This window comes from Myotis myotis, unplaced genomic scaffold (assembly GCF_014108235.1).
Source record: "Myotis myotis isolate mMyoMyo1 unplaced genomic scaffold, mMyoMyo1.p scaffold_m19_p_1, whole genome shotgun sequence".
Classification (NCBI taxonomy): Eukaryota; Metazoa; Chordata; class Mammalia; order Chiroptera; family Vespertilionidae; genus Myotis; species Myotis myotis.
In genome coordinates this window covers 151,693,576-151,765,664 of record NW_023416313.1, presented here as the reverse complement: position 1 = coordinate 151,765,664, position 72,089 = coordinate 151,693,576, and the positions used below count along the sequence as shown (strand labels likewise).

General features: G+C 36.9%; 4 protein-coding genes across 4 annotated transcripts; 1 reads left to right on the top strand and 3 right to left on the bottom strand.

Annotated features, from left to right (window-relative positions):
- Positions 1–16,139: 16,139 nt before the first annotated feature.
- LOC118664368 (olfactory receptor 4F17-like) lies at positions 16,140–17,099 on the bottom strand. Its single transcript, XM_036324391.1, has one exon. It carries the CDS (start codon positions 17,067–17,069, stop codon positions 16,140–16,142), a length of 930 nt encoding a protein of 309 aa, XP_036180284.1. The 5' UTR covers positions 17,070–17,099.
- Positions 17,100–47,053: 29,954 nt separating this feature from the next.
- Positions 47,054–47,992, top strand: LOC118664358 (olfactory receptor 4F15-like). Its single transcript, XM_036324381.1, has one exon. The coding sequence runs from the start codon at positions 47,057–47,059 to the stop codon at positions 47,990–47,992; it is 936 nt and encodes a 311-aa protein (XP_036180274.1). The 5' UTR covers positions 47,054–47,056.
- A 1,806-nt stretch (positions 47,993–49,798) lies between these two features.
- Positions 49,799–50,710, bottom strand: LOC118664350 (olfactory receptor 4K1-like). The gene has a single exon (XM_036324369.1). It carries the CDS (start codon positions 50,708–50,710, stop codon positions 49,799–49,801), a length of 912 nt encoding a protein of 303 aa, XP_036180262.1.
- A 17,828-nt stretch (positions 50,711–68,538) lies between these two features.
- LOC118664342 (olfactory receptor 4N5) lies at positions 68,539–69,465 on the bottom strand. Its single transcript, XM_036324357.1, has one exon. It carries the CDS (start codon positions 69,463–69,465, stop codon positions 68,539–68,541), a length of 927 nt encoding a protein of 308 aa, XP_036180250.1.
- Between the last annotated feature and the right edge of the window lie 2,624 nt (positions 69,466–72,089).

Sequence of the window (72,089 nt, the reverse complement as noted above, 5' to 3'; positions counted from 1 at the left end):
GCAAAGCTTAGGCCCCGCTGGGAGTCAGCTACCTTGGCTAGTGTGTAGATGTTTGGGCAAATTCAGGGTATGTCAGTGACCAAGTTTTCTGGCTTTGGGGTGGGGGCCATTCCACCCAATTTCCCATGAATCTGAATGGTGCTTCCCCCTCACTGGAGATTGATAGAACTACCCTCTTAGCTTTTTGCAGACCCACCCTTTGGTCTCTGGAGGCCCCAAATACCTGATCCCTAGTGGCTCTGCCTTGCTGAGGTTGGGGTAAAATCCAGGACAGATTGACTTATGTGGGATGTGGCGGGGACCACATCCACCACCTTCCCTGAAGCCTAGCTGGCACCCACCACCATGGGAGATTCACTAGCTCCATTCTCTCAACTCCAACAGAGGCTCTTATAATAACTGAACCTAACAGGCACCTGGCAGGCAGAGGCAGGTGCAGGCAGATCTCAGGATGCCTAGGAACTTCTGCTGACCTGCCTTCCTGCGGCTGGTGCTGGTGCTGGTAAAAGCCAAACTTGGTGCACAGCTTGGTTTTCCCCACATGCATCCAAGCCCTGCAGAGGCAGCCACAAACTGTGGATTGCTTATAGCTCCAAACAGGTTGTCCAGGGCCAGGCAACAGACAGTGTCTGTCATTGGCCTGAGCCAGAGTCCCTATGAAAAGGTCCAGTACCAACACATCCAATGACCAGCTTCAGACAATATCAGTGCAGGATGCAATAAGCTTCACAAGCAGAATATCCAAAGGGAGATCTCGGCAGACACCAAACTCTGCTGAGGTAAATTCCGCTTTGTGTGGTCAGCACCTGCTCAGCAGTTTACTTACTGTTGTTAGGTTTGTGGCTCACAGTTAGCCAGTATGAGGGTCAATCCTACACAGGAATGCACCAATAGCAATCAAAACCCAATTACAGCCCTAGCTGGTTTGGCTCAATGGATAGAGCATTTCAGTTGCAGCCTCCTCTCCAGCCCGGGCCCTGGTCAGGGCCTGTGCAGGAGGCAATCAATCGATGTTTTTCTCTCCCATCATTATTTCTTTCTTACTTTCCCTCTCTCTTCCACTCTCTCTAAAAATCAATGGGAAAAATTGTCCTTGGATGAGGATTAAAAACAGCAACAAAAATCAAAATATCAAAACAAAACAAAAAAAGATTCAATTACAAGAGGGCCTACATAACCCACACAAGGAACATTACTGGAGCACCAAGCTCAGGTGATCAAGAATTCTGTGCCAATGTAATCCACAGGACACCTACTATTTAAGGCCACCCCATGAAAACTAAAAGTCATAGTAGGTTTATCTAAATCATAGAAACAAACACAAAGAGGCAGCCAAGATGGGGAGAAAAAAAAACAAACAACAACAAAAAAAACAGGTCCCCAATGAAAAAAAAGAGAATCTCTAGAAAAAGAACTAAATGAAATGGAGGCAAGCAATTTATCAGATATAGAGTTCAAAGTAATGATTATAAGGTTGATCAAGAAACTTAGTGAGTACAACAGCATGAAAAAGAATATAGAAACCATAAAAAGGACCAGTCAAAAATAAAAAAAATACAATAGCTGACATCAAGATTATACTGGAAGGAATAAACAGTAGGTTGGATGAAGTGGAGGAGTGAATCAGTAATTTGGAAGACACACAATCAGAGCAGGAAAAGAAAAAAGAATTAAAAGGAATGAGGATTGATTAAGGAATCTTTGGGACAACATGAAGCATAACAATATCTACATCATTGTGGTACCAGAAGGAGAAGAGAGAGAGAGCAAGGGATTGAGAATCTATTTGAACAAATAATGACTGAAAACTTCCTTAACTTGGTGAAGAAAAAATACACACAATGCCAGGAAGCAGGGTCCCAAACAAAATGAACCCAAAGAGGCCCAAATAAAGGCACAGAATAATTAAAATGCCAAAGATTAAAGACAGAGAATCTTAAAAGCATTAAGAGCAAAGCAATTAGTACCTATAAGGGAGTTTCCATAGGACTGTCAGCTGATGTCTAAACAAAAACATTGCAGGTCATGAGGTTATTGGAAAGAAATATTGAAGGTGATTAAAGTAAGGACCTACAAATCAAGATTACTCTACCCATCAAAGCTATAATTTAGAATGTAAGGGCATATAAAGAGATTCCCAGACAAGAAAAACTAAAGGAGTTTATCACACCAAACCAGTATTACAATGAATGTTAAAGGGTCTTCTTTAAGAAGAAAAGAAATAGTTAAACATATGAATAATAATATGGCAATAAATACATATCTGTCAACAAATGAATGTAAAAAATACACAGAAAAATAATGACAGAGAACAAGTTGAGGGTTGGCAGATGAAAGGGCATGTGGGGGAAGATTGAAAAACATGAAGGGATTAAGAATTACAAATTGGTAGTTACAGAATAGTTACATGGATGTAAAGTACAGCATAGGAATATGGTCAATAATCCTATATAATAAAGAGCTAATATGCAAATGGTCATCACGCCCTCATGCCATCAAGCTCAGACACTCAACACTGGGGAGAGAGGAGAGGGGTCCAACCAGGCACAAATGAGCTTGCGAGAGAGGAATGGGGACCAGCCATCCTGCAGCCCAGGAGAGGGACAAGTCACCTTCCCCATGGTCCCGGGTGCCAGCAGCTGTGCCTGCGCCTGCAGCCCAGGAGAGGGACAAGCTGCATGCCTAGCACCTGCAGCCTGGGAGACAGGCAAGCCACCCTCTCTGCAGTCCCAGGTGCCAGTGGCTCAGGCTGGAGCCTGGGAGAGGACAAGCCACCCGCCCGCAGTCCTGGGTGCCAGCGGCTGGGACTGTGGCCTGGGAGAGGGACAAGTCACCAGCCCCGTGGTCCCGGGTGCCAGCGGCTACATCTGCATTTGTGGCCTGGGAGAGGGACAAGCCGCTTGCTTCTCGGTCCCCAGTGCCAAAGGCTGCACCTGCGACTGTGGCCTGGGAGAGGAACAAGCTGCCACCCCACAGTCCTGAGTGCCAACGCCTGTGCCTGCAGCCTGGGAGAGGGACAAGTCACTCATCCCACAGTCCCAGGTGACAGTGCCTGTGGCTGCGGCTCAGGAGAGGGCCAAGCCACTCTCCCCATGGTCCTGGGCACCTGCAGCTTCGGCTCAGGTGAAACCGCCTGCCCACGGTCCCCTGCAGCTGTGGCCAGCCTGGGCAAAGCCGGCCCAGGTCCTGGGTGCCTGTGGCTGGCCAGAGGGAGGGAAGCCCAGGTCCCAGGTGCCTGCAACTGGCCGGAGGAGGGAATCCTGTGTCCCAGGTGTGGAGCAAGGCAGAGGTGGTTAGGGGCGATCAGGCCAGCAGGGGAGCAGTTAGGGGCAATCAGGCTGGTAGGGGAGCACTTAGGGGTGATTAGGCAGGCCGGCAGAGGTGGTTAAGGGTGATAAGGCAGGCAGAGGTGGTTAGGGGCAATCAGGCAGGCAGGTAGGCAGAGGGGTTAGGGGCAATCAGGCAGGCAGGCAGGCGAGTGGTTAGGAGCCAGCAGTCCCGGATTGTGAGAGGCAGTTGGACATTCCTTGAGGGGTCCCGGATTGGAGAGGGTGCATGCTGGGCTGAGGGGACACCCCTCCCACCCCCCCTGCATGAAGTTCATGCACCGGGCCTCTAGTATTATAATAACAATGTATGATGTCAGATGGGCACATGATTTTTTGGGATGATCACTTAGTTATATAATGTCTAAAAACTGGGTTATACACTTGAAACTAATATAATATTGAATGACAACTATAATTAAAAACTAAAAAACTTTAAAGTAAAAAAAATAAGAAAATTATATGCCAACAAATTGGATAATTTAGAACAAATGGGCAAACTCTTAGAAACATATGATCTATGAACTCTGAATTGTGAATAAATGTGACATCTGAATGAAATAATGAATGAGGAGGTTAGTAATCAAATACTTTCCAACAAAGAAAAGTCCATGTCTAAATGGATTTACTGGTCAATTCTACCCAGATATTTAAAAAAGAATTAATATAAATCCTTTTCAAACACCTTTTTAAAAATTGAAGAGAAGTCAACAGTCCCAAACTAATTTTACAAGCATTACCCTGATACCAAATGTAGACCATGTCAGTGCAAATTCCCATCTTGAGATCAAGCAATGGGCCAGAAAGCCTCTATGACTCCCCTAAAAGAAACTGTTGTCATCTGTAACTGCTGCATAAGGTCTTCTACAGGGAAAATTCTAATATGTGTATTGCTGAATTACAAGGCAAGCTGAGTTCACAACATCACACCATCTCTTAAATTAAAGGTATGGGATTGATTGAGAAGTAAAATAAGAATGGAGGAATATGGGCAGATTCCAATAAAACTAAGAAACTTGAATCTCTAAATTCTTCCAATCCTTTCTACTGGTGGAGACATCTTTTCTTTCTGTATCTGATGAGATTTGTCTCCACTTACCTGAAGAAACTAATGACCTTCCCTGAATAGGTTGCCATACATGGGACTACTGTTAATCCTCAGTTCCTGCCCTCACCTATTCACATTGCTCCTAGTCTTATAACCAGTTTTAAGTCCCAGAAATTTACAATGAGTCAGGGACAAAGTAGGATTCATGAGAAGATGGAGTACACATCAAAAGAATTGTAAGATTTTACATATTTATATAAACAGAAATCTAGAACATGTATGGGAATGAATTCTAAGGGTGTTGGGCTATCTGAAAGGAATATAATATTGGATTGGGCGACATTTAATGATATTATGGCAGTAAACAATGATTTTGTGTTCAATATGTTAGTTCAGATGGCTGGTAGCGACTGTAATAGTTTGCTTTGTTTGGTTGACTGCAAACTTAGATGCAAATCTGGCATATATAGAATGAGCTTGATCTGCCAGAACCTCCTTAATTTATTATAGAAGATAGCATTATTCAAAGGCTCAGGAATATTGTAATATTGCAATTGACACAAGATTTTATTCCCCATTATTCTTATTCAGTTATTATTTGCTTTCCTTGTTACGCAAGGGCTGTCTTTTGGCTTTATGGCCAAAAAAAAAATGTAATAGGGGAAGGAAATGGTAATTTACAGAAAGAGATGTCACCCCCCCAAGTGACCCATTAACCACTTTTCCCCTTAGTTACCCTGGGAAAGCCAAAATGATTCTAAGAGACAATTCCCATAATGGACTGATTTCTGGCTGGCAATACCAAGTCTCTGCAATTCCACTTGGTCACTACCCAAGCATAATTAGTGCTGTTAATTAACTGCCTTTACATTGGCAGCATTTTGTGTAACTCTTTGCACAGGGGAGAATTATGCAACAGAAAGAAACTTTCTAAGTTGTTCTGGCTTCCTGAAGATGCAGTCGCCTTATTCCCTAAGGCAGAGGAGCCAAATTTCCCTTGTTCATTGTGTTTCAGTTTTAAAAATATATTTATACTGATAGGGTTAGTCTCTACTAATGGTAGTTGAATGTAGGTTTCCAGACAAGAATGACAAGGTTGGAGGTCTTGTGCTGTACCTAGTTCACCATACTTTGGCTTTAATTTTATTTATTATTTTAAATTGCAAAATAAAACATAATACACAAAATTTTATAGTATAATAAATTTTATAAAGTAGTCATCACTCAAGTCATTGTATAGAACTATGTAAATGATATCATCCCAGAAATCTTCTCTGTGACTTATCCAAATCACAACCACCTTTCTCCTCAAAATCATGATTCTGTTATTGTAAAAACTTCCTTGCATATTTTTACAGTTTTATATAGTGTGCATCCCAAGACACTATAGTTTGTGTTGGCCATTTTTTTTTCATTTGACTTGGCAGAGATCAAGTCAAATACATATGTAGTATTTGTGTGTATTAAACCTATATCTCCAATATTTGCACACTTATGTAGTGTCTAATATTTTGCAATAACAATAATACTATATATATATTTGTATCTTTGGTGGTGTGTTTCCAGGTCCCAGCAGTGGGATTGTTGAGTTAAAGATTGATGCATACATAGTTTTGTTAGATATTGCCAAATTCCCTTCTATAGGAGTTGAGTTATGTTGTTGTTGTTGTTGTTAATCCTCACCCAAGGATATTTTTCCATTGACTTTTAGAGAGAGTGGAAGGGAGGGGGAATAGACACACACAGAGAGAAACATCAATGTTAGAGAAACATATTGATTGGTTGCCTCTCACACATGTCTCGACCAGGCCTGGGGATCGAGCCTTCAATTGAGATATATGCCCTTGACTGGAATTGAACTTGGGATGCTTCAGTCCATGGGACTATGCTCTATCCACTGAGCAAAATCAGTTAGGGTGCAAATTGAACTATTTTGCATTCCCACTTGAACACCAGGTTTCTCCATAGTTTTGACAAGAATTTTAGTGTTTTTGCCAACCTGATATGGGAGAAATGGTATCTCATTGTGGTTTTAGCTTGTCATTATCTTATTGTTGATGAAATCTAATATTTTTATATGGTTAAGAGATTTTTTAAATCTGTTTCAGAGTGTTTATATCTTTTGTCCTTTAAAAAATGAGGTCAAATATACATAATGTAAAATTTATAATTTTAAAGTGAATAATTCAGTGGCATTTAGTACATTCACAATGTTGCACAACCACCCTCTCTCTAGTTACAAAACATTTTCATCACCCCAAAAGTAAACCACATACTATTAAGCAGTTACTCCCCATTCTGCGTCCCTGTCAGGCCCTAAAAACTACCAATTTGCCTTTTGTGTTTATAGATTTACCTAATATGGATATTTCATGTAAGTGGAATCATACAATGGGTACCCTTTTGTATTTGGCTTCTTTCAGCATATTTCTGAAGTTCATCCACATTGTAGCATGTATAGCATGTTATTTCTTTTTATGGTTGAGTAATAGTCCATGGTATAAATATACCACAAGTTGTTTACCCATTCATTTGTTGACAGATGTTTGGATATTTTGGCTATTGTGAAAAGTGCTGCTATGAACACATCTATATAATTTTTGTCTAAGTACTTGTCTTCAATCCTTGTAGGTTGCTGAATCATTTGCTAAATCTATTTTTAACATTTTGAAAACAGTAAAAATGCTTTCCAAAGTGGTTGTACCACTTTACATACCCACAAGCAGTGTATGAGGATTCTGATTTCTCCACATCTTAACCAACACCGACAAATTTCCTTTTTCTAAAAAAGATAATGGCCTTACGTTGATTATGAAGTGGTATTTTGTGGTTTTGATGTGATTTCCCTAATAGCTATAATGTTGAGCATCTTTTCATGTGCTTCTTGGCCATTTGTTTATCTTCTTTGAAAAAATGTTTATTCATTGTTCCCCATGTTTAATTGTTGTAGTTTATTTCTTCTTGTTGTTTTTAGTCTTTTTGTTGCTCCATTGTAAATTTTTAAATATATGCCGAAACCCGTTTGGCTCAGTGGATAGAGCGTCGGCCTGCGGACTGAAAGGTACCATGTTCGATTCCGGTCAAGGGCATGTACCTGGGTTGCGGGCACATCCCCAGTAGGAGATGTGCAGGAGGCAGCTGATCGATGTTTCTCTCCCATCGATGTTTCTAACTCTCTATCTCTCTCCCTTTCTCTCTGTAAAAAAATCAATAAAATATATTTAAAATATAAATAAATAAATATAGATGCTAGAGCCTTTTCAGATATATGATTAATAAATATTTTTATGATGTATAGGTTGTCTTTTCATTTACTTGATAATGTCCTTGTTATAAAAAAGTTTAGTTTTCATAAAGTCCAATTTATTTTTTCTTTTGTTGTTTGAGCTTTTGGTGTCATATCTAGGAACTCATTACCAATACGAGGCCATGATTTATTCCAATATTTTCATCTCAGAGTTTTGTGGTTTTAGCACTTATGTTGAAGTTATTGAAGTTGGATTAAATGTTGTTTATGGTGTGAGGTGGCGGTTCAAGTTCATTCTTTTGAATATGGATGTCCAGTTCTTCCAGGATCTTTTGCTTCAGTAATTGTGCTTTTTAAAATTAAGTTTGGCTCCTTTTTATAATTTCAACTTTACTGCTATTCTCAATTTGTTCCCTATTGTTCTATTGCTTTTCTTTAGCTCTCTGAGCTATTTTAAAACAGTTTTTGTTCAGTAAATCCAATGTCTGTGCTTTCTCAAGGATAGTATCTGTTTATTTGTTTATTTTTTCTGTGCATAGGCTATATTTTATTTTTTTATTTGCATGCTGCTTAAATTTTTAAAATGGAAATTTTGAACATTATAAAGTTGAAATTCTGGAAATAAGATTCTTCTCCTCAAGATTTTATGTTTGTTTAATTTCTTTTAAAGTATTTTTGTAGTTTCTGTATTCTTTGTTATGTTGAGTATCTGAAATCTCTATTCCTTTAGCATGTGTTCAGCTAGTGATTTTTGAAAGAGATTTTTCTTGAACACCAAGAACCGAAAAAGAAAAATAATAGTAAGAAAGACAGAGGGAAAAATATAAAAAAACCCTTCTTCCAGTCTTTGCTGGATAGTTATGTGTTTGGTCACTCCTTAATACCTAGGCCTTATATAACTTGGCATTAGCCTTTACTTTCTGCTAGAATGAGCCTATAAATCAGCCAGAGGTGAAAGCTTATGATCTTCTCCGGCATTTTCTGAGTGTGTGCCCTGCCTGGGCATGCATATGGCTTTCTCAATTCCCCACTATAAATCAGCAGGATTTTTAAAAGAACAAAATGTTTATTATTAAGATAAACTTTGTATAAAAGCATTATAGATCAGAAGTTCTATTTACATTTATTGATTCAATGTCCAATTATGCATCAAACATTGAATGGGCACAGTGGCAGACTGCACATGCAAAGCGAAATGGATAACCACTTAAATTCCACCTCTACCAAATGATTTGATTTATGTAAAAAAAATGGGGGAAAGGGAGAAGACACATGAAATCTGCCAAAACTAACCTGGCGGAGATGCCAAGTTCACAAGCTAGAAAGTCACCTATTTCCAAAAAATCACTTCTCATTGTACTAAAAGTGCTTAAAAACTGCCTAGTGCCTAGTTTATAATTTCCCCAAGAAAGCAAAACTGCAAAGAATTGTAGACTAGTATCACTATCAATTTTCCATGCAAAATGATTAAGCATTTATTTGAAATACTTTATGTTATGAGCTGAAATAAACTTGGACAACTACCATTATGCTAAAGTTTTATACCTTGAATTCAAACCAGCCTATTTCCAAAGCCTTGCCCATCCCAAGTCCCAAGATGTCTTTTCTACGATGACTTCGGGTATAGCATCACCCACAATCCTTTGGGTCGGCACTGTGTGAGCCCATTGCACTACTCAACCTCTTGGTGGAAAAAATCAGCAGCAAGTGTAAATGAGCAGTTTTGAATAACTTCATTTCCCAAAAGAACTCTGCCCATTTTTTCTTCACAGGCATTCAGGTAGGCATAGTTTGCTTCAATTATAATCTTTTGTCCCAGGTGACTGTGTTATTCATTTGCCTTACAGTGTTTTTGAAGGATGCCTGCCCCTTTTCCACCTCCAGTGAATTTTGATTTAGGTGAAACAAAGTTCTTCAGGTGGCCCTCAGACAGGTTAGAACAAACAAACACAATTCTCTCAGAGCCACTATCTTAGAGACTGATGCTGACATAGGGAGGGGTCTAGGGAAATGGCAAGAAAAAAAAAAAGCTACAAAGTTATCCTACCATTTTAAGTTGCATTTTATTTTATTCATCATTCACTTGGTTGCTATAAGCCTTTGACTATTTTCCCTAGTTTTGACAAAGTTGATTCTGATAGCTTTTGCTTGACTTGTCAGTGTTTCTATAGAGCAATGAATCCTTGGATCTACTTATTCTGAAATTTGCCCCAACATCAATCCCTGTTCATTTTATATTTACCAGGTGTTTGGTCTTCCTCTTTCAATTGTAAGAGTTATTTATGTATTAACTAGAGGGCCGGTGTACAAAAATTTGTGCACTCGGGAGAATCCCTCAGCCTGGCCTGTGCCCTCTTGCAATCTGGGACCCCTCGGGGAATGACCACCTGCTGGCTTAGGCCTGCTCCCCGGGGGAACGGGCCTAAGCTGGCAGTCAGACATACCTCTGGCAGCCTGGTAGCCCTCGGGGGATGTCCACTTGCCAGTGGGGAGCAGGCCTAGCTGCAGTCAGACATCCTTAGCACTGCTGAGGAGGTGGGAGAGGCTCCCACCATCACCGCTGTACTGGCAGCAGTCAGCCTAGCTTGTGGCTGAGCAGAGCTCCCCGTGTGGGAGCGCACTGACCACCAGGGGGCAGCTCCTGCATTGAGCATCTGCCCCCTGGTGGTCAGTGTGTGTCATAGTGACCAGTGATTCCCAGTTGCTCTGCTGTTAGGGTCAATTTGCATATTACCCTTTTATTATATAGGATAGAGGCCTGGTGCATGGGTGGGGGCTGGCTGGTTTGCCCTGAAGAGTGTCCCAGATCAGGGTGGGGGTCTTGCTGGGGTGCCTGGCCAGCCTGGGTGAGGGACTGATGGCTGTTTTCAGACTGGTCACACCCCCTTCAGGGTAGGGGTCCCTGCTGGGGTGCCTGGCCAGCCTGGGTGAGTGGCCGGTGGTTGCTTGCAGACTGGCCAAGCCCCGCAGTGGGGACTCTTACCCCATGAGGGTGTGGCCAGCCTGGGTGAGGGGCTGATGGCTGTTTGCAGACTGGCTACAGCCCCTTCAGTGGGGGGTCACCCCTGGGGTGCCTGGCCAGCCTGTGTGAGGAGCTGATGGCTGTTTTCAGACTGGTCACAGCCCCTTCAGGGTAGGGGTCCCCGCTGGGGTGCCTGGCCAGCCTCGGTGAGGGGCTGATGGCTCTTTACAGGCTGGCCACAGCCCCTTCAGGGTGGGGGTTCCCGCTGGGGTGCCTGGGCAGCCTGGGTGATGGGCTGATGGCTGTTTGCAGGCTGGCCACAGCCCCTTAAGGGTGGGGGTCCCCACTTGGGTGCCTGGCCAGCCCAGGTGAGGGGCTGATGGCTGTTTGCAGGCTGGCCACAGCCCCTTCAGGGTAGGGGTCCCCGCTGGGGTGCCTGGCCGGCCTGGGTGAGGGGCTGAGGGCTGTTTTCATGCTGGCCACACCCTATTAGGGTGTAGGATCCTGCTGGGGTCCCTGTCCAGCCTGAGTGAGGGGCTGATGGATGTTTGCTGGCTAGCCAAGCCCCCAAGCAGGGACCCTCACGCCGTGAGGGTGTGGCCATTCTGGGTGAGGGGCTGATGGCTGTTTGCAGGCTGGCCACAGCCCCAGCCACCCAAACTCCCAGTGTAGGCTGGCTGGAAGCAGGTATCTGGGATTTATTTAGCATCTATAATTGAAACTTTGTTGCCTTTTGCAGAGGCCACAGCTGGCCAGAGCAGGTGGGAAGCTTGGCTTCCTCCATCACTGGGGCAACCAAGCCTCCTGCTTGCTCCAGCTCCATGGCTGCTGGCAGCCATCTTGGTTGGGTTAATTTGCATGTAGTCACTCTGATTGGCTGGTGAGCATGGCTTGGGCATAGTGAAGGTACAGTCAATTAGCATCTTTGTCTTTTATTAGTGTAGATAACATTAGTCTAATCTGTGATATGTTGTAAATATTTGCTCCCAATCTGTCTTGAATTTCCATCTATTTTTTAAAACAACATTTTGGATTGCAAAAGCTTGTCATTGTGTGTTACTGTTTTAATTTACCACTTTAAAAAAAAATCACATCTTGGTTTAGTGTCACTGAAAATTTTCCCTTGCATTCAGGGATTTTGGTACATCAACTCTTATTTCTACTGTGTGTCTTCATGTTTCACAATTGGATTTCAGACCTAATGCAATCTATTCTTATGCATGGTATGAGAAATGGTGTCTAATAACTAATCTTTTATTTAGAATTTTTGCCTCAATTTTCATGGATGTTATTGGTCTATAATTTTTTTGTGCTATTTTTATTTAATCTGGGTTCAATGTTTGCACTTGCCTTATGAAAATAATTTGGAAGTTATTTCATTTCTTGGAAACAATTTATTTTTATTGAAACTATTTGATTTCTAAAGCTTTGTTAGGTTACTTTGTGAACCAGTTAAACTTAAGATGTGCGTTATAATTCCCTGGTTAATTTCTGTATATTTTCTATGGAAATTGGTCTTTTTAAGTATTACATTTCTACTGGAGTGAGTAGTGGTGAAATGCATTTTCCTAGAAATTATTTATTTCATATAGCTTTCAAATTTATTTGTACAGTGTATACAAAATTGTTTTAAATGACTTTTTATATAATTATATCCTTTTATAATTTACTAGAGGCCTGATGCACAAAATTCATGCAAGAGTAGGCCTTCCTTCCCCTGGCTGCTGGCACCAGCTTTCTTCTGGCATCTGGGACCCGGGCATTCCTTTGGCCGCTGGCAGGCACTCAGACCCGGGCTTCCCTTGCAGCCCTGGCTTTGTCCGGAAGGTCATCTGAAAGGACATCTGGAAAGACATCTGGAAGGATGTCCCATCTAATTAGCATATTATGCTTTTATTATTATAGATTATCTGTTTTTATTCTTTATATTTTTCTTAACCTTGATGAAATTATAATTGCCCATTTTGTAGATTTAAACAAAATAAAACTTTTGGTATTGATGTACTTTTTCTTTATTTTATTAATGACTATTGCTATCTTGTTATTTTCCTTGTAGTTTTTTTTTATTTACTTTTTTTGCTTCCTTTTAAAATGTTGAGGCAATTTAATTCATTTCTTTAATTCTTTCTTTTTAATTAATAAATGTGTTTAAGGCTACAGGTTTTCCTCTGATTACTACTTTAACTGTACCTCAGATATATTGATATGTACTGCTCTGTTACCACTATTCAGAAAATTTACATGTATTTTTCTGTATATTCACTTTAATCCTAGTATTGAAAGCAGGCTTCCAAATTTCAAGGTTGATGAGTCCTTTGTTTCTCAAATTTATTTTCAACTTATAGTTTTATTAAATACTTTTTGTAATATTTCTACTTTGTGACACTGATGTTTTCTTTGAGAATCAATGAATGATCAAATTCTGTAAATGTTCCATGTGCACTTGGAAGAAGGAATATATTGTTTAATAGATATACAAAATTTGAAGGGAAATAAATCGAAGCAAAACATGACAAAAAATCAAATCATCAAGTCACAAAGGAAGACAGCATGAGAGGAAGAAATGGAACAAAACTATATAGTCAGAAAACATTGACTAAAATGGCAATAATTAGTCCTCACCTACTCAATGTAAAAGAATTAAATTATTCAATCAAAAGAACCAATGTTACCCTAATAAATTTTTTGGTAAAAAACCACAACAAAAAATTATAAGCAAAATTAAAAGAATTATGGCCAATTAAAAATATACTTAGACCATATGTAATAATGTTTAGAATTTTGGGTGGGCGTAGAAAATAGTAAAACATTTGAAGAACAAATGTTAATATTTATTGAAATAGAAAAATGATTCAACAATAAGAATATGTAAGTAAAAAATACACATACACATGCACAATTTCTAGCACTGATGCACTAGAATGTTTATTACAAGAATACTCTAAAGAGAGAAAAAATAAGGCCTAAGCGCTGAATCAAATATAATTAAATATAATGTTGTTAAGTATAATATAGTAGTACCCTATCTAATAAAAGAGTAATAAGTAAATTAACCATCACTCTGTCACAAAGATGGTGGCACCCATAGCCACAAGATGGTGGTGCTCAGTCCCCTCAGCCCTGCCGCTGAAGTGTCCAGGCCTATTGTCCAGGCAGGTGGCAGAGGAAGTGGGGGAGGGGAGCTGAGGGGCAGAGCCGGCGATCGGAGGGGGCAGGGGTGGAGCTGGCTCCAAGGGGAGCAGGGAGTGGGCCTACGCCATCAGTAGGACATCCCCTGAGGGCTCCCAGTATGTGAGAGGGGGCAGGCTGGGCTGAGGGACCCCTCCAGTGCATGAATTTTGTGCACCAGGCCCCTAGTGTATATATATATATATATATGAGGTAATAGGAAAATTATCTTAATGATTATATAGGGCTAGTTATTAACACATATTCTGAATGCAATACAACATGTCCATAGTGATTACATTTGTATAAATGTAAAACTAATGCACACAATCAAAATGTTAATTTGTTAAAGCGATGCTATGCATCATTCTTGGAAATAATTATGTGCTGTGTGTTTGTGTTTATAATCATAAAAATGGATTGGATTTCAGATAGAGGCTGTTTCTGACCAGGGCTAAGATCTGATATATGGGAAAGGAGTGGGGCAGTACAATGACACAGGGTATGTCACTAAATTGAAATTTACTTTATCTGTAAAAATTAAAATTTTTCATTTTAATAAGATGAAGCAAATATTAAGGAATTTCAAATGTTAAAAAAAAGACACAGAGTGACTGAATAGATTAAAAAACTGTTAGACTGCTATATTTTTGCCTTAAACACCGTTTACTCCTCTTCAAACTCACTGTGTAAACTTGAACATGCCATTCAAAATCTCTGGGCCTGTTTAAAAAACGAGTTCACTGTATAAAAAGCTTTCCAAAAATTTCCACAACTCTGAGTATGATTTTTATCTTTATGTGAAAGAAATGTCCCCAAATAGGTGTCATTTCTTACCATTTTGTCATTTGGTGATTTATGAAAGTCACCAAAGGTAAGTGAAGAGATCTGGAAATAGCTAGCCTGAAATTTGAGTACTGAGACTAATTCTTATAATTTAAAAAGAGGATTCTCAAAATAATCTTCTTGAGCTAAGGGCTATTGTTACAATTTCTTGGTTCATTTAGATAATTTTTGCTACTTCACTGAGTCTAAAGGTGAATTTTTTAAAGAACCATAGTAAAACAACTAAGATAAACATAAAATTAACATATAGATAGGTTAACAAGACAAAGAATAATAATGCTTTAGATTTTATAAAGAAGGAATAGCTTATAACCTATAAGCTATATTGATGACCAATTTTGGAGAAAACATAGGAGAAATACCTTGATCAATAATAAAGACTCAGTTGGTATCATTAATCATTTTATTGGACATCTTTAATTACCATGCACAAGTTAAAACTGAACCAAATTGTCACAATTAATGTTGCTTTAACCAGTCATAGAAATACATCCAAGTGATCTCTCAATTGTGCTCACTGAGCACTAGACTTTCCAGGTTTTACCTGAAAAATGAGAGTCGCCTTCTTTGTCCTAAGCACCTAGCTTGAGAACAGGCACATTACTAGTAAATAAGCTGAGATCTCAGTGGGGTACCTTCCTCGTAATAAGTTCTTTCAAATATGTTTAGAATTGCAGATACTTTAAGAGAATGAATCAGGAGACGGTATAAGGAGGACTGCAAAGGTAATTTGCTGTTGGAAAAAATGGAACACAGGCAAATTTTGCATAATGCAAATATAGAGTCTATTTGTAAAATAACATTGTCCAAAACACGTTGACAAAGATTGAAAAAAAAATTCTTAAGAGTTGTAACATACTTTTTCTTTCCTATTTATCTAACTTAAAGTATAATTAGGATGAGAATTATTTCTACCTTGACTTTAATATCTGCTGGTTCATATAAACTCATATTTTATCCATTGGATCCGTATAATTTCTGTAAGAAATAGTAATTGATTTCCAGTGATACTTTTTATCACTATAAACATAGTGAAAAAGAGAAATCATATATATGTACATGTATATATTTATATACACATTGAAAATTGAATGTAGTCATTGATGGTAACTATAATTTAGTTTTGTAGATTAGATTGAAATATATAACACTGTTTTAAAAAATATTATTGATTTCAGAGAGGAAGGGAGAAGGAGAGAGAGAGAAATATCCATGATGAGAATCATTGATTGGCTGCCTCCTGCATGCCCTCCACAGGCATATGCCCTGACCAGGGATTGAACCGTGACCTTCTGGTTCATAGGTTGATGCTCAACTACTGAACCACGCTGGACAGACCATAACACTATTTTTTATAACTAAAAGCTATTGCATCTCTATCTAAGGATGAAATTCTTTGATTTAATACTTCTTTTTTGATAGAATTCTGTTTTTCAAAGGCAATAATGAAACTACACATTCCATAGTGTTTGGTAATCACGAGGGTCCTTTTGGTCCATGATATTCATCTTGTACTCTTATCAATGAAATGTGTCACGTCATCTACCTAGAACTTATAACTTTTCCACTCAGCCTTCTCATTGCCACTTTCATATCTCTGTTCCTTAAAGTATAGATGGCAGGATTTAAGACAGGAGTGACAACAAAGTCCACAATGGAAAAAAATGTATCCAGTGACTTGGTTGGGAAAGGCCACACGTAGAGAAACATGCATGGAATGAAAAACAAAACCACTACAGTGATGTGAGCTGACAAAGTGAAGAATGCTTTAGACAAATCCTTTGAAGAATGTTTTCTGACAGAGACCAGAATAAAGATGTATGATATAATTAAGAAAAAGAAGGTCCCCATAGATATGAAACCACTGTTGGCAATGACCACAAATTCTAGTCTGTAAGTGTCCATGCATGCAAGTTTAATTACCCTGGGAAAATCACAATAAAAGCTCCCCACATTATTAGGGCCACAGAAAGGTAAATTTATGACAAAAACAAACTGAAACACTGCATGAATCATTCCAATGGTCCAAGCAGCCACTATTAAAAGTACACACATTTGGGGACTCATAATAGTTAGATAGTGGAGAGGTTTGCAGATTGCAGTGTACCTGTCATATGCCATAGCTATCAGCAGCACCATCTCCACTCCTCCCATGACATGAATAAAGAACATTTGTACCATGCAGTTGTGGAAGGAAATGATTTTACAGTCACTGAAAAGATCAGATATCATCCTAGGAACTGTGGTAGATGAAAGGCCCAGGTCAATGAGTGATAGGTTAGCCAGCAGAATATACATGGGGGAGTGTAAGTGAGAATCAAAGATCACTGTGAACACGATGAAGAGGTTTCCCAGGATAATTCCCACATAGAATAAAGTAAAGAAAAGAAAAAGAAAAGACTGCATTCCCAAAGATTGTGCAAGTCCCAGTAATACAAATTCTGTTACCACAGAGCCATTTACTTGGTCCATCGAATCATAAAGAAGGAAAGACTCTGAAGTGACCTGAAAGAAAAGGAAAAAGGAATTAGCTTTTAGGTACTGAAAAAATATTGTTAAATGTTGATAATTTAAAATGATTAGTAAGGGGATCCAAGATGGCAGTGGAGTAGGTAGACGTTACACTTATCTCCTACCAGGACAAAACTGGAATTATAAATGTAGAGCAATCAACCTGAATAACCAACTGAATACTAGCTGAAGAGAAGTTTTATAACCAAGAATTTATAGAAGGAGCCACATCAAGATTGGTAGGAAGGGCAGAGACATGAAAATGGCTGGCCATGCTCCCACAGCTCCCACGGGCAGCCACTGAGATTCTGGAAGGATATCTCAGCTGCAAAGGTTCCTCGTGACAAGTATGGGATCTTTACCCCAAACTGGACTCCTCAGCCCAGAGCACCAGAGCCTGGAAGAGGTGCCCATATACCTGACTGTGAAAATCAGTGGGGATTCTGTCTGCCAGGGAGAGATGAGAGTTCTCCAGAGACACAGGCACTCTCTTAAAGGGCCAGCTCACAAAAAATCTTGTTCATTCACCCTTGGCTCTGGGGGAGAGAGGGTGAGTGGACTAGAGTTGTTAGAGGGGAGACTGGGTTTGTGGTTCTGGGGAGAGGCTCTGTGCCAAGTCCCTGTCCTATACTGTAGACTCCATCTTTCTTAGGTAGAGCACTCTCTTCCATATGGCATCAGCCTGGGGGAATGTAATAGCCTACCTTCTGGACTCTCAGTCACTCAACCAATGGAACTTGTGCCCTGCTGAGGAGTCAGCTGCCTGGGTTAGGATGTCGATGTTTGGGCAGACTAAGGCGGGTCAGAGACTGAGTTGTGTGGCTTTAAGTCAGGGGCCATTCCTTTCACTTTCCTGTGAATCTGATTGGGGGCCCCCCCCCCCCCAATCAAAAGAGATTCACTAGCTGCACCAAAAAAACTACTAGAACTGATAAATGAATTTAGTAAAGTAGCTGGATACAAAATAAACATCCAGAAATCAATTACATTTTATACACCAATAATGAACTATCAGAAAGGAAATCTAAGAAAATAATCTCATTTATAATTACATCCAAAATAATAACATACCTAGGAATAAACTTAACCAAGAAGGTAAAGCACCTATACTTGGAAAATTATAAGACATCAAAGAAAGAAACTGAAGAAGATACAAATAAGTGGAAGTATATACCATGTTCATGGATAGGAAGAATTAACAATGGTGTTTTTCACAGAACTAGAACTAATATTTAAAAAATTTATGTGGAATCATAAAAGATCCAGAATAACCACAGCAATCTTGAGAAAGAAGAACAAAGCTGAAAGTATCACACTACCTGATATCAAACTATAACTTAAGGCCATCATAATTAAAACAGCTTGGTACTGGCATAAAAACAGACATTTAGATTATTGGAGTAGAAAAGAGAGCACAGAAATAAACCCCCACTTTTATGGTCAATTAGTACTTGACAAAGGAGCCAAGAACATACAATGGGGTAAAAATAAATGATGGGAAAATAGGACAGATATGTGCAAAAAAATGAAACTAGACTACCTTCATACACCATACACAAGAATAAACTCAAAATGGATTAAAGACTTAAATGTAAGACTCTATACCATAAAAATCTTGGAAGAAAACATAGGCAGTAAAATCTTTGACATCCCTTGTAGTAATATTTTTTTCTGATATATCTCCTCAAGCAAGCAAATCAACAACAATGAAATAAACAAATGTGACTACATCAAACTAAAAAGGTTTTGCAGGGCAAAGGAAACCATGAACAAAACAAAAAGACAACCCATTGAATGAGAGAACGTATTTGCCAGTGATACATTTGATAAGGGGTTAATAACCAAAATTTATAAAGAAATTATAAAAACACCAAACAGACATACAATCCAATCAAGAATTGGACAAAAGACCTGAATAGCTACTTCTTCAAAGAGGATATACAGATGGCTTATAGACATATAAAAAGATGCTCAACATCACTATTCATCAGATAAATGCAAATTAAAACCACAATGAGATATTACCTCACACCTGTCAGAACGGCTATCATCAATAAACCAACGAACAAGTGTTGGCAAGGATATGGAAAACAGAACCCTTGGGTACTGTTGGTGGGAATGCAGACTGGTGCAGCCACTGTGGAAAACAGTATGAAGTTTCCTCTAAAAATTAAAACTGGAACTGCCATTTGACCCAGCAATCCCACTTCAAGGAATATATCTGAAAAATCCAAAACACTAATCAGAAAGAGTATATGCACACCTATATTCATAGCAGCGTTATTTACAATAGCCAAGATCTGGAAACAGCCCGAGTGCCCATCAGTAGATGAGTGGATAAAAAAGCTGTGGTACATTTACACAACTGAAAAGCGGCTGTAAAAACGAAAGGACTCTTACCTTTTGTGACAGCATTGATGAACCTGGAAATTGTTATGTTAAGTGAAAATAAGCAGGTCAGAGAAAGACAAATACTTATATGTGGAATCTAATAAACGAAATAAACTGATGAGCAAAATAGAACGAGAGGCATGGATACATGTAATAGACTGACAGATGGCAGCGGGGAGGATGGTGGGGGGAACTCATGAAAGAAGGTGAAGAGTCAAAGAACATATATGTCTGGCCCATGAACACAGACTACAGTGTGGTGAAGGTCATGGGGGGATGACTGGATGGAGGTGGGTAATAGAGGGGAGAATTGGGGACATCTATGACAGTGCTAACAACAGCAACAACAACAAAAAGCTGTGGTATATTTACACAAAGGAATACTACTAGGATATTAAAAAAAAAAGAAGAAGAAATCTTACCGTTGGGACAGTATGGATGGACCTGGAGAGTACTATGCTTAGTGAAATCGCTCAGAGAAAGACAAGTACCATAGGATTTCACTTGTATATGGAATCTAATAAACAAAATAAGCTAACAAACAAAATAGAAACAGACTCAGAGAAGCAGAGAATAGACTGACAGTTGTCAGAGGGGATGGGGATTATAGAGGCTGGGTGAAAAGATGAAAGGATTACCCAAAAAAACCCCACAAACACTTATAGACATAGACAACAGTATGGAGATTACGAGAGGAAAAGTTGAGTAGGGGGAGGAAGAAAAGGATAAAGTGGAATAAATGGCGATGGAAGGAGATGACTTAGGGGGAGGGAGAGAGAAACACACAATATAATATACAGGTGATGTATTATAGATTATACAATTGTACACCTAAAACCTACATAATTTTTAACCAATTCCACCCCTACAAATTCAATTAAGAGTTTTAAAAAAAGCAAAAAAAAAAAAAAGGAAAATAAAGTTGGTTAGTAACAAATACTTTGTTTAATTGATTACAAACTATTTTCAAAATAAAGGGGGCCTAGGTATAAAAAATTAATTTGGTCTGATCAAAGCTCCACTCAGAAGCAATCTATTGCTTTACATTTTCTAATTTATGTAAGTACATGAACTAATCAGGCATTTAAAAAAGTTGGAAAAGAATGCAAAAAAAATAAACTAAGAATTCAGGTGAATGTAAATAATAAATATTAAAAACAAAAAAAAAATTGAATCCCAGAAAATTGGGAGCATGTATATGAGCATATAAATGTGCTTTAAAAACATACCAAGAATAATAAAATAAAATTACAATTAGAAATGAGTATAAAAATGTCTAATAAAAGTTAAACCACCCCTGAAGGCTGTTTCTCATATAAACTTAAAAGGAACTACCCCCAGAGGGAAGGCAGGGGTGGTGGGGTGGTGGGGAGAGATTAACCAAAGAATTTATATGCATATATGCATAACCTATGGACACAGACTATAGGGTGGTGAAGGCCTGGGGGTTGGGAGGGGGGTGGGGCAGAGGTCAATGGGGAAATAGAAGAGCACATCTGTAATATAACAATAAATATTAATTTAAAAAAGAAAAAAATTCACCCCCCCGCCAAAGAAACCCAAAAATCAAACACCAACACACAATCTACCCACACTTGAATGTAAAATGCTGTATAGAGACTAAAGGTTAATATTTTCATAACATAATAAAGAGTTCAAACCACTTAATAAAACCTAATAGATGAGTGACAAATGATGAGGGAATTCAGAAATGTAAACTATTCATGTATGTTTCTATATATATTTTTATTTCTTCCTTTTAAATTAGAAAATTCTTATTAAATTAGAAAATAGTTTTACACTTATTATTATCAAAACTGTCAATGTCTCAGTGAAATAGTCTCCATTATACATTGCAAGAGGTAGTATAGAATGATTCAAACATTAAAAAAATTTGAAGTCATGTGTCAAGAATCTTGAATCCATACCATTTGGTTCAATAATACCTCATATGAAATTCTATTTGCACAGAAAAAAGTTTTTGGCACAAAATTTTTTATCATACTTTATAGTGATAAAACTTTGAACAACTTAAATGCCAAACATTTGGTTTAAATCTATTATAACATATGTACATGATGGAATGTAATAGAGTTATTAAAATAAGTGTTAATAGAAGTTTATAATAAATAGCATTAGGAATTTTTTCTTTATAATATTAAGTACAGTGAAAGTAAACCAATTGCATAGTCCAAATTTTTAAATAATGGTAGTTGACTTTGATATTTTAGAGCTTAAAAAAATATACTGCCCTAGCAGGTTTGGCTCAGTGGATAGAGCGTTGGCCTGTGGACTGAAGGGTCCCAAGTTTGATTCCGGTTAAGGGCACATGCTGGGTTGCAGGCTCGATCCCCAGTAAAGGGTGTGCAAGAGGCAGCCAATGAATGATTCTCTCTCATCATTGATGTTTCTAGCTCTCTCTCTCTTCCTCTCTGAAATCAATACAAATATATTAAAAAATAAAATAATCTACTTTTAGATTAAAAGAGACACACCAATTAAAAATAAAGGTATAGAAAAAGATATTTTATAAAAATGGAAACAAACAGAAAAACTGGGGTAGCAATACTTACACCAGACAGACTTTAAAATAAAGGCTGTAACAAGAGGCAAAGAAGAACCCAGCAACTCCATTTCTGAGTATTTATTCAAAGAAACCCAAACACTAAATTGAAACATATAAAGATAAATTTCATTACAGCATTGTTTATAATATCCTAGAGCAACCTACGTGTCCATCAATATGGGAGCAACCTACGTGTCCATCAATAGATGAAAGAATAAAGTGATACATATATATATATTCAATGAAATATGACAGCCATATAAAAGAATGAAATCTTGCCAGCTGCAATGACATAGATTGTGCTGAGTGAAACAAGTCAGAAAAAGACAAATGCTATATGATTTCACTTATATGTGGAATCTAAAAAAAAACAAAATAAATAGGAATAAGTAGAACAGAAATAGTCATATAAGATTCAAAGAACATTTTGATGATTGCAAGATGGGAGGAGGGTTGGGGAGATGGGTGAAAAAAGTGAAGGTGTTAAGAAGTATAAATTAGCAGGTACAGAATAGTTATGGAGATGAAAAGTACAGAATAGGGAACATAGTCAATCTATAATAATACAAGTGTAATATGCTAATTAGACCAGATGTCCATCTGCATGACCTTCCGGAAGAAGCTGGGGCTGCGAGGGCTGAGGCAGAAGCAGCCATGGCAGTGGGGGCCAAGCCCCTTGCATGAATTTTGTGCATCAGGCTTCTAGTAATCCTATATAATGAAAGCTCAGCAACCATAAAGGCATAACGACCAGAACAACTGCTCGACCAATCTCTATGAGGTGCACTGACCACCTCTTGGTCCCTGCTTCTCCCCTCAACCTCCTGCCTGCAGGCTCTGATCATAGCATGGTGAATGGGGAACCACGGAGACCCGGGTGGGTGGCGGCAGGGTGGGACTGGGGACTGATGAGCGGGCAGAAGATGGCCCTGATCATAGGCTAGGCCTAAGGACCCTACCCACGTACGATTTTGTGCACTGGGCCTCTGGGATTATAATAACTGTGTATGGTGTCAGATGGTACTAGATCTATCAGGATTATCACTTTGTAAGTTATATAAATGTCTAATCACTGGGTTGTGCACCTGAAACTATACTGTACATCAACTCTAATTGAAAAATTAAAAAAATATTAAAAAAATAATTTTAGATTTTGAAATATATTTCAGTTCACATATATTTATATTAGTTTGTTTTTATAAAACCACCAAAGAATACAGAGAGTTGAAGAAATGGCTTAGTAAGGATGTTTGAGAACAAGATTGACTAGTTGTTAAAAGACAAACCAACTGAGGAAGTAAAGCCTCACACCTTTCTCATCCAATTAGCCATTTTCATAAACTGCCAAAAATTGACTCATAGATGAGATTACTAAGGGGAGCAGGGAGATATAGCTAAGTAATAAGTAAAGGATCCTGATTAAACTTGGACTTTGTATAAAACTATCATGAAGTTGAAATTTCTTGGGGTAGTCCATCCAGGTAACTGACAAAGCATTTCCCTTGCTTCACTTTGATCAGGGTTGGCCATTGGGAATGAAATCTAGTAAAGATTTCAAGGCAAAGCAGGAGATGTTTGGTAACTTCCTAAGCTCACCATACAATTCAGTGTCTTTGGAGAAATAAAGTTGAAGATGAAGAATTATGTTGGGGAAAAAAAAGAATCATGTTGACTGCTTAAGATCAATTGCTTTATCCTATTCAACTAAGCTCAGGACTCTCATCATGAAATTGGGTAGTTGAACGTAATGGTTCACCTAACTGATAGATGAGTCACCTCTAAAATATTAGGAAGTAATTGATTAAAAACATCCCTTTAGCCTCCAGACAGTATTTTACCTACATTAAAGTTTATAATTCAGAGACCTTTTAGGCTTTGTACAACAGTATAACCTTAAACAGTGTCTAACACATAGAAATATTTGTTGAATGAATTTTCTAGAAGTAGATATAAAATTTTCCATATAAGAAACAAAAATAGTAGCCCTCACAAATATATAGATAAATTGAATTTAGTAATATTTTCTCTATAAGCTTGTACTTCCTGGTAATAATCCAGTTATATATATATATATATATATATATATATATATATATATATATATATATATATATATATATATATGTACTTAGATAAGTGAAGAAAGTCCCACCCACTCTTTCTGTTATAAACATCTGGAATTAATATGTATCATTGTTGAAGAAGTCCTGATGACCTGAGAGAGCTGGGTTTCTCTACCTTCTTGGGAAACACTGGTGACTTTGTGAGGCACTCAGGAGTACTTCCAAAGCTAGGTCCTGATAGAGCTTGCCATCTCTCCTGTTGGAGATATAAATTTTGTAGTTATTCAGGACCTGGGAAGGCACATCTTTAAACAGAAAATGTAGATAAGTATTTTAAAAAAAAGATGATCAAAATTATAGGTTTGCATAGCAGTGGGAAAGAACTTTGAGATGAACTCAAAGTTACTTCGTTCTACAACTAGACAACCCAGTGAGGTTAAATGGCTAGTTATGTGTTTATAGTAATATGTTCACAGAGCCAGAACTGAAAGTCAGCCTAAATTCCAATCCAATGGTCTTCCTCAACAAAAGTTAGAATTATTTGTATTTGATAGGACCACTATAACTTAATTGGAAGGGCTCAATCTATCCCCGAGTTCCTATTTAATTTAAAATAAAATTGGTCTTCTATTGATAAAAACATTTCTTTTTCATTAAATATTGCTCTTCCCTGTTCTCTTACCTATTCTTCTAACAACCTGTCCAATCCTGAATAGTTCCATTTCAGAACTTATAGTCACCAGCTCCTCTGTACCATACCCTGGCATGGGGCCAGAATATTTTTGGGCATCGGCTGGAGCCTTCAACTGTGGAGGACAGTAATACTGAAGGAGAGGGAACCACATTGAAATGCTGTAGGTCAAGGATTGAGATCTTTTCCCCTCTGATTTAAAACAGAATTTGGCCCTCAGATAGGGTGGGAATGGCTGTTTTACACAATGAAAAATAAAGTTTAAAATTAGTTGGAGAGCACAAATGTCAGAAATGTGAATCTTGAAAAATCTTTACATTAAGGAGATAAATTGAAAATATCAAAAATGTCTTTGTGTGTGCAGAATTAATCTTACAAGACAATGCGATTCAATAATTGAATTTTTTGAATAGGAGAGATGGCATAGAATAAAAGGAAAACACATTTCAAAAAGGAGAAAATTTCTGACACAATATTTTATAGAAGAGTAGAAATTAAAGGGGAGTTGAGGGGAATGGAGAGAGGGAAGAAAACATGACAGAGGCAGTTTTGTAATTTAAAAGCATCTTTCCTACCTGCCTGTTCAGTCACAAGATGTACATTTTTAGAAGAGAAATTCAGAGAGCTTAGTCTTTATTTCTGTAACTAATACCTTTCCCACCCAAGACAAAGCTCTATATGAGATTCTTTATAATGGAAAAAAGCTAATTAGTGGTAAGGAGAGTGACCCACTGCTGCCATAGAGACAAGCAAGCCCATTAATAGTTTCTCTTGGGGACTAAATCTTTGAATCACATTGATTTCCCCAAGAGAAAAATATTGAAAGAATTGCTTGGTGCCCTCCACACATATGGTTTATGGATGAGAAAATTGAATGCCAAAAGTTTAAATGACTTGTTTAGCCATGAGTGTGTAGGCTTTTATTCTTATTTAGTACTTTCCCCCCTATTTATCCATTATTTATCTCTCTTATTAATTCAGTGAATTTTCAGATGGTTGTAAAGCCAATAGTTTTATACTCAACTTTAATATCTCCATTCTAGAAAACAATCCTAAAAGAGAAGGGTGGAGAAGTTAATAACTAGTATTCTAAAGTAAAATTGAAATCATAGACACAGGAAACAGTATGGTAGTTATGAGAGGAAAGGGGGTGAGAAATGGTAAAGGGTAAAGGGGCCAAATATATGGTGATGGAAGAACATTTGACTTTGGGTGGTGGGCACACAATCAATATACAGATGATGTATCATAGAATTGTACACTTAAAACCTATATAATCTTATTAACCAATTACAGCTTAATACATTTAATTTTAAAAAGATTGACTATATTGAGAAGAAATATGATTTTCTGCTTACCAGATTTAATCTTGAAGTTAAAAGGTATGTTAGAAAAGCATGAGTTTAGAAAAAATCAGAAAGCCACTTGAGTATTATTTATTACTATCTGAAATGTGAAGTCTGGGACTTATATAGAGACTTAAAAGGTAAAATAAAATTGATAGCAATGAGAAAAAAAAGAATTGTCTGGTGATGAAACAGAGGGGGAGAGGTAAAGTTTTGGTAATGTGTTGGTTAGTATAAAATAATCTCTTTCTAGGGTGGGTAATATTGGGATATGAATTTCTTTGAATGACTGAGATAAGGGTGTGAAAGAAAATATATCTTGAGTGGACAGACATACCTTCACTCATAGTACTATGAATGAAAATTGAAGAAATAAATCTAAACATCCTTATATGTTAAGATAATTTTTATCAATGATAACAGGAGAACAAACTAATCATTTTTCTATTATCAATTATAGCAAACCTGTGAACATCTACCTGTACTCCCAAACTTTTGACTGTCGGGGATGAAGTATTTGCCCTTTATTTTTTCTGAATTGCCTGGATACAAGAAAAATTTGTATTTTATTGGATCAATTTCTTAAAAGACCATGGAAAAATGGATACAAATATAAAATAAAAAGCCCAGGGAGTTATTTTTAATTGCCTGTAACAGGAGCATGTTTATTTGAGAGGGAGATAATCATTTAAAGGACCCATGACAAGTTACTGAGGCAAGCCTAGTGGATCTCTCTGGAGAAATCTGGTTTTATCTTTGATGTGTAGATACAAAGAATGTGGTCTTTAGGTTATCATGGAGGCCTCAAATTTTCAAGGCTCTACTTTATTTAGAGTTCGATTTCTTTAAAGCTGCATTTCATTATCTTGTTAAGAAACAAGGGAAAATTATCTTCTCTAGAATAGCAGCAGGATGATGTTTGATGTCAAATTAATTTTTTTTAAAAAATAGTGATACTCCAAAAATTTATAAGCAAGGATAAAAACTGGAGATAATTGAACAAAATGTTTAAAAAACAAATAGGGATGCATGGTAAGTTACATGAAGCATAGTGTACATATGTAAGGTAAAACAATTTAGTTGCTTAGAAGAAGTACAAATGCTCTGAGATTATTGGGAAGTTTTTCTTGTTGCACTCCCAGAGGGCTCTTCTGCAACACAGTGAACAGTACAGATCCCCATAAATTATTCTACCATACCAGTGTACTGCTGTCCTGATATGCCTGTGTGGGAGACTGGAGTTCCAGGCAGAACAGCTTATTAAGATGAATGAGGGAGAATCTAGGCAGAAACAAAATCCTAGGGAGTTGGCAAACCAGGCGCAGAGCATGCTGTGATTCAGGGCGATCTCCTGGGGCATGGATCATGGGTTTTCTCAGCAGTGGAGAAAGCTCCTGGGCCAACAGAGAAGCAGGAGTTGTAATTTAGAGTTCAGGAGACCTAGGAATATCAGAAAAGGCTGAGATCAGGGATTTACAGGCTGCCTCAACTGAGATTGGCTCAAGATTCAAGTGAGCCTAAGCCTGCAATAGTAACTCATCAGTAGATTTTATTGCAGAGAATTAAGGAGACATAGGCAGAGAAAATTGAGAAGAGAAAAGAACAAAAAAGGGAAGGAAGTCCTTTAATGATACGACCTTTGATTGAATGTAAGGAGAATGCTAAGATAGTATTTAATAAATTATGCCTTTTGCTAATGTTTTTACTCTTTGTTGAGTTTATTCATTTATTTAATGATAAATATTTATTGAACATTTCCTATACTGTTATTGATATTATAGCCTTAAACCTGAGGGACACACCCCTCATCACATGGAACTTAGAATGTAATGCGGAGATACACTGAATAAGAAATTATGGGTGTGCAAGAAATCTCAGGCATTTCTATACACCAATAGTGAACTTTCAGAAAGACAGATTATAAAAACAACCCCGTTTACCATCGCACCAAAAAAATTAAGCTACCTAGGAATAAACTTAACTAAAGAGGTAAAAGACCTCTACTCAGAAAACTACAGGACGTTGAAAAAAGATATAGAGGAAGACATAAACAGATGGAAGAACATACCGTGTTCATGGATTGGTAGAATCAACATCCTTAAAATGTCCATACTACCCAAAGCAATCTATAAATTCAACGCACTTCTCATTAAAATACCAATGGCATACTTCATAGATCTAGAACGAACTCTCCAAAAATTCATCTGGAATAAAAAAAGACCCCGAATAGCGGCAGCAATCCTGAAAAAGAACAAAGTAGGTGGGATCTCAATACCAGATATCAAGATGTATTACAAAGCCACTGTTCTCAAAACTGCCTGGTACTGGCACAAGAATAGGCATATAGATCAATGGAATAGAATAGAGAGCCCAGAAATCGGCCCGAACCAATATGCTCAATTAATATTTGACAAAGGAGGCAAGAACATACAATGGAGCCAAGATAGTCTCTTCAATAAATGGTGTTGGGAAAATTGGATAGATACATGCAAAAAATGAAACTAGACCACCAACTTACACCATACACAAAAATAAACTCAAAATGGATAAAGGACTTAAATGTAAGACGGGAAACCATAAAACTACTAGAGGAATCCAAAGGCTACAAAATCTCAGACATATGCTGAAGCAATTTCTTCACTGATACTGCTCCTAGGGCAGTGGAACTAAAGAGAAAATAAACAAATGGGACTACATCAAAATAAAAAGCTTCTGCACAGCAAAAGAAACCATCAACAAAACAACAAGAAATCCCACTGCATGGGAGAACATATTTGCCAATGTTATCACCGATAAGGGTTTAATCTCCAACATTTATAGGGAACTCATACAACTTAACAAAAGGAAGATAAACAATCCAATCAAAAAATGGGCAAAGGACCTAAATAGACACTTTTCAAAAGAGGACATTCAGAAAGCCAAGAGACATATGAAAACATGCTCAAAGTCACTAATCATCCGAGAGATGCAAATCAAAACAGCAATGAGGTATCATCTCACACCTGTAAGAATGGCTATCATCAACAATTGACAAGTGCTGGAGAGGATGCGGAGAAAAGGGAACACTCATGCACTGCTGGTGGGAATGCAGAATGTAGACCGGTGCAGCCACTATGGAAGACAGTATGGAGTTTCCTCAAAAAGTTAAAAATGGAACTGCCATTTGACCCAGTGATCCCACTTCTAGGAATATATCCCAAGAAAACAGAAACATCCATCAGAAAGGATATATGCATCCCTATGTTCATAGCAGCACAATTTACTATAGCGAAGATCTGGAAACAGCCTAAGTGCCCATCAGCAGATGAATGGATTAGAAAACTGTGGTACATCTACACAATGGAATACTATGCTGCTGTAAAAAAAAGAGAAGGAATTCTTACCATTTGCAACAGCATGGATGGAACTGGAGAGCATTATGCTAAGTGAAATAAGCCAGTCAATGAAGGAAAAATACCACATGATCTCACTCATTCATGGATAATAGAGACCATTATAAACTTTTGAACAATAATAGATACAGAGGCAGAGCTGCCTCAAACAGATTGTTAAACTGCAGCGGGAAGGCCGGGCAGGGTTGGGGGGCAGGAGGTAGGGGGGTAAGAGATCAACCAAAGGACTTGTATGCATGCATATAGGCATAACCAATGGACATAAGACACTGGGGGATAGGGGAGGCTAGGGGACTGTCTAGGGCGGGGGGGGGGGGAGAGAAATGGACACATATCTAATACCCTTTGTAATACTTTAAGCAATAAAATAAATAAATAAATAAAAAGAAATTATGGGTGTGATTACTGTTACAAAGTGATCATAGGGAGTGCTGTAATAATATACAGTGAAAGGACCTATCCTGGACCTGGATTCTGGGAAGTCTTTCCTGGTAAAATGTAGATGAAGCATGCAGAAAAAAAGTTTTAGGCAGAATTATTATCCAGTGCAAAGACTCAGAGATGAGAGAGTATGAAGTTTTCAGGTAAAAGAAAACAAAATTGGTTCTGTAATTGAAAGGAGAGAGCATATTCTCTGAGTTTGGAGAGGGGGGTGGGAGCCATGTCTTGGATGGCATGATAAACCTTGAAAAGGAGTTAGTATTTTAATTTAAGGACAGTGGAAAGTATGTAAGGGTTTAAGCAAAATAATCACACACTTAGCTTATATTTTTAAATATCTATTACTAAAATGTAGATAATGAGAATTAAGACAAACAAGATTTGAAGTTGGAAGACTGCATAGATGACTTAATATTTGATTCCTAAAATGACATGTGAAGCCTTAGAAAATAATGATGTTATTGTAGATGAAAATAAGAGGACATATTTAAGAGGTGTTTAGAATGTGAAATTAATAGTACTTGCTGATTGATTGAATATTGGGGGTTAAGGGGGAAGGACTCCATTATTAATTTCAGAGCAACTGAATAAATATTGGTGCCATTTAATGTGACTGAGGACTCTAAAAAAAGATCAGGTTTGAGGAGGAGATGATTAGCTTAGTTTTAGACTTATTGAGTGGAAGATGCCTGTGAAGCATCCATGTAAGTGGGCAGTTAGATTTGTGGGTTAGGAACTCAAGGAATAGTACCTTAACTTTGGGAGCACCTAGTTCTTAGACAGTAATTAAAGAAAGCCGTAGGAATGGATGTCACCTAGAGAGAGAACATAGAGTGAGAATAGGCCACAGATGGAATTGTGAGGAATACTAAGTGTAGTTGAGCAGATGAAGTAAACTCCGAAAAGTAGGAGGAAAGAATTCCCCCAAAAGTAGGAGGAAAAGCAGGTTTTGGTGTTGCAGAAGCCCAATAGAGTATCTGATGGAGAGCATGGTTAGCAATAATTAAGTAAAGAAGAAATTCCTATCCAGGTGAATACCAAAGCATCAGAAAAAAAGTATTATTGCTTTATTTATACGAAGAAAATGGAAGATCTTATTGGAAACGTTCTTGGAGAAGCACAGGACAAAATAACATAGGCATTAGTTACTTTTAATTGAGCAGATTTTACTTATAGAGCAGTAGAAACTAATACATGAAAAAGTTTTGTACAACTTCAATAAAGTGTCTTCAATTAATGGTTTTGGGAAAATTGGACAGATACATGCAAAAAAATGAAACTAGACCACCAACTTACACCATTCACAAGAATAAATTCAAAATGGATAAAAGACTTAAATATAAATCAGGAAACCATAAAAATTCTAGAAGAAACCACAGGTAGCAAAATCATAGCAATATGTTTACAGATATATCTCCTAGGGCAAAGGAAACTAATGAGAAAATAAACAAATAAAAATCAAAATAAGCTTCTGCACAGCAAGAGAAACCATCAACAGAACAAAAAGGGAACCTATTGTATGGGAGAACATGTTTGGCAATGATACATCTGATAAGGGGTTAATATCCAAAATATATAAAAACTCATGCAACTTAACAAAAGGAAGACAAACAATCCAATTAAAAAATGGGCAAAAGACCTAAATAGACATTTTTCTGAAGTGGACATACAGATGGCCAAGAGACATATGAAAAAACACTCAAAGTCACTGATCATCAGAGAGATGCATATTAAAATGACAATGAGGTATCACCTCACACCCATCAGAATGACTACTATCAACAAATCAACAAATGACAAGTGCTGGCAAGGCTGTGGAGAAAAGGGAACCCTAGTACATTGCTGGTGGGAATGCAGACTGGTGCAGCCATAATGGAAAACAGTATGGAGTTTCTTTGAAAAATTAAATATGGAGCTGCCATTTGACCCAATGATCCCACTTCTAGGAATATAACCTAAGAAACCAAAAACACCAATAAGAAATAATGTATGCACTCCTATGATCATAGCAGCACAATTTACATTAGCTAAGATCTGGAGATAGCGCAGTGCCCATCAGTAGATGAGTGGATAGAAAAACTGTGGTACATTTATACATGGAATATATGCAGTGGTAAAAGAGAAGGATTTATTACCCTCTGAGACAGCGTGGAGGGACTTGAAGAGTATCATGCTAAGTGAAATAAGTCAGTCAGAGAAAGGCAATATCACATAATCTCATTCATATGTGGAAACCAATGAATAATATAAACTGATGAATGGAGTGGGTCCAGAGACATGGAAGGTAATCAACCAAAGACCTTGTGCATATCACCAATGGATACAGATAATAGGGTGGGAAACGTATGGGGTAGTGGGCGGGAATGGGAGTCAATGGTGGAAAAAAGGGGACATATGCAATACTTTCAACAATAAAGAATTATTATAAGAAAGTTCCTGTTGCTCAGCATCCCTGCCAGCATTTGGTGGTGTCATTGTTCCAGAGTTTGGCCATTCTAATTGGTGTGTAGTGGTATCTCGTTATTTTAATTTGCAATTCCCTGCTCACATATGATGTGGACCATCTTTTCACATACTTATTTTCTATCTGTACATCCTCTATGGTGAGAAGTCTGTTAAGGTCTTTTGCCCTTGTTTTTTATTGTTGTTTTGTTGTTTGTTTGTTTTTTGAGAAAAGAAAGAAGCTCTACTTACCCATCAATTGGCAAGAAGACAGGAGGCAAGACTAAAATCTGTCTCTCTGATCCAGGATTTGGGATGTGGTTTTAAGGTGTAGCATTTTAAGGATTCACAAAAGTTATTTTTGAGGATTGTATCCAAGATTTAAACTTTGGATCTGGGTCTTGTTTTTTTCTTCAATATATGTATTGATTTGATATTGGTTAATAAAATTATATAGGTTTCAAATGTACAATTCTATGGTACTTCATCTGTATATTGCATTGTGTGCCTACCATCCAAAGTTAAATGTTCTTCCATCACCATATTTTTGACCCCCTTATTTGACTTGCCTTATTGCATTAAGAAGGACTTCAGTGCCACCCCATGGCCCTTTCCTTCTGGTAACCAACATGCTATTGTCTGTTCAGCCCTTTTAAAATAAACTATTTATTTTCATATTGTTGAGTTTTAAGATTTCTTTGTATATTTTGAATAATAGTCCTTATTCTGATTGGTATTTTGCAAATATTTTCTCCTAGTTTGTGGCTTGTATTCTTATTCTCTTGATGTTGTTTTGCAGAGCAGACATTTTTAATTTTAATAAAGTCCAGCTTATCAATTATTTATTTCATAGATCACATCTTTGGTATTCTATCTAAAAAGACATCACCATAACATGATCATCTAAGTTTTTCCTATGTTATCTTCTGGGAGTCTTGGAGATTTTCACTTTATATTTAGGTCTATGTTTCATTTTGAGTTAACTTTTATGAAGGGTATAAGATGTATATCTAGATTCACTTGCATATGGATGTCCAGTTGTTCCAATACCATTTGTTGAAGAAACTATTTTTGCTCCATTGTATTGCCTTGCTCCTTTTTAAAATCAGTTGACTATATTAATGGGAGCCTCTTTCTAGGCTCTCTATTCTGCTTCATTGATCTATTTGCTTATTTTTATTTATTTTTTTAAAATTTCTTTATTGATTAAGTTATTATATATGTGTCCTTATCCCCACATTGCCCCCCCCCATACCCTCCCACTCATGCCCTCATCCCCCTGTTGTCTGTGTCTATTGGTTAGGCCTATATGCTTGCATATAAGTCCTTTGGTTGATCTCTCCCCATTACCCCACCCTCCCCTGCCTTACCTCTGAGGTTTGACAGTCTGATCAATGTTTCTCTGTCTTTGGATCTGTTTTTGTTCATCAGTTTATGTTGTCCATTATATTCCATAAATTAGTGAGATCATGTGATATTTATTTTTCTCTGACTGGCTTATTTCACTTAGCATAATGCTCCCCAGTTCCATTCATGCTGTTGCAAATGGTAAGGACTCATTCTTTTTTACTGCAGTATAGTATTCTATTGTGTAGATGTACCACTGTTTTTTAATCCACTCATCTACTGATGGGCACTTAGGCTGCTTCCAAATCTTAGCTATGGTGAATTGTGCTGCTATGAAAGTAGGGGTGCATATATCCTTTATGACTGGTGTTTCTAATTTCTTGGGATATATTCCTAGAAGTGGGATTACTGGGTCAAATGGGAGTTCCATTTTTAGTTTTTTTGAGGAAACTCCATACTGTTCTCCATAGTGGGTGCACCAGTCTGCATTCCCACCAGAAGTGCACGAGGGTTCCTTTTTCTCCTCATCCTCGCCAGCACTTGTCGTTTGTTGATTTGTCGATGATAGCCATTCTCACAGGTGTGAGGTGGTACCTCATTTCGTTTTGATTTGCATCTCTCGGATGGTTAGTGACTTTGAGCATGTTTTCATATGTCTCTTGGCCTTTCTTCTATCTTCTTTCGAAAAGTATCTATTAAGGTCCATTGCCCATTTTTTGATTGGGTTGTTTATCTTCCTTTTGTTAAGTTGTATGAGTTCCCTATAAATGTTGGAGATTAAACCCTTATTGGTGATAACATTGTATTTGCCTATTTTTAAAATTTTGGCAATAATACACTGTCCTGATTATTATAGCTTTATAGTAAGTCTTGAATCCAGGTAATACCAGTCCTCCAAGTTTTCCTTCAATATTGTGTTGGTCATTCTGAATCTTTTGCCTCTCAGTATAAACACAAGAACCAGTTTGTCAACCTCCTTAAAATACCTTGTTGGGATGGAGTTGAATCAATAACTCAATTTGGAAGAACTGAACTCTTGACAATATTGAGCTCCAGAGACATTTACCTGAGGACTTCTTTGAATATCAAAAGTGCTCAACCCATGTTCAGAAACCTGAAACTCGCATGAACTTAATGCCCCAGAGCTACACCAATACAAAAATATACGGCTTTTTTGTCTCTCAAGTGGTACAACTATAATTTATAGACTTTATACATTTTCTTAGAGGGCACCCCAGCTGGCCACAGCAGTAGGATACCAATCAACACAGCCTCTATTGGCATCCTATCTTTCCTTGTCTCCTGTCCTCATTGCTGGATGAGATATTTTTAAATTCAATGATTTATTAAAAAATAACATGTGAATACAGTCTAATTAATAATATTTCAAACAATTAATTACATGTATTTGGAAGAAATATTAAAGGCCCTCTTCATCTGTCCTCTTGCAAGCTCTTTTATTCTTGGAGGTAACAACTATCATTCTTGTGAGTGCATCCTTCCATTGCTGTTCCTATCAATAGTGATGAGTGTTTTTCTTTATTAGAGATTTTTCTTTATCTTCTTTTTGTTTTCAGTTTGAAATTTAAATGAATTGAATGTGAAAGACTATTATTAAATCATTTCTTTCTTTTCTCTTGCTCCTTACTTTCCCTGCTAGTCTCCTCCATATTTAATTATCTCATTTTCTCTCCCTAGAAGTTTTATCTCATTAATTTTTAGATTTGAAAACATTTAAATAAATTTATTTGTTCTATTTGCAATTTTGTGCTCTGATTCTTGAGTTCATAACCATCTCAGTCAGAGAACATAAAGATTCAATGCATATTTACTTGCTTGGGTGCTACAGTGCACTTTTCAGGCACCATAACATATAATTATCATGACACTTAGATCCATTTACTGTAAAGAAAATAGGCAAAAAGAGGGTAAGTGACTTTCTTAAGTTTTATAGTTATTAAGTGAAAGACCAATGAGAGATATGTTCTGGGAAAGGATGCTGCTTTATAGGAGAGTTTGAGGAAGTACATGAATTTTCTGAAACTTGAAAAACAATAAAAACTTTTATAATGCAATAAAGTATTTCTGGATAGCTAGTAATGTTCTGTTTATTTTCTTGGGTGTTGGTTGCCTGTTTTAATTTTTGAAAACCCATACAGCTATACACTCATGATTTTCTTACCTTCCTGCTTTTACAGGTCTTCCTTGCCCAGTATTTCTACCACTGTCTGGCTCAGGTATAATAGACTCATTCAAGGTTGAACAACAATCAGAATTAGCCAGTTTGAAACTATGTAGGAATATAAACTTATAAAGAATGTAATGATCTTATAAAAGGAATGAATTACCTTGTAATTACAACAAAAACACACTAAAGGAGACTTCTGACAGGTAAAGAGCTTGTAAATTGTAACATATTTTTACAATAAGAAAAATGTTGGGTACTGAAAATCAATGACTTTTTTTGTATCCATAAGATAGCTGAGGTCATACAGCAAACTGGGAGAGAGGCATATTAAGAAATTAAATGATTGGTTTATTGACTAGGTTTTTGTAGGGAGCGGCTCTAGAGTTAAAGCCTCTAATTGACCTGTGGCAGAACCACAAACAAGTCCCAGCTTAGAGGGCAGAGCCCTCTTAGCATAATTAATCTTGACCTTAAAGCTGCCCCCTAGATCCTTCCTAGGTAACTAATGGCCTGTGGGAGATGCAGCAAGTGCTGCCAAAACAAGTGAAACTTACAAGAGCATTGTAATTATGTTGACCACTACCTTATTTTTCTCTGACATAAAGACAGCTTGCTGGCTGGATCCTTCTCTATGGCCTCATTCAGGCACAGGAGATCCACCAAGCCCCAGCTATAGTCTGTCTGTCTTTTCTTTAATCCTTCGTCTCCCCGCCTCAGGCTCACCAAACCCTTGGCTGTGCTGGCACGGCACAGGTCTTTCATTTCTCCTTTGTTTCTTATAGTATTAAGTGGTAGGATTAAAAGATTGTGCCAATTCATTTAATTCGACATTGGTTATAAAATTATATAGATTTCAAGTGTACAATTCTATTAAAGTAATATTTAAATCAGTGATTGTTGAAATGTATTTTGTATCTCGACAGTAATAGATAATGGGTAAACTATTTTACTTTTCAACTACTGGTTTTACCACTTAACATATATTACAAATTAAACTTCAAAGGGGGAAGTTATATTAAAGACTCATAAACTCTTCTGTATGAAAATACTAGAAATTATCTAATTTAATCCTATAGCAATTCTATCATATTGATTATTCATTTTTGTTTTAATTCGTCCAGTGACAGATAGCTCATTCTCTAACCAAAATAATAATTTCTTGAAAGCTGATATATGTACATTCTGTTCTTTTATTCATAACAATTTTATTAATTAATTACATTTTTAGACAGATTTCTATAATTTTTGAGGGACTAATTTCTATTATTAATTACTTATGTGGTCATTTGATTTGGGTAAGTATTATTTAAAAAGTCACTAGACTTTTGTTCATTAGATTCCACATATAAATTTGTCTTTCTCTGACTGGTTTCTTTCACTTAGCATAATAATTTCCAGGTCCCTCCATGTTGTCTCAAAGGGTAATAGATCCTTATTTTTTTATAGCTGCATAGTATTCCATTGTGTAAGTGTACATGGAAGCATGCAACAGACTGATGAATCTCAGAGGGAACGGGTGGGTAGGAAGAGATTAACTAAAGATCTTATATGCATAACCCATGAACATAGATAATAGTGTGGTGAAGGCCTGAGGAGGGGGTCAGACCGGGAAGAAGGGGGGGCCCATGGGGGAGAAAAAGAGACATCTGTAATACTTGCAACAATAAAAATAAATAAAAAATAATAAAGTTAAACTTAACTTTGTACCTTCTCTGCACCTGTGCAATTTTTAAACAATTAACTTACAACATTTACCAGATTAGGCTTCATGAAGAACTTGGTATAACATTTAGTAAACAGCTAATGATTAATAGCAACCTCAGTAACAACACTTACATTTGCATATTTATTTCAGTTGAAACTATGTGTTTAAAAGGAATTCTTATTATAGATTTGAATGCCCATGATTAAGTTGTGTGAGACTGAATTTAGTGTTCGTTTAGATTTCTCTTTTGAGCAGCATTCCAGGCATTTAGTATATCTGGGGTTAGGGCAGAATCTTAGGGTCATGTGAGTTCTTGTCTCTGTCCTGTTACTAATATGAAGTAAATCATGTGCTGTAAGTTAAAAATTTTTAAAAATATATTTTTTTATTGAATTCAGAGAAGAAGGGAGAGGGAGAGAGAGATAGAAAAAATCAATGATGAGATAGAATCATTGATTGGCTGCCTCTTGCACACCCCCTATTGGGGATCAAGCCTGCAACCCTGGCATGTGCCCTCGGAACTGAACCTGGAACCCTTCAGTCCGCAGGCCGACGCTTATCCACTGAGGCAAACCAGCTAGGGAGGTTATCATTTTTTTTTAAAAAAATATGTTTTTATTGATTTGAGAGAGAGAGAGAGAGAGAGAGAGAGGGAGAGAGAAACATTAAAGATGAAAGAGAGTAATTGATCGATTGGGGATTGAGCTTGCAACCCAGGCATGTGCCTTGACCTGGATTTGAACCGTGACCTCTTGGTTCATAGGTCGACACTCAACCTCTGAACCACATAGGCTGAGCTGTATGTTATCATTTTTAACTTATTAATTTAAAAACTGCTCTTTTGCTTCATTGCCTTATTATGTGATATGAAATAGTTGTCATATTGATTATGAAATTTAAAAACTACATAAACCTGTGAACCCCTGTTCATGTGCTATAACAATGACAGGAAAGGGAGACAGTACAGTACAGTACAGTATGGTCTTTGAAATCAGACAGATCTGGATTTGAATCTTGGCTCCACAATCAACAGAGTGGCATTGGTCAAGTTACTTATTTTACCTGAGACTTAGCTTCATTAAAATGGAAATTCACCCTGGTTGGTTTGGCTCAGTTGGTAGAGTGTCAGCCTGGGACCAAAAGGTCCTGGGTTTGATTCCAGTCCAGGGCACATGCCCAGGTTGCGGACTTGATCCTTAGTAGAGGACGTGCAGAAGGCAGCCAATCAATAATTCTCTCTCATTATTGATGTTTCTCTCTCTCTCTCTCTTCCTGTCAGAAATCAATGAAAATATATTTAAAAAATGGAAATTCAAGTGAAGTTTCTCACTTAAGCCTTTTCATTGTGAATATGCTTCACAATAGAATTTTAAACTATACTTATTCAATGTGTTAAGAACTATTCTCTGTTCATTGATATTAGTTTTAAATGTAACTTATAGACATTCTAATACCAGGAAATATTGGTTCTTCTTTAAAGGATCCCTCAGGTCTGCTAGGTTGAACAAATATTATTTTGTTTTCCTTTAATTTAATTTTATTCTATATCAAACTTTTAATATTCCATTTTTCTTCAGGCCATGGGGATTCCAAGGCTAAATTCCCAAGATGAATGGATTGAGAACTGTTAGGTCACCAAAGAGTCAGGTGATCATTGAGAATTGATGAAGTAGCTCTTACTCTAGTTATGTCCCCAAAGTAAGCACAGGGCATCAAAATGGAAAGATTTAAAAAATCATACATGAGTATCAAAAGATATTGCTTTCTGAAATATTTCTTCTTTTTGTGCTCAGGTAAGTGAATAAGATAAAACTAACATTGGCAGTCTGCTGAAATTCCAGAATTATAAGGATTTTATCTCACTTTTTCGATTCAACAAACATTGAATACCTCCTAGGTGCTTACTTTTAGCAGGAGAGAATCAAAATTTGTTTCAGGTTACATAGGTGGTTCTAGATGTGCAGTTTATGCCCTGATTTAAGGGAAGATTTTTGTGTCTGGATTATAGCATATTCCAGGAAAGATGAGAATGACTTGGACAGCTGATTATTAGGTGCACTGTTTTGGACCGTGCCTAGATGGTTTTGAAAACTGATTAAGACAGGAACTGATTTTTCCCCTTCTATGTTCCATACTTTTGGGTTAAATTTATTGGTTTTTTATATCTATTGAAGTGTATTTTATAGAACACTGATTTTTTTTTACTTCAAACTTGTTATTATATTGTTCTTGAAACTATAGGAAAATCTAAGTGTGACCGTGGAGGTATTCTGGCTCTCATGCTTTTGGAGGAGCAGTATAGGAGTGGGAAGGAGTGAAGTGGGGTAATATTCTATCATTTCAGGTTTAGTGAATACACCTAAGGAAATAAAAATGTTTTACGGTATGAATTTCTCTTGATAGAAATATACTTTTTAGATAAGTTAATCATACTTCGGTGCCTTAGAAGTTTCGACATTCAGGTGTAGGGAAAGTAATTTGAAGTTTACAAATTAGTGGATTCAAAATTACTAGAGAAGTATCTATACTTTCACAGAGGGATTGGTTTGTAGAAGGCCGGTCACAGAATCTTGTTGGACACAGTCAGGACCAGTGAGAATAAATCAGTAGGGGAATGTGGAGAAGACAGAAATGAGAGCAGCTTTCTGTGATTCTTCTTCCTCTGCCAAGATTACACTGTGATCTTTGTAATATTGTGCTTTATTCCTTCCTGTTCCCATAGAATTAATGAGAGGAATGAACAGAAACTTTGGTTCCTCTGGCCCAAACCCTAAATTCAATATGCATATTTACTCTAGAATTTTCATACTTTGATTTTTTTCCATTGGACAGACATTAGACATGTTGGTAAACATTTATTTAATACTTGTAATATTTCTTCAAGAGCATGAAAAAATATTTGGGTATTATTGAGTAGCTCATAGACTTTAGTGATATTAAAATAAAGTCATCAGATAAAAATCCTTAGTAATATATTTGACAATACTTCAAAGTATTTGGAGGAAGGAATTTAAAATAAATATGTAAACTGACATTAAAAAATAATTTTCCAGGAGACTGTTTTATTTGGTTGAATGCCATAAATACCAATTAATATAAGCATGCCAAAGTTAATTTCAGAAATTTGGGGGGAGTGCAAAGTTGAAAAGTATCATATTTGTTTCAATTATTTCTAACCTGTATTAAAAAGGTAAAAGAATAATAACAAAGGGAAGGCTCATCTAAGGAATCAAAGACAAAAGATTGTGTATAAACATTTGATCACCTTGAACTAATTAAGATTAGTAGAAAAGAAGTAATGAATATTATAAAATAGTGATCATTCCTATTTACTTTTTTACTATTTTGTTTTTTATTGGAGAGAAATTCTCACATGTAGAAATAACCATCAGTATAAATAACTTACAAGAGAAGTATGCACTGAGATAATTGTATTTATTAACAGAAGAACATGGAAGATATACCCACAGTTCCGGAGATAGTTTAAAAAATGAAGGAAAGTACTTAGTATATTGATGGTGACTGAGGAATATCACCATGGCATTCAAAGAGCTTCTGCTGCTATTGCCATTTCTAGCTCCTGATTCATATAATGAGAATTGAAAGATTCATTAGAATCAAGTAATGTAGCGCTGAGCTACAGTGAGGAGTGTAGTGAGGTCTGGGAAGTTCCATGAACTGATAGGTTTCAGAGATGAATGGACAAAAGGAATTAAAATTATGGAGGAATTTAAAAAATAATGTAGTGTGTTTCATAAGAAATAATTAAGACATACATATTTAGAAATATATTTAGCCAATAAAGCAGAACTTGCTTAGACAGTGGAGTGTCTGGAGAGACTGTTGGGAACCAGCCAAACTTTCTGTATATCCCATCCTCTCAATGACATAAATTTAGACAATAACCCTGAGGACAACAGCCTCCTAAGCACGTGGTTTCCAACAGGACTGTACACTTGTTAGGTCTATCTTTTCTAACTTGCTTATGCATGTTATTCTGTGGAAAATGGTGCTAGATGAAGCCTCTTCTATCAATTTGTTTTAATTAATTGAACCACTCTTAAACTTGTTGGAGTAACTCTATTGGCTTAGGATAAAGTGACAGGGAGGTTGTGAGGGATTAATTCACACTGCCAGATGCTTAAAACGATTTTTATTGAATTTATTGGAGTTGAAACTTGTCAATAAAACTACATAGGTTTCAAGCGTGCAATTCTAACGCATTATCTGTATATTGCATTGGGAACTCACCACCCAAAGTTAAGTCTCTTTTCACTACCATTTATCCCCCTTTTGCCCTCTTTCACTTCCCCCCACCTCCCTTTCCCTATGGCAATCACCATACCTTTATTTGTGTCTGTGTGTGCATATGTGTTTGCTTAATCCCTTCACCTTTTCACCCAGTCCCCCAACTACCTCCCCTTGACAGCTGTGCATCTGTTCTCTGTATCAATGAGTCTGTTCCTATTTTATTTGTTAGTTTATTTTGTTCATTACATTACACACGTAAGTGAAATATGGTATTTGTCTTTCTCTGACTGGTTTATTTCATTTAGCACAATACTCTCCAGGTCCACCCATGATGTTGCAAAGGCAAGAATAAACAAATGAGACTGCATCAAACAAAAAGGTTTTGCACAGCAAAGGAAACCACCAACAAAATGAAAAGACAACCCACTGAATGGGAGAACATATTCACCAATGCTACATCTGATAAAGGATTAATTTCCAAAATTTATAAAAGACTGAATAAAATAAATTGAAGACATTAGCCAAAGAATATATATATATATATATATATATATATATATATATATAGCCAATGGGGACAGACAACAGTGTGCCAAAGGCTAGGGAAAAGGGAGGCAGGGGCTGGGTGGAGGTAAGCAAAGCGGGGATAATGGGAGACATCTGTAATAGCCTCAACAATGAAAAAAAAAGAACTTATACAACTCAACACTAAGAAAATAAATGATCCAATTAAAAAATAGGCAAAGGACCTGCATAGACCCTTCTCCAAAGAGAACATACAGATGGCTAAACAACATATGAAAAGATGCTCAACATCACTAATCAACAGAGAAATGCAAATTAAAACCACAATGGGATATCACCTCAGACTGGTCAGAATGGCTAAAACAAATTTTTTTATTGATAATATAGTTAGTTATTCTATGGACAGGATGAAAACTATATGATGAATCTTACATACCAAGAAACTATTATCATAAGATTATCCATCATTACTCATAAATATTAATTAAACACTTACTATGGGCCAGAATTTGTTAATGAGATACTATCTATCCTTAGAGAACTCAAAGATATGTTCGGAGTGTCATACAGAATGGTCAAATATCCTATATAATAAAAGGGTAATATGCAAATTGACCCTACAGCAGAACAACTGGGAATGACTGGTCACTATGACACACACTGACCACCAGGGGGCAGACACTCAATGCAGGAGCTGCCCCCTGGTGTCAGTGCGCTCCCACAGGGGGAGCTCTGCTCAACCACAAGCCAGGCTGACGGCTGCCAGCACAGCGGTGGTGGCGGGAGCCTCTCCTGCCTCCTCAGCTGCACTAAGGATGTCTGACTGCAGCTTAGGCTTGCTTCCCGCTGGCAAGTGGACATCCCCTGAGGGCTCCCAGGCTGCCAGAGGTATGTCTGACTGCCAGCTTAAGCCCGATCCCCTAGGGAGCAAGCCTAAGCCAGCAGGTGGACATCCCCCAAGAGGTCCCAGACTGTGAGAGGGCACAGTCCGAACTGAGGGACCCCCCTGAGTGCATAAATTTTTGTGCACTGGACCTCTAGTCAATTATAAAGTAGCATCACAAGTATTATGCTTGTACACCATAACATGAGAAAATAAAGAAATAAAGTAAATTGCAGTTGGAAGAAAGAGGAAGCTGTACTTGAGGAAGTGATGCATGAATTGTATTTAGAGGTGAGAAACAGCAGAACTAAAAGCATTCAGTTCAGTTTGCAGGCATACAAGCAAGCAAGCAAGCAAACATTTAACAAAAACAGGGTTATCCAAGCAGTTCAAGAAAGTTGAAGGATATTTTGTGGGGATAGTGGAAATCTAGATGTGAGGCTAGGAATAGACAGAGGATAGATAATCTTTGAAGGAGCCTAAACTTTGTGAAGGAGTAAACTTGAAGGAGTTTAAGTAGGACTGCAACTCTCACAGAAGTCTCTGTGAGAGACTTCTTTTTCTTTTACTCTCTGAATTGCTTATTTCTCTTTTCTCCTGTTTTTATTCTGTCACTTCTCTCCCCTTTCCACTTTCCCCCATCTCTATCCTTACACACACACACACACACACACACACACACACACACACCTCTCTAGAAAAAGATGGTGTTAAAAATATAGAAGTTATAATTCATCTACTAGTAAAATTTCATTTCATTTTACTATTTCATTTAACATCCCGCAACATATCAAATTTTCACATTTGTATTTTAAAAGATCCATAATCTTTATTAACAAGTGTTGATTATTTGTAAAAGACATCTATAATGCAGAAATAAGGATTTTAGGAAGAAGTTCAAATCATGTATAATCAATCACATTTTACTATGTTAATAATTCTTAAAAACTGGGCATTTTAATTTTTAAAATTGATTTCAGAGAGGAAGGCAGAAGGAGAGAGAGAAACAAAAATGATGAGAGAGAATCATTGATTGGCTGCCTCTTGCACAACCCCTACTGGGGATCAAGCCTGCAACCTGGGCATATGCCCTGACTGGGAATCTAACTGTGGCCTCCTGGTTCATAGGTTGGCACTCAACCACTGAACCACACCAGCTGGGCAAAAGTTAGGCTTTTAAGATGTTTTATGGGTATATGCACAGAATCATACTAAAGTGATATTTTTCATAGTTAGGTCTCTGTTATGTAGAACTATACTATTATTTTTAATAGCTACATAATAGCTGATGATATAGCTACATTATAATTTGATTTAAAATTCTGTATTCATTTGGTTATTTATAACTATTTGCTATTGTTATAGAATAATAGGATGATGAACATATGAAAATATATATCAACACTGTGTAATTAAACTGGGATTTCCTTTTGCTTATAATATTTCCTCCATGAATTTAATCCTTCGTTTAGTGTTAGGAGCCCCTGTATGCTTGTTATTGCATAGATTTAAACATTTTAAATTCTAATAAACATTATTAATTCTCACTCTCACCAATCATGCATAAGAAATTCTACATATAAGGTTATGTATATATCCCAGTTGAATGTATTATTGTAACAGTTCCTCATTAATTTAATTTAGGTTACATTCAAATTTTTCCTTTTTATAAGTAATTGTATAACATTTGCCATAATAGCTAAATATTTTAGCTCATTTTTTGTTATACATTAAGAAAAACTTACTTAATGGGAGTCTTTAATCATAAGGGAAGTTTTAAATATTTGATATATATGTTTTCAAATTGTATTCTGGAAAAGTTGTATGATACGTGTACTCTGAATCCTATAGTATGAGAGAGTCTCTTTCTTCACAGCCTCACTCACTCATATTATTAATTTTTAACTCAATATAGTAATTCTATATTGTTTTATTTACATTTCTTTAACAGTGACTCTGTTCTTCAGATGTTGACTATTTAGATTTCTTATTTGGTCCAAGTCTTTGTGTTTGTTCATTTTAAATTTGGCTTATCATTATATTTAACAACTATTTTCCCACCTTTAATTTTTTCTTTTAAAAAATTATATAGAAGATTTAAATTTTGAATCTGAAAATGTCAGTGTTTTCATGCATGATTTGCACATGTTAGGATATGCTTAGAAAGAGTTTTCTCCTACAAAGGAGTATCTAAAAATAAGTTCATATTTCCTATTTCTTTTAGTTTTATTTAAATACTAGAGGCCCAGTGCATGAAATTTGTGCACTGGTGGTGGTGGTGGTGGGGGGAGCCTCAGCTTGGCCTGTGCTCTCTCACAGTCAGGGAGCCCTCAGGGGATGTCCGACTGACATCCTTAGCACTGTGCTCATCAGCCGTGAGCCCGGCCTCTGGCTGAGCAGCGCTCCCCCTGTAGGAGTGCACTGATCACCAGAGGGCAGCTCCTGCATTGAGCGTCTGCCCCTGGTGGTCAGTGCACATCATAGCGACTGGTCGTTCCGCTGTTTGATCGATTTGCATATTAGCCTTTTATTATATAGAATCCATTAAAATTTACTTTAGTTACTGTTGTAAAGGAAGGAATTCAACCTATTTTTTCCAAGTTTGGTAAGTTGTGCCAACACCATTTATTGACAAGTTTATCCTTTCTGTACTTATTTAATGTGATCCTTTGACAGTCTTCTAATTGGTCTCTCACTCTTTCCTCTGATCCCTCTATCACATTCTTTATTTTTCAGTTACTCTAACCTTTTTAAAGCAACAATATGATTATTTCATTGTTCTGCCTTAATTGCTTTCTAACACTTCTAAGATATAGACCAAATTCTTCACACACCTTATTTGATTCTACTTTGATCAGACCCTTACAGGTCTTTTATTTATTCCAAATTGATCTGTTTCTTCATGTTTCAGAATAGTTCCCATGGCCTTTCCCCTGGATAGATCACTCTTTCTATCCTTCTTCACTTATTTAACTTATAGTTTGCATAGCCCTTTGTGGTTTTTTTTTTCTTCCAAATAAGTTACTACCTTTAAGTTAGCCCCCAATAAGTTCTGGGACTTTAATTCATTTGCTAGACAATTTGTTTATAAAAGAGATACAGTGGAGCCTTGACCTATGAGTTTAATTCATTCCGAGACCGCGCTTGTTAAGGAGCTCGTTAAGGAGCTCGTTAACTCAAATTACTCTGTCAACTCAAAGCAAAAAATCGGCCTTGAGACAGCTGGTATCTCAAAAAACTCGTTAGTCTGGACACTCGTAAGTCAAGGCCCCACTGTACTGTGATAATTGAATGTAACCTCATAATAAATTATCTATTCTAAATATTATAAAGTGGTGCCTTTAGAAAACCCCCCAAATTTTATATAATTATTTAAGCATTTGCATTACTTGAAGTTATTATTATCATCTAATTATACAATTAGTTATTTAATGCCTAGCTTCACAACTAGACTACAAACTACAGAAAGATAGGGTGTTTACTTTATTCTAGAATGTGGCACAATGCAAGTATCTAGAAGGCCTTCTGGGTAGTTGCTCAGTGAATACATGTTAAATTAATAAACTATTGTATGACTTTTCAAAGGATTTTTGTGATGGGTAGTGAAGATTTCTCTTTAATATCAGAATTTAAAACCCAGTAACAACTCTTCTTTCAATATCTCTGGTGCATTATTTTATAATTATTTTTATTTGTTTTTCAGGTAACACAAAGTCAATGAATAAAGCAAATTATTCTGAAGTGTCTCAATTTGTGTTCCTGGGACTTTCTACCTACAAACCAGTGCAGCATTTCCTCCTGGCCTTCTCTACAGTGTTTTATGTAACAATTGTTCTAGGAAACCTCCTTGTTGTGCTTACAGTGACTTTCGACTGTCATTTACATTCCCCCATGTACTTCTTTTTAGCCAACCTCTCATTGATTGATTTCTGTCTTTCAACTTTAGCAGTTCCTAAGATGATATCTGATTTATACTCTGGGCACAAAACCATAACCTTCCAGGGATGTGTCATCCAGATGTTTGTCCTTCACACCCTGGGGGGATCTGAGATGGTGCTGCTCATTGCCATGGCCTTTGATAGATATGTGGCCATATGTAAGCCCCTCCACTACCTGACTGTCATGAGCACACAAATGTGCATTTTGTTTGTTTCTGGTGCTTGGGTTATAGGCCTCATTCACTCAGGGGTCCAGATAGCTTTTGTTGTTCATTTGCCTTTCTGTGGTCCTAATGAGATAGATAGCTTTTACTGTGACCTTCCTTGGTTTATCAAACTTGCTTGCACAGACACCTACAGAATGGAATCCATCGTTACTGGCAACACTGGGTTTATTTCCTTGGCCACCTTATTCTTGTTGATTATCTCCTATATCTTCATCCTGGCCACTGTATGGAAACACTCTTTAGGTGGTTTGTCTAAGGCCCTTTCTACTCTCTCAGCTCATATCACTGTGGTGGTTTTGTTCTTTGGACCATGCATCTTTGTTTACATATGGCCATTGCCCACAGTGGCAGTGAATAAGTTTCTTCCTGTTTTGGACTTTCTGATTACACCTATTCTGAATCCTATTATCTACACATTGAGGAACAAGGATATGAAGATGGCAATGAGGAGACTAATTAGTCAACTCCTGAGTTTGAGGAAGATCTAAATAACTCATACGCCATAAATGACTTTGTAAATTTTCAAGCAACTTCAAGTAATACAAATGCTTAAATAACTATAAAATTTGGGGCTGTTTTTTTCCAAAGGCACCACTCTGTAATATTCACAATAGATAATTTATGATGCGGTTACATTCAATTATCACAACATCTGTTTTTTAAACAACTTGTTTGGCAACTGGATTAAAGTCCAAAAAAATGTTTATGGGAAGTTAATGAAAAAGTATAAAGACTTAGAATCTGCTGAAAGTATGACCTCAGACATTAGCCTTCCTGGATTCAAGTGAATTAACTTAGAGCTAATATACTCAAACTTTTGAGGAAACTATGAAATGTGCAACTTTCCTCTGAATCAAACCCAGGATATGAATAATCAAATTATATATTTTTCTGAAACATAAAAAATGTGTGAGAGAGGTTTTAAGAAAGGACCAAGTGATATTTTACAACTGAAAAGGAAACATATGAAATTATGAATTCAAGTAAGCTCAAAAAACAGACTGGACACAGCAGAAAAAAGGATCAGTAGATTCAGACAAGTCAATAGGTATTATCTAAACTGATGTACAGAAATTAGGAAAATTTAAAAATCAGAACAGATAAATATAGGGTGTCTGCAAAAAAGGTATACATACACTTTGAATAATTAGAAAGGCAGTATTTATTAAAATAATTTCTTTTTCTCAAAATTGAGCTGTCAGCTGTTAAAGTGTGCATAAATTTTTGGGGACACCGTGTGTGTGTGTGTGTGTGTATACACACACACACATATACATATATATGCAGAAATAGTGATTGTTTTATTTAAGGGTCTATGCCTCAGACTCTATCTAAGTTAGCAGGACCATGTTATCTCTAAAAGGCAATATGAAATTTGAAATACATCTGGTGCCATGAATTTCAAATGAGGGGATATAAACATGTATATCTTTTTGAGGCAAGGTGTAGGAAGAATTCTTAAAAGTTTTGTTATATGTAGTAATGAACAATTCACAAATATTGTACATAATCTAGTTGCTTATTATGTACAGGGCACCTGAACACTACAATGACTTAAACAAATAGTTTATTGTAACTTTTATAACACTTTTCCCCTGATTTTATTGGTATAGATATTAAACCCTTTCATCCATTTATAAATAGAAAGAGAAGTAGCAAACTACTTAAAGGTTGTTAGTATACCCATCATTCTATTTAATGCATATCTTCCACAGACAATTACATAGTTTTCACAAATTACTAAAACATGAAGTTGAGGGAACAGCATTCTCTCCAGATTATAGTTATAATTCAATTTTTATCTGAATGTGATGTAAAATGAATAATGATTACCTTTATACCATCTTTTCAGATAGATAGGTAGCTAGAATGTTAACTAATTGAGAAACAAATTTATCCATTAAAGAACAAATACAGCAATATTCATGCACTGACATATTGACAAAAATTTAGAGAAGATCTATGTGAAATTCCTTGCTCAAGAAAATGCTTAGCATAATAAAGAATTTCAAGATATGTGGTGGGTGTTGAAGTAACAACACCAACAGTAATAATAACATTAACATTGTTATTAACTTCAATTTATCCTTGAGCACAACCAAAATCATAGTTATAAAGACTGGCCAAATTTCCCAAATCATTTTGCATTCAATGATCAATAAATGATTGTGGACTATAAGAGAATTGGGGAATGTTTCCCAGTCCCACATAACAGGGCAAGAGTGGCTAATTTAGGGTTCTTACAGTGGACATTCTGATATTGTAAGACCCGAAATATCACAGAAATCCACATGCTAACATTGTAGTCTCTTAATGGCATTTCTAATCTCTTTGTTTCTTAGAGTGTAAATAGCTGGATTTAGGAGAGGTGTAATGACTGCATAAAATACAGCGAGAAACTTGTCCACCCAGGTGATGCTGAGTGGCCACAGGTAGATGAAGATGCAAGGCCCAAAGAACAGCACCACCACTGTGATATGGGCAGTACAGGTGGAGAGCGCCTTGGATGCTCCATCCTTAGCGTGAAGGCAGACAGTAAACAGAATATAAGAGTAAGATATCAGCAACTGTATGAAGCAGATGGTTGCCAGTACCCCACTGTCAGCATTTATCAACATTTCTAGAACATAGGTATCCATGCAGGCTAGCTTTATTACCAATGGAATATCACAAAAAAAGCTATCCAATTCCCTGGGTCCACAGAAGGGGAGCTTTATAATCATAGCTAGTTGGCTTATTGAATGCACAAAGCCAACGATCCATGATGTCATCACTAACAGAATGCACATGCGTCTGTTCATGATGCTGGAGTAACGAAGTGGCTTACAGATGGCCACATAACGGTCATAGGCCATTGACACAAGCAGCACCATCTCACCCCCTCCAAAGAAATGTCCAAAGAAAATCTGACACATGCAGCCTCCAAAGGAGATGGTCTTGTTTTCCTTGAGAAAGTCTGTGATCATTTTAGGGGTGGTGACTGAGGAAAGGCAGAAATCAATGAATGAGAGATTGGCTAACAGGAAGTACATAGGGGAGTGCAGATGACTGTCAGTGATAATTAGGAGCACAATGAAGATGTTGCCTAAAATGGTGATCAAATAAAGTGAAGCAAATATCACTAGGAGGAAGGCCTGTAGCTCCCATGAGTTACATAGCCCAAGGAAAATAAACTCTGACACCACAGACTGGTTAACTTCTTCCATTTAGTCCTGTTTGTTTTAAATTCATCTGAAGAAAAAACATGAAATTCAACTTTTGAGTAAACAGTATGTGAATCAGGAGAAGAGGATCTTTTATACATTATTAACAGGAGGGTATACTGATATAATCACTTTGCGCCTTATCTTATATACTTCAACATTCACACATTCTATGACCTAGCCATTTCATTCCATTTAAATACTCCAGATAAACTCTTGCATATGTATATAAGGAGAAATTTATAATAATACCTGTAGGCTGGACAATGCAATATTATTGTGACAAATAAAATACAGCTATATATACTGATATAGTTATATCTTAGTAAGATATAATAATAAAGGGGAAAAAATCCAAAGCAGATCCATTCAGCATCATTTTAAAAGGTAAAAAACAATAGAAAAATAACTATACTTTGCAGGAACTGTATAAATGATAAAACTATGTACAAAAAGAGAAGATGCTAAAATGTAAGTAACCTCAAGTGTGGGAAAGCTGAGGGTGAGCATGAGGATGAACACATAGCAGTTGTATGTTATTATCAATTGTTTAGCTCTTGTATTAGGTCATGTTTTCATTGGTGTAATTTTTTTAGTAAATAGACAAATACAACATGGGCATGGAAAAATGGTGAGAATATGTTTTGAATCAAGGATTATAATCAATTCAATACTGTGGACCTGAGATAAAACAACTTTTTAATAAAATGATATTTTGTGTAGCGGATATATGCTAGAAAAATAGTTTTTATATGTAAATTTGAAAAATTGAAATAATATTTAGCACATGACTAAAGGTTAATGATTTTTTATTAATGCTTAAATACACGAATCAATCAGTTAAAAAAAGAGATATTAATACTAGTCTTGCCAAAGAGATGAAACTTTTTCACAGAGTTAACTAAGTAGAGGAGCAGATAAATCAAGGAGAAGGTGAAAGAATGAATGTTCTAGGCACAAAGAAAGGATAAATCATGAGCATCTGGAATAAATATTCTCTGTTCATAAAACTCAAAGCCTTTGTAACCTGCAAGAAATTACTCAAAGCCTGAAGTATACCTCCGCCACAGTTGAGTCCTGAAGTTGAGTCTTGAATATCGAACTCTAAAATATGTTTGAAAGCTTATTTTGCTAGAGATTAATAAGGACTACAGAATAAAGAATCTGGTGTTAAGTTTTTCATTTGAAACAAGATAGCTTCTGAGAAACTAAAATCTGGAATTCTCGGCAATGTCTAAAATGATACAAAAGCTGTGATGAACACTGGGAGAGAGACTGCGTCACGGTACTTGAGAGAAAGATTATTTTTGTGTTACACATGAGAGGGTCCTTGGGTCCTGAGGATCTGGCTGTAATTTTAGAGTTAGGTAAATTCTTCCATTCCCAACATGTCCATAGGAAGCTACTTTCATTCAGTATCATATGCTTTATCACGATTTTTGAAATACATGTTCTCCCAAACAATCTTTGGCAGAGTAAATTACATACACAAATTAATTAGAATTCTTATCACAAGTTAGAGAAAGTTTAAGATTGTCTCTAAAAGAGTTATTGTTGCTATTTAAATTACTTTAAAAAAATCTAAAATTCCTATTAAGCTGGAAAGTAGATTTATATATGTCTCTTTTAAACTTTTTTCTCTCTCCTCCCAATTTTTCTTCTCCTCTTTCCTTCTCCTCCTCCTCTTCCTTCTTTTACAAATATTTGGATCTCAGTCTTTGCCATATAGATCAATTATCTCTAACAGCCATTACTAAGTTCTTGATGACTGGTGTTCCTAGCCCTCTATAAAAGTTGGGAACAGCTATATAGTTTTAAATTTTTTTCTATATAACTCAGAGGTATACAAAACATTTTTAATCACTCACAATAGCAATCATACTCATTTTGTCTAAAGGTAAATGGCCAAACACAGTTAACAGAGGACCTATTAGAATTAGGAAAGAGTGTTGGTTTAGAGAAGAGTTTAGTTTGTTAAGAAGAAATATGATTTCTATGAGTCAAGAAAAAGGATGCTCCTTAAGAATTAATGTTCTATGAAAAAGCATTGACATAGAAGAAATATAAATAACCAATAGTTGTATGAAATATATTCTCTGTATCTATAATAATTCTGTTATTTTTCTTGGCACTAATTGCTTCAGGGTTTCCTCTAATTTAGTCTGGACTTACCTTCACTGTTGTCTATAATTGAAATTTTTATTGATTTTTTTAAATTTAGCACATGATTATCAGATATCAAGTATGAAATAAAAACAAAATTAGAAAGTGCTAAGTGTGCAAGAGGCTTTTAATTTGTTCTAATATGGCCAACAAGAATTTATAGAATATTTTCTTACTGCACACTCATCCCTTCTGGGCTCTTTAGATGAAAAAAAAAAAAGAAAAGAAAAAGAAAAAGACCCAAGGTGCTATAGATTATATCAAAGAAGTAAAAGTCTGCCGAAACCGGTTTGGCTCAGTGGATGGAGCGTTGGCCTGCGGACTGAGGGGTCCCGGGTTCGATTCCGGTCAAGGGCATGTACCTGGGTTGTGGGCACTTCCCCAGTGGGGGATGTGCAGGAGGCAGCTGATTGATGTTTCTCCCTCATCGATGTTTCTAGCTCTCTATCTCTCTCTCTTCCTCTCTGTGAAAAATCAATAAAATATATATATATAAAAAAAGAAGTAAAAGTCTATTTCTTCTTTATTACCTAATACTGGCTTTAAAAATTGTTAATATTGTTTTAGTTGAGTTACTAAAGTAAAATATTACTGCTAAAATAATTATGTTAATATCCATATTAATAATACCATTATAATAAATTTTCAAGCATGTTCTAGGTGGGAGAGATAAATCTTCAGTTTCCAAGAGTATGTGTAGAATCAAAAGACTTGAAAGCAGAACTCACCAAAGAGAATCAAAATTTAAGAGAAGAAAAAAAAGAAAAGAAATGTGAAAAAATTTTCAGTTTTCCTTTTGGAGCTGCTAATTTCAGGATCATGTCAAAACTAAGTCTCTCTGTCTCTCTGTGTGTTTCTCTGTCTCTCTCTGAATGCATCCTATGTGCTAGAAACTTTCACTTATATTGTCTAAATTAATCTTCACAATAACCCCATGAAATATGTCTTACTATTCTGAGGTTGATTCTCAGTGCAACCTGTTAGAAGTTTCAGGGCTGATAGCATGACAGGGATGCACACCCAGTGTTCTCTGACTTTAGTCCTTCTCCTTCTGTGATAGCATTCTATATCTCCTGCTGTTCCAAGAGCATTCATTCCATTTCCATGGTAACTACTGACTGTTAATAGCTTTTGAGATATTTTCCTCCATGTTTTCTACTAGGCTTCTTTCTTAGCTAAATCATTAATAATCAGTTTTCTCCATGTTGGAACTTTCTATTAATTATAGTACATATCTGTGCCTGGAAGAGTTACTTTACCCATGAAAATTGTGGAACCTGATGATTGTGGTGCTGTGAGAATATGAAAACTTCCTCAACTAGGGCATTGAAGGCACTATGTGACTGTATAGAAGACATATCTTTTGATGCTATAGGAAGTCCAGAAGTACCAGGATGTAGCTGAGAGAAACAAAAAACCTTTGATATTTCTGGTATCTATGAAGCAAAGTATGCACAACTTCCATCCCAATTAATATGTATGGATATATGGTATTAAAACATTTTGAAGTTGTTTTCAGTGTGACGGGAAGGTAATTAAGGGAGAAATTAAGAAATTTACAGAGTATAAATTATATTTTCTTACCCGAGAGACACCATAATTCACCACATTTTTTCCCATGGATAAAGCATTGTTCATAATCTAACTAGAATCGGAAACAAAGTCATATTTCAGCAAAACAATCCATTTTCTGTTGTAACCAGTGATCGTGGGAGTGTGAGGCATATATTCACTATAGAGAGCAGCCTCTGGGATAGGAAACGTTCAAACTAGTCATGCTATGCTCTTTTGGGACCTTTTAATTTCTGAGTTTCTCTGAATTAATAGTATTACCTGAAAGTGTGCCCATGGTCAAAGACAGACTTGGTGAGTACAATTATATAAGTTCTAATGATGAAATTTAAACACAGTTTTAAAATATTTCTTCAGTTACTTTTTTTCAAGAAGAACATTATTTCAGAACTCAGTTGTTATTTCTAGTCCCAGCAGAATTCAGCTGACTTGGATGAGTAGGCAGGAGATGACTAGCAGAGAGAAATGAGCCAGTCACTGATATACTCCAATGGTGCCTTGAATTGCTGGTTTGGTAGGGTTTTCATGAAGAGTAGAAAATATTTTGAAGTTTCAAAAATTTCTGTGTTTACTTCAGCAATGTTCTAGGTTTAACATTGAGCAAAAAGCAGCACTGTTAATATTCTTCTAAATAACAAAACAATGATAGAAACCTAGCTATTATTTGTAATACTTGTACAAAGTAGTATGTAAATTCAGTGTTATTAAGATTCCAACACCTTATAGGTTTGAGAAGGAAATATTATGGTCTGACTCTATTTTCCCTTTTTTACTACTTCCTTTTCACTGAAAAAAATAATTTGCCCACATTTTGGTGGCTATTGTTTCCATTTCCTTTCAATGAATTTACATAATTTACATGCATTTACTTCTCCAAAGAGCATTTATCCACATATATAGTTGGAGGAGTCTTGTTTGCTATTGAGTATATAGCATATAGAAGGTTAATTTAACTTGCAGATTATTTAAAATAAATGTATTCTTAAATACATTCATTTAACAATAATGGCTGCCTTTAGAGAAAAAAATTAAGATAAAATATATTTAAAACACACCTTATTTTTTGTTGAAAAGTAAAGACACCTTTTAAAAGTGCTGTCCACAAGAACAGGCATATAGATCAATGGAACAGAACAGAGACCCCAGAAATTGACCCAAGCCATGATGCTCAATTAATATTTGACAAAGGAGGCAAGAACATATAATAGAGTCAAGACAGTCTCTTCAATAAATAGTGTTGGGAAAATTGGATAGATACATGCAAAAAAATGAAACTAGACCACCAACTGACATCATATACAAGGACAAATTCAAAATGGATAAAAGACTTAAATGTAACTTAAATGTAAGTCATGAAACCATAAAAATCTTAGAAGAAGCCATAGGCAGTAAAAACTGATACATATTTTATAGCACTATGTTTATAGATACATCTCCTAGGGCAAAGGAAACTAAAAAGAAAATAAACAAATGGGACTACATCAAAGTAAAATGCTTCTGCACAACAAGAAAAGCCATCAACAAAGTGAAAAGAGAACCCACTGCCTGGGAGAACATAATTGTCAATGATACATCTGATAAGGGGTTAACTTCCAAAATATATAAGGAATTCATACAACTTAACAAAAGGAAGACAAACAATCCAATTAAAAAATGGGCAAAGGATCTAAATAGGCCCTTCTCCAAAGTGGACATACAAAAGGCCAAGAGACATATGAAAAAATGTTCAAAGTCATTAATCATTTGAGATATGCAAATTAAAATGAGTTACCATCTTTAAAAGACTTACATATGTATATGTTAGAGGGATTGTTAGTAATTGGCTGAGAAAGATAGTTAAACATCCATGTCTCAAACCAGGATGCTGAATTATAGTAGAAAGGGCTACTCTAAGACCACCAACTAAATAAGAATTATAATTTGGAGTTAAGTAATCATTGGGGGAAAATAAACTTTTAAATAAGGTAATAGATAGACTTTTTGAATGTTGGTCTGGATCCTTTCCCAGACTGATGGTGTAAAAAGTAGTAGGCTAGTGGCATGAATATAATTTTAAATAAGGTCAAGACATCTATGAGCTAAAAATTATTTTGCAAGGGTAATGAGGAGAAAAGAATTGAATGATGGAGTATTGAATTTATTTCTCTTCCCACATTTTCAACAGCAGTATTTTGATGATCTCTTCTTAGACTTAAGAAATGGTACTTTCTGTTTTATCCCTACCTTCAAGTTCTTCCCAGGCAGTTATGGAACCTAGAGATCTATAAAGTTATGATTTCTTCAACCTGCTGTTTTCAAAGGAAAATGATTTTTAAAAAATGGGATACCACTGCCTGGTGCTCTGCATCTTTCTTCTGGCAGTCTGCTCAGGGGAGAAGCTGACATAAGACTCTCTTTTAGAAGAACTGCTAGATATAAACACGTACAACACATATTCCTTACCTTAAAGAATGTACTATTAGGTTGGTAAATTAAGATTAAGAAATAAAACATTGAGCAGCAAAAGTTAGTATACAGTTGAGAGCTATAATATACAGAGGATTAAAGGATCAACAAGGACAGGACCAATTTGATTGAATAATAGGTAGACTCCACAGAGATGCAGGGGCAAAGGAATGTAATTTCTAATAGTGGGAACCCTATCAGCATAGTGCATGAAAGAGGATAGTGAGTGATGTGAAACAAAAAGCCCAGGCTTTGAAGCTAGGCAGCTATAGTCTGAGACTTGGGTCTATCACTGATGAACTATGGGAACTCAATCAAGTTATAAACTCTGAGCCTCATGTATTTTAGTATGTAAAACGATGGCCGCAAGCTACATGGGCAAATGCAGGGAATTGTGCCCCCTGCAACAGGAGTCCCAAGGGAGCTAGCAGGCCAAGAGTCAAGAGAGTGCACTTCTCTATCCAGCAGTTTAAATATTCAGGTTTCACGCCCTTGCAGTATCCACGCATATTCTGGCCACTGACTCACTCCCAGGTGTGACTGATAGGTAAGCACCTTTCCACATCACCCAGACCTTACTGGGCATGTGTCTACTGTCCAGTCTCTTCCCCCAGGGATCTCCAGGGAAAAGACTTGGAGAATATTAACTGCAGTTTCCTGGCAAAGCTTTATAAGTGGCGTGCCTATATTATCTAGTCTCCCCTTTAGTCCTTTCCTGTTAAATAATAACCATGTTATTTTAACAATATCATTTAGAGAGCTTTTAGGTTAGTGAAGAGTCGCCTTACCCAAACTGAAACTTTCAAATAGTCTTCATGATCTCTCATTATTTATAGTCTAAATGTCCCCTTGCCATAGTTGCTTCTCCGTATGATCCGTATTAGTAAGCCCCCAACAGGCCCCCTCAGCAGCTGGTCTGCTGCCTGCTTATCATTGACAACAGATATAGAATGATGTCATTCTGACACAACTTCATTTTTATTTCAAAGCAACTTTTTTTTTGGTCTATGTAATAAACAAGCAGTTTAAAACAGTTTCATTGAAGTCATAAACAAGTGGATTTGAAATCGTATTAAACCAATGCACAACAAGAAAAAATTCTGTTAGGTCAGCTTAGCAAGAATCTTCCTACCCTTGATGTCTCCTCTTAGTAATTTTCCACCCATTCATCCCTCACCCTGCTCCTATAAGTAAATCCCCACTGTCTTTGCTGTATTCAGAACCAAGTCCAATTTCATTCCCTTATTCCTATAGTCTTGAATAAAAAGTCTTGCTTACCATTAAAAATAAATAAATAAATAAATAAATAAATAAATAATTCTTTGTATTTTTTTTATTATTATTATTAGTTCAGGTATTACAAATGTGTCCTCATTTCCCCCATTAACCCCCAACCTCCCCCCCACACACACTCATGCTACCATCCCCCTGTTGTCCATGTCCATTGGTATGGCTTATATACATGTATACAAGTCCTTCGGTTGATCTCTTCCCCTTACCCCCGCCCTCCCCTACTTTCCTTCTGGGGATTGATAGCCTGATTGCTGTTTCTCAGTCTTTGAGTCTGTCCCTTTTCATCAGTCTATGTTGTTCTCTATAATCCACAAATGAGTGAGATCATGTGGTATTTATCTTTCTCTGACTGGCTTATTTCACTTAGCATAATGCTCTCCAGTTCCATCCATGCTGTTGCAAAAGGCAAGAGTTCCTTCTTTTTTACTGCAGCATAGTATTCCATTGTGTAGATGTACCACAGTTTTCTAATCCACTCACCTGCTGATGGGCACTTAGGCTGTTTCCAAATCTTAGCTATGGTGAATTGTGCTGCTATGAACATAGGGGTGCATATATCCTTTCTGATTGGCGTTTCTGGTTTCTTGGGATATATTCCTAGTAGTGGGATCACTGGGTCAAATGGGAGTTCCATTTTTAGTCTTCTGAGGTAGCTCCATACTGTTCTCCACAGTGGCTGCACCAGTCTGCATTCCCACCAGCAGTGCAGAAGGGTTCCTTTTTCTCCACATCCTCTCCAACACTTGTTGTTTGTTGATTTGTTGATGATAGCCATTCTGACAGGTGTGAGATGATAACGCATTGTCGTTTTGATTTGCATCTCTCGTATAATTAGTGACTTTGAGCAGGTTTTCATATGTCTTTCGGCCTTCTGTATGTCCTCTTTCGAAAAGTGTCTATCTAGGTCCGTTGCCCATTTTTTTATTGGATTGTTTATCTTCCTTTTGTTAAGTTTCATGAGATCCCTGTAAATGTTGGAAATTAAACCCTTATCGGTGGTATCATTGGCAAATATGTTCTCCCATGTAGTGGGTCTTCTTGTTGTTTTGTTGATGGTTTCCTTTGCTGTGCAAAAGCTTTTTATTTTGATGTAGTCCCATTTGTTTATTTTCTCTTTAGTTTCCATTGCCCTAGGAGCATTATCAGAGAAGAAATTTCTTCGGCATATGTTTGCGATTTCGCTGCCTGTGGATTCCTCTAGTATTTTTATGGTTTCCCATCTTATGTTTAAGTCTTTTATCCATTTTGAGTTTATTTTTGTGTATGGTGTGAGTTGGTGATCTAGTTTCATCCTTTTGCATGTATCTGTCCAATTTTCCCAACACCATTTATTGAAAAGACTGTCTTGACTCCATTGTATGTTCTTGCCTCCTTTGTCGAATATTAATTGGGCATAGTGGTTTGGGTTGATTTCTGGGGTCTCTATTCTATTCCATTGATCTATATGTCTGTTCTTGTGCCAGTACCAAGCTGTTTTAAGAACAGTGGCTTTGTAATACAGTTTGATATCTGGTATTGAGATCCCACCTACTTTGTTCTTTCTGAGGATTGTTGCAGCTATTCGGGGTCTTTTTTTATTCCAGATGAATTTTTGGAACGTTCGTTCTAGATCTGTGAAATATGCTGTTGGTAATTTAATGGGGATTGCATTGAATCTATAAATTGCTTTGGGTAGTATGGACATTTTGATGATGTTGATTCTACCAATCCATGAACACGGTATATTCTTCCATCTGTTTATGTCTTCCTCTATCTCTTTTTTCAGTGGCCTGTAGTTTTCAGCATATAAGTCTTTTACCTCCTTAGTTAAGTTTATTCCTAGGTATTTTAATTTTTTTGGTGCAATGGTAAATGGGATTGCTTCTGTAGTTTCACTTTCTGTAAGTTCACTATTGGTGTAAAGAAATGCCATGGATTTCTTAGCATTAATTTTGTATCCTGCTACATTGCCGAATTCATTTATTAAGTCTAATAATTTTTTGATGGAGTCTTTAGGGTTCTGTATGTACAGTATCATGTCATCTGCAAATAAAGACAGTTTTACTTCTTCTTTTCCAATCTGGATGCCTTTTATTTCTTCTTCGTGTCTGATCGCAATGGCTAGTACTTCCAGTACTATGTTGAACAGGAGTGGTGAGAGGGGGCATCCCTGTCTTGTTCCTGTTTTTAGGGGGAATGGTTTTAGTTTTTGCCCATTGATTATGATGTTGGCTGTGGGTTTGTCATATATGGCTTTTATTATGTTGAGGTATGATCCCTCAATTCCTATCTTGCTGAGAGTTTTTATCAAGAAAGGGTGTTGGATTTTGTCAAATGCTTTTTCCGCATCAATTGATATGACTATGTGGTTTTTCTCTCTCAATTTGTTTATGTGATGTATCACATTTATTGATTTGCGGATATTGTACCATCCTTGCATCCCTGGGATAAATCCTACTTGGTCATGGTGTATGATCTTTTTGATGTACTGCTGGATCCGATTTGCTAGGATTTTGTTGAGGATTTTGGCATCTATGTTCATGAGGGATATTGGCCTGTAATTCTCTTTCATCGTATTGTCTTTATCTGGTTTTGGGATTAGGGTGATGTTGGCTTCATAGAATGAGCTGGGAAGTGCTCCTTCCTCTTGGATCTTTTGACATAGTCTGAGGAGGATAGGTTTTAGGCCTTCCTTGAATGTTTGGTAAAACTCCCCTGTGAAGCCATCTGGCCCCGGGCTTTTGTTTGCTGGAAGCTTTTTGATTACTGCTTCGATTTCCTCCATAGTTATTGGCCTATTGAGATTTTTAGATTCTTCCTGGTTAAGTTTTGGAAGGTTGTATTTATCTAGGAATATGTCCATTTCCTCCAGGCTGTCTAGTGTGTTGGAGTAGAGTTGTTCATAGTATTTTCTAACAATCCTTTGTATTTCTATGGGGTCTGTTGTTATTTCTCCTCTTTCATTTCTGATTTTGTTTATTTGGGTCCTCTCTCTTTGTTTCTTGGTGAGCCTGGCTAGAGGTGTATCAATCTTGTTTATCCTTTCAAAGAACCAGCTCTTGGTTTTGTTGATCTTTTGTATTGTTTTTTTGGTCTCTATGTCGTTTATCTCCGCTCTGATCTTTGTTATTTCCTTCCTTCTGCTTACAGTGGGCTTTTTTTGTTGCTCTCTTTCTAATTCTTCGAGTTGTAGAGTTAGGTCATTTATTCTCATTGTTTCTTGTTTCTTGCAGTAGGCTTGTAGAGCTATGAACTTCCCTCTCAAGACTGCTTTTGCTGTGTCCCATAGGTTTTGGATTGTTGTATTTTCATTGTCATTTGTTGCCATGATGTTTTTTATTTCTTCTTTGATCTCACTGGTGACCCAGTCGTTGTTTAATAGCATGCTATTTAGTCTCCATGTGTTTGATTTTTTTGGATTGTTTTTGTTGTAGTTGATTTCCAGTTTTATGCCTTTGTGGTCTGAGAAGATACTTGATATGATTTCAATTTTCTTGAATTTGAAGAGACTTTGTCTGTGACCCAATATATGGTCTATCTTTGAAGATGACAAATGTGCACCCGAGGAGAATGTATATTCTGTGACTTTGGGGTGAAATGTTCTGAAGATGTCAATTAATTCCATCTGATCTAGTGAGTCATTTAGGATTGATGTTTCTTTGCTGAGTTTCTGTTTAGAGGATTTGTCCAATGGAGATAATGGGGTGTTAAGATCCCCTACTATGATTGTATTGCTGTCAATCTCTCCCTTGATCTTCTCCAGAAGATTTCTTACGTATTTGGGTGCTCCTATATTGGGTGCATATATATTTACCAGAGTTATTTCTTCTTGTTGGACTGCTCCCTTTAGTATTATGAAGTGGCCTTCTTGATCTCTTTTTATGTCCTTTACTTTGAGATCTAATTTGTCAGATATAAGTATTGCTACCCCGGCTTTTTTTTCACTTCCATTGGCCTGAAAAACCTTTTTCCATCCCTTCACCATCAGTCTGTGTGCGTCTTTTTTTGTGAGGTGGGTTTCCTGTAGACAGCAGATATATGGGTCATGTTTTCTTATCCACTCATTTACCCTATGCCTTTTGACTGGGGAATTTAATCCATTTACATTTAAAGTTATTATTGATAGAAACTTGTTAGTCGCCATTTTTGTTCTTTACCGCTGCGTTCCTTCTTTGTTTCCTGTTTTTTCTATTTACAGCAGACCCTGTAGCATTTCTTGCATTGCTGGTTTGGTTGTAATAAACTCCCGTAGACCGTTTTTGTCTGTGAAGCTCCTGATTTGACCCTCAATTTTGATTGATAGCCTCGCTGGGTATAGTATTCTTGGATTCAGACCCTTCCTTTGCATGACTTTGTATATTTCATTCCATTCCCTTCTTGCCTGATGTGTTTCTGTTGAGAAATCGGTCGCTAGTCTGATGGGGGATCCTTTGTAGGTAACTTTCTGTCTCTCTCTGGCTGCTTTTAAGATTCTTGCTTTGTCGTTGGTGTTTGCCAATTTAATTATTATGTGCCTTGGTGTCGGTCTTTTCGGGTTCATTTTGTTTGGGACTCTGTGAGCTTCTTGGATTTGTGTGAGTTTTTTCCTCCCTATATCAGGGAAATTTTCTGTTACTATTTTTTCAAACAGGTTTTCTATTCCTTGCTCAGTTTCCTCTCCTTCTGGCACCCCTATTATTCGGATGTTGTTTCGTTTAGCATTGTCCCAGAGTTCTCTTAGGCTCTCCTCCTGCTTTTTAATTTTTTTTTCTAGAAGCTGTTCTGTTTGGGTATTTTTTTCTACCTTGTCTTCTAGCTCGCTGATGTGGTCCTCTGCTTCTTCTAGTCTACTGTTGATGCTTTCTATTGAGTTCTTTATGGCAGTGATGTCGTTTTTCATTTCTTCTTGGTTTCTCTTCATTTCCTCTTGGTTCTTCTTCATTTCCTCTTGGTTTTGTATTATTATTTAGTGTTGATTTCTTTATTATTTTTTTTTATCTCTCTGGACAGTATCTAAACAAAATTGCACAGACAAACAAAATAATGTGTAATCTGTTAAATAGTGATAATATTTTACTAGATTTAGTTTATACATCACACCAGATACACACTTTTGCCTTCTTTCTAGCTGGAGTATCCAGAACAATGACGGCCTTTGACTCTGCTACATGGCCAAGGGCCCAATGTGGTTGCTTCTATAGGTCCCTCAGTTTCTCTCAGGCATGTTAAAACATTGTTTTGTCTCACCAGCACTTCACCTTGGACTTCCCACCTCTGGCTCTTGTCTTATTTAAGTTTCCTGTCCCAAAGAGGAGCGTGAGTTAAAGAATTATGTGTAGTCAGTTTATGTGAGAATGGGATCTCTGGAAGTAGGAGAGAGAGAATGCAAGGGAGATGAGTGAGGGAAGAAGGAAAAACCAATATGAATGTACATTTTTAGGTCACTGAGTAGAGAAAATGTTTACGTGATTTGCCTACAATGTACACAACTATGGTCTACTAATGGAATAGTAGTTTGACTAAACCAACTAGATTGACCAGAACTTAAAATTTGACCCTATATCAAACAAATATTTATGTAAATAAATAAGTAATTGAAAGCTATAAATAACTTTTGTGGAAGAAAATGTATATAATGTGTGAGAGATTTATAGAGGGAATAGTTTGGATTTGCAACTCAGAGAAGCCTCTTAACAGTTGAGACCTAGATCTTCAAGTACAAACAGATGTAAAACAAGTGGAACTTCAGAATAAATCACAGTTCCAGAAAGCTCTAAGAACACCAACCAGGATAACAAAAATCTACACCAGAATATATTATATTCAAGATCAAACTAAAGAAAAGAGAAAATAAGTCTTGATAGACTCTGGAGAGAAATAAATCATATTACTTATAGAGGAACAAGGATAAGAATTACATCAGATTTCTTGTCATAAACCATGTACTAGAAAGAAAGTAGAGTAAAATATTTAGTGTTAAAAAAATCCACCTAGATTTTTATGTTGTGTAAAATTATCCCTCAACAGTTAAGGATAGAGAAAAACCGAGAGAAGATATTCATTCTCCAAGAAGACAACATTCCTTAATGTATATGCACCTAACAATAGAGCCTGAAAATATATATGAGTCAAAACTGATATAACTCCAAAGAGAAATAGACCAAGTCATTAGTATAGTTAGAGACTTCAACACTCTGTTTTCAGCAAGCAGAAAATTTGTAAGGACATCATTGAACTCAACAAAAGCATCAGTCAATTTGATCTGATTAACATTTATAAACCACTTCATCTAACAACAGTAGAATATACATTCTTCTCAAGTACACATGAAACATTTGCTAAGCTAGACCACTTCTGGGCCATAAACTACAACTGCAATGTAAAAGGGTTCACTCAGAGGGCACACCCACACCCATACTCACTTATAAGGATGTGTGAGGAAACTGGAGTACCCAGAGAAAACCCATGTGGATGTGAGGAGAATAGAATGTGCAAGCTCCACACAGACAGTGGATTGGGCCCAGAACCTATTTTTTACTCACAATCTATACTAATAAAAGGGCAATATTCTAATTAGACCAGACATCTTCTGACATCCTTCCAGACGTCTTCTGGACAAAGTCATGGTGGTGGGGGCTGAGGCAGAGGCGGTTAGGGGCGATCAGGCCGGCAGGAAAGAATAGTTTGGGGCTGTGGAGAGCAGCTACAGTGTTTGGGCAGGTTATGGTCTGAACCTGTGGTCCCATGTGGCTAAGAGATATAAGCTGCTGGAGGTGCACTAAGTAAAAAAAGCTTGATCAGGTGTATGTAATTGAGTAGATTTGAAACCCACAAGAATGTTGTAACCATGACCTTACTTGGAATCTGGCTATAAAATAAAGACTAGGCTTGCAGGCTGTGGCACTGCATCTCCATCAGAGAGAGCAGCATCCCACCCAGCCCCAGCTTTCTTCTCTTCTCTGTCTTTTCTTAATCCTTCACTGCCTCCTCTCAAGCTCACTGAACCTGGCTGTGCTGACGCAGCACAAGGAGCAATCAGGCCGGCAGGCAGAGAGTTTAGGAGCAATCAGGCAGGCAGGAAGAGTGGTTAAGGGTGATCAAGCAGGCAGGCAGGTGAGAGGTTAGGAGCCAGCAGTCCTGGATTGCAAGAGGAATGTCCAACTGTCAGTTTAGGCCCAATCCCCACAGTCAGACATCCCCTGAGGGGTCCCAGATTGGAGAGGGTGCAGGCCAGGCTGAGGGACCCCCCCCCGTGCATGAATTTCGTGCACCGAGCTTCTATTAATATACAGATTAATAGAGGCATAACGACCAGAATGACTGCTTGACCAGTTGCTATGAGGTGCATTGACCACCTCTCGGTCCCTCTGCCCTCCCGCCCCCCCCGGCCCGCAGACTCTGATCGGGCAAACGAGGAACCATGGGGAACTGGGGTGGGTGGTGGCAGGGCAGGACTGGGGACTGGGGAGTGGGCGGAAGATGGCCCTGATTGCAGGCTAGGCCTAGGGACCCTACCCACGCACAATTTCATGCACTGGGCCTCTAGTGTTATAATAAAATGACCTTGAATAAATTATGCTATTCAAGGAGCCAGAGGTGGGAAGTCTGCTGTATATAAAATGAAGTATAAAGAGAATTTAAAACAATCTAATAAAAGGGTAATATGCTAATTAGAGCAGAGATTTTCCTCTATCTTTCTTACATTGATGTGTGTCTTTTATTGTTCTTTATTCTGCTTGTGGTACACAGAGTGTTTGTATATGTGGATTTATGTCTTTTTAAAAAATAAATCTTTATTGTTGAAAGTATTTATTACATATATTCTTTTTCCCCCCATTCCCCTCTCCCACCCTCCTCTCACCTGAAGCCTTCACCACACACTATCTGTGTCCTTGGGTTATGCATTTAAGCTAGTCAGAGAAAGATAAATATCACAGGATCTCACTCATATGTGGAATCTAACGATCAACATAAACTGATGAACAAAAATAGACCCAGAGACACAGATACATAGAACAGACTGTCAAACCTCAGAGGGAAGGCAGGGGAGGTTGGAGCGGGGAAGGGATCAACTAATGGATTTATGTCTTTTATCAATTTGTAAATGTTCTTTATGATTATCTTTTCAAATATTGCATTTCTCCCATTCCCTCTTTTCCCTAGACTACTTGGACTTCAATTGTATATCTATAAGACATTTTCATTCTATCTCACATATCTCTAATGTCCTTTTCTGTATTTTCCATTTTTACATTTCAATTTTATCATTTTCTATTGACTTAAGTTCCAGTTCATTCTTTAGTCGTCTCCTGTGTTTAATCTAATTTTAAACTCATCTAATGAATTTAGTTTTTTTTTCTGCTCTAGAATTTTCATTGAATTCTTTCTATGGATTCCAACTCTCTGTTCAAATTCTTTTTTTAACCTATCTACTACATTTTTTTCTTCTATTATTTGGAACATACTGATTATTATAATTATAATGTTATTTTTATTTGCTTTCATAGTCAGGATAACGTGTGCTTATATTTTAGTTATCTCTTTTTCTCTTATTTTTTTGATAACATATTTCTATCTTTTGCTATTTCTAGTGATTTTCTATTAAATTATGGACATATCATTAACATTTTAAAGGTATATAGGCTTCCCCAAAAGATAGTTCATTCCTCTCACTACTAGATCTATATAGCAGAGGTTCATTCTCTTAATCCAATGTGTCTCAGTGGGGGCAAGTTTGCCCTCTAGAGGACTGCAAAATGTAGGGATACTTCTGGTGTTAACAGCGGAGGAGATTCTAGTGACAGCTAGTAAATGGAAGTCAGGATTGCTCTAAGCATTCTATAGTGCACAGGAAAACCTCCCACAGCACAGAATTGTGTGGCCCAAAATGTCCATAATGCCAAGGTTGAGACACTCTGCTCAGTCCAGACAGACTTTGGATTTAAGTTGATTTGCAGCCTTCGTAAGACTCAGTCTATCTCTGGCTCATCCACAGGCCTCTAGGATTAAACCTGAACCCTGATGTATTCTCAGGAGGTCTGATTCACTTATGTGAGATTTAAATTTAGGAATAATGGACGTGGGCATAAAGATAACAGAATGCAAGGCTTCCACTTTTATGGCGATATCTAGTGGTACTAAAGCAGCTCTGGAGTATTTTCAGGTGCTGTGACTTTGGAACCAACAGGAACAAAAAAAGGACTTCTGTGTTTCTTAGCTCCAAAATTGCTATGTGAACAGAAACTCCCTATGTATATCAATTTGTTGGTAATGTCTTGAGGTTTGCTACTGGTTGCCACATCAAAGGCTACTCTTTGATGGTATTTTCATGATTTTGTAAATGCCTAATATTATTCCAATTTTAAAAATAACTAGAGTGATTTAGTTATCTGTAACCAAATAATGACCGTCACACCAAATCCTTATCATCATTGCATTCAGGGTGAAAAGATTTTTGAGTAAACTCAAATTTCTCTCTAATATTTAAAAAGTAATTATTAGGAATAACCACAAAATTCTCCAAAACTTTAAAATAGAAAGTTAAATAGTTTAATAACAGTGTCCCATGGGACTAATAACAGCCTTCTTTTGCTCTCTCCACTAAATTAGGAAAAATTAACTAGACCTTTAAGTGTCCATAAAAAAGTACTTAATGGCATGATACTTTCTACTTAAAGATATTTTGCTACATATCTCCCTTTATTCAGAATCTTCAGGTTGTTGCCTAAGTCAAATAGGAAACATTAGGTAGTGATTTTTGCTTAATGTCTTTTAATGGTTTCTCTTTAAAATTTGAATAAATTGAAATTCTTACCATCACCTAAAATACAAGATTTTGTCTATACCAACTTCTCCAATTTCATTTCTTGCCACTTTCACATTCATTAACTGCATTACAGCTACTCTATATCTCTTTATGGTCTTCAAATGTACCACGCTCATAAGATCTTTGTGTACTTGTACTGGTCATCATCTCTGCCCAGATATTTCTGTCTCCAGGTAATTGCATGAATGTTTCTTTCAAGTCTTCTGGATATCAGTTAAATACCACTCAAGACCTTGATTAACAACCAAAAGTAAAGTAACTATCATTTCCAGTCAAACTCTATCATAGCATTGCTTTTGATTTGTTTCAGAGCACTATCTCATTTTAATATTATGGTGTTTTCTTTTTAAATTTAATAGTTTAATCTGTCTTTATGTACTTGAATGTAACCATAGGAGATTGCGAATCTTACCTGTCTTATTCATACAACTATAATAGTGCCTGAAAATTGGAAGTGCTTAATGAACACAATATTTGCTACATGGTTGACTGATTCAGTGCATAATGAATACATTATTTAATGAATCAAACTGGACCTTTTCTCTTTTTTTCTTTTCTCATTCTTTTGTTCCATTCAGAAAACCATGTGCTGACTCAGTAACCTCCTCATGGAAGCTTTCACTTCCTGATTGCGTAGGGTATAAATCACAGGATTCATCAAAGGAAAGATCACTGTGTGAAAGAGGGAAACCACTTTGTCAGCTGGGAAAGCTCTGAAGGGGCGAGTGTAGATGAAGATGGCAGGTCCAAACATGAGAAACACAATGATAATGTGTGTGGTGCATGTGGAGAAAGCCTTGCTCTTCCCTTCAGAGGAGTGCCCCTTTACATGGCACAGGATGACTGCATAGGAGGCCAGAAGGCCCAGGAAGCACAGGAGGGTGAGCAGGCCACTGTTGGAGACCATCAGGAGCTCCACCACAAAGGTGTCTGTGCAGGCCAGCTTGATGACCTGCGGCACATCGCAGAAAAAGTTATCCAGCTGGTTTGGGCCACAGAAGGGCAAGTGGAGAATAAGGGCCACTTGTACGATGGAATGAGTAAAGCCTCCTAGCCACAGAGCCAACAGCAAGGCATAGCAGGCTCGGGGGCTCATGACAGTTGAATAGTGTAAAGGACGGCAGATGGCGATGTAGCGGTCAAAGGCCATCACAACAAGAAGAAACATCTCTCCTGCTCCAAGGAAGTGCAAGAAAAAGAGCTGAGTGATGCAGCCCCTGTAGGAAATTACCTTCTTCTCAGAGAGGAAGTCCACCAGCATCCTGGGAGCCACAATGAAGGAGTAGGATGCATCCAGGAATGCTAAGTTGCCCAGAAAGAAGTAGAGGGGGGCTGTGAGGCCAGGGTCTGATCTGATGGTGAAAATGATGAGGAAATTTCCAGGGAGGATGATGAGGTAGAAAATTAAAACTAGCACAAAGACCAGGAGTTGAGCATCTTGAGACTGGGTCAGACCAAGGAGGATGAATTCTGTCACCACTGTGCTGTTTTCGCTCTCCATAGCTCCTCAATCTACAGAATAACAAAGCAAAAAATATTGTTATAACCTTCTTTTCATCTGTTCCATAGCTATTCTCCAAATAAAAACAATATTTACCACATCCATCATTCCCTAGCTGAAAACAACTTATGCCTCATAACTCTCGTATGTTTTGAGTTAACTTTCTACCCTTCATTTTCCGGATTCCCCTAGACACTGTTCTTATGACCACACTATTGTTCCCATTTAAGTGCATCTATATAACTGTGCTCCTTTAGGACTCTGGGCTACTATGCTTGAGGTATATTAAAAATGTCCTGATTAAAGCAAAACTTAACCATTATCAAAATGATCAGATTTTGTTGTTGTTACTGCTAGTGGTTATATTACTACCTGCAATGTTTAGTTTAGTTGCTGGATTTTGGTCCTCTGTCTTCATTCCAACAGAGCAAAGTGCTTTTGCAGGTGCTTCTTTCCGTCAGTTCCTGTCGAATGCCTAGTTCCCAGCTGGCAGCTATACGCTTTTATTTTTCTGGATTTTTGCCTTAATAGTTCTTATTACATTGTGCTTCTTTGATACTCTTATGCACCCTTAATCCAAGCTGGTCACCAGGATCTCAAGCAAGATATCTACATTTTACAAAACTTAAAGGTATCCTCCCATTACACCCCTGGTAGAGTCCCAATCCTGCATCTGCTCCACACTGTTCTTAAATCTTAACACTAATCCAGTCTCATTTGCTCACTATATATCCATAGCCCACTTCTTCCTCAGATCTCATAATGATAGCCAAATGATCCTTCACAAAAATATTTTTATATAATATAACATTATTACAATATGTAAAATATTTTTGCTATCTCTAATAAAAATCAAAGCACACTAGAGCTGGAATTGGTCATATAGCACATATAGTCTAATATACTCACTTGGCAGATGAGAAAAATAAAGCAATTGCAGTTAAGATTCTTCAATTTGCAATGAGTTTTCTTCTTAATTCTCATTAAAAAATTGTAGAAAAAATGGCATGTTTTCCTTAGTTTAAATTGATTAGGAAATTGTTAGTGTCCCATCAACTGGTATTGTTTTATTTAAGCACTTAAATAATTAACCATGATATTGCTTGTGTAAGTAGCTCCCATTTGGGGGGAATAATCTAGCTTAAATAAGAACTCTATTCATGTTGGAGACATTCAGATGTAAGGTTTAGTCTATGTAATGGCCTCCAAAGGGGTTGATGGTGTTCACCCCAGGAGATTCACAAGATAATAAACGAAGGTGCATAAAAATAGTAGACTTTCTCTATGTATTATTATAAATTATGCATTTACAATGTTTTATATTTGTGATTGTCTTATACTTTTTATATTACAATTGTTGAAACATTTTACAAATAAACTGGAGGCCTGGTGCACAAAATTTGTGCACTCGGGGGTGGGGGAATCCCTCAGCCTGGCCTGCGCCCTCTTGCAGTCCGGGAGCCCTTAGTGCTGCCGCTGAGGAGGGAGAGGCTCCCGCCACCACCACTGAGCTTGTCAGCCGTGAGCCTGGCTTCTGGCTGAGTGGTGCTCTCCCTGTGGGAGCACACTGACCACCAGGGGGCAGCTCCTGTGTTGAGTGTATGCCCCCTCAACGCAGTGACGTGATAGTGACCGATCGTTTCACCGTTCGGTCAATCTGCATATTAGCATTTTATTATATAGGATATGCATATGTTATATTGTGATATCTGGGCATGTTTGACTGTAGGAATAATTTTAAAAGTGAAAAATTGCTAATTATAATAAAATAATATAATGTGACATACAACATTTCCCTGATTTTTAATTACATGTAATACTTGTATTTCTAAAGTACAATGGATACAGTGTATTACAATTTAGCAATAAAAAGGAGTGAAGTACTGATACATGCTACAACATGGATAAACCTCTAAATATTATGCTTTATTAATGAAGTCAGTCACAAAGAACCACATATTGTATAATTCAATTTATGCTAAATGTTTGAACAAGGCAAATCTGTAGAGACAAAAAAATAGAGGAGTGGCTGCCTAGGGCTAAAAGTAGGATGTGGGAGGGACGGCTAATGAGTATGAGGTTTCTTTTTAGGTGATGAAGATGTTCTAAAATTATGCAATGTTGTTACTTACATAACTCTATGAAAACACTTAAAACCATTGAATTGTACTTTTTAAATGGTAGAATTTATGTTATATTGATCATATCGTAATAAATCTTTTTTAAAAGTAGAATATAATAGAAGTAATCCTGTTATTTGCATATTTTTAATATTTCCTAAAACTTTTGTGATATTATACTATGTTAGTACAGTTTTGGTAATATTATTATATTTAAAATCTTGTTTTCTTGAAATATTAATGTTTATTGCATGTAACATTATTATATTTAAAATAGTTTTTCTTGGGGAAAAAAAGAGAAAAAAAAGTACTATTGCGTGTGTGTGTGTGTGTGGGGGGGGGGCGGTGAAGATCATAGAGGGAAAAATTCCCAATTGAAATTTGACAGAAATGATAGTTAGCATCCCTAGAAAGAGAATCTAGGAAGAGAGGAGAGAAGAAAAGAATAAAGAAAAGTCAGGCTTAGAAAGTCAATGGAGAACTCATGGTAAATTTAAGCAATAC

Bases quoted from the DNA above. Each gene is read 5' to 3' on its own strand.
- LOC118664368 (XM_036324391.1), bottom strand. From the start codon at position 17,069: ATGGACCAAGTAAATGGCTCTGTGGTAACAGAATTTGTATTACTGGGA.
- LOC118664358 (XM_036324381.1), top strand. From the start codon at position 47,057: ATGAATAAAGCAAATTATTCTGAAGTGTCTCAATTTGTGTTCCTGGGA.
- LOC118664350 (XM_036324369.1), bottom strand. From the start codon at position 50,710: ATGGAAGAAGTTAACCAGTCTGTGGTGTCAGAGTTTATTTTCCTTGGG.
- LOC118664342 (XM_036324357.1), bottom strand. From the start codon at position 69,465: ATGGAGAGCGAAAACAGCACAGTGGTGACAGAATTCATCCTCCTTGGT.